Source organism: Tripterygium wilfordii, chromosome 4 (assembly GCF_013401445.1).
Source record: "Tripterygium wilfordii isolate XIE 37 chromosome 4, ASM1340144v1, whole genome shotgun sequence".
In the NCBI taxonomy this organism is placed as follows: domain Eukaryota; kingdom Viridiplantae; phylum Streptophyta; class Magnoliopsida; order Celastrales; family Celastraceae; genus Tripterygium; species Tripterygium wilfordii.
The window spans coordinates 272,877-333,824 of record NC_052235.1 but is presented as its reverse complement, the minus strand read 5'-3'; the positions used below and the strand labels follow the sequence as shown (position 1 = coordinate 333,824).

At 37.5% G+C, this 60,948-nt stretch overlaps 10 protein-coding genes and 1 pseudogene across 24 annotated transcripts in view; 5 read left to right on the top strand and 6 right to left on the bottom strand.

The window, feature by feature from the left end:
• Nucleotides 1-362: 362 nt before the first annotated feature.
• LOC119996518 (flowering-promoting factor 1-like) lies at nt 363-1,054 on the bottom strand. The gene has a single exon (XM_038843187.1). The coding sequence runs from the start codon at nt 995-997 to the stop codon at nt 668-670; it is 330 nt and encodes a 109-aa protein (XP_038699115.1). The 5' UTR covers nt 998-1,054; the 3' UTR covers nt 363-667.
• A 3,187-nt stretch (nt 1,055-4,241) lies between these two features.
• Nucleotides 4,242-7,762, bottom strand: LOC119996265 (selenoprotein H-like). 2 transcript variants are annotated; one of them, XM_038842836.1, is made up of 4 exons: nt 7,368-7,762; nt 5,834-5,930; nt 5,101-5,163; nt 4,242-4,723 (listed from the first exon to the last, which is right to left on the bottom strand). In XM_038842836.1, exons 1-4 carry the CDS (start codon nt 7,673-7,675, stop codon nt 4,643-4,645), a joined length of 549 nt encoding a protein of 182 aa, XP_038698764.1. In that variant the 5' UTR covers nt 7,676-7,762; the 3' UTR covers nt 4,242-4,642. The 2 variants fall into 2 exon arrangements, with proteins under 2 accessions (XP_038698764.1, XP_038698765.1); XM_038842837.1 differs by having other exon boundaries at nt 5,101-5,160; nt 7,368-7,761.
• A 540-nt stretch (nt 7,763-8,302) lies between these two features.
• On the bottom strand, nt 8,303-15,507 carry LOC119997873 (glycosyltransferase BC10-like). 3 transcript variants are annotated; one of them, XM_038845100.1, is made up of 11 exons: nt 15,233-15,502; nt 13,602-14,103; nt 11,970-12,068; nt 10,670-10,770; nt 10,493-10,564; nt 10,260-10,350; nt 9,973-10,053; nt 9,250-9,309; nt 9,032-9,154; nt 8,891-8,929; nt 8,303-8,767 (listed from the first exon to the last, which is right to left on the bottom strand). In XM_038845100.1, exons 2-11 carry the CDS (start codon nt 13,995-13,997, stop codon nt 8,639-8,641), a joined length of 1,191 nt encoding a protein of 396 aa, XP_038701028.1. In that variant the 5' UTR covers nt 13,998-14,103; nt 15,233-15,502; the 3' UTR covers nt 8,303-8,638. The 3 variants fall into 3 exon arrangements, with proteins under 3 accessions (XP_038701028.1, XP_038701029.1, XP_038701030.1); XM_038845102.1 differs by having other exon boundaries at nt 8,639-8,767; nt 13,869-14,103; nt 15,233-15,507; XM_038845101.1 differs by lacking the exon at nt 10,493-10,564 and having other exon boundaries at nt 15,233-15,503.
• A 2,915-nt stretch (nt 15,508-18,422) lies between these two features.
• Nucleotides 18,423-24,727, top strand: LOC119996417 (probable plastid-lipid-associated protein 8, chloroplastic). Of its 2 annotated transcripts, none has more exons than XM_038843043.1 (5): nt 18,423-18,834; nt 23,838-23,861; nt 23,941-24,064; nt 24,161-24,340; nt 24,415-24,727. In XM_038843043.1, the coding sequence occupies exons 1-5, from the start codon at nt 18,646-18,648 to the stop codon at nt 24,603-24,605; spliced, it is 708 nt and encodes a 235-aa protein (XP_038698971.1). In that variant the 5' UTR covers nt 18,423-18,645; the 3' UTR covers nt 24,606-24,727. The 2 variants fall into 2 exon arrangements, with proteins under 2 accessions (XP_038698971.1, XP_038698970.1); XM_038843042.1 differs by having other exon boundaries at nt 18,477-18,829; nt 23,833-23,861.
• Nucleotides 24,728-25,812: 1,085 nt separating this feature from the next.
• LOC119996413 (cryptochrome DASH, chloroplastic/mitochondrial) lies at nt 25,813-33,830 on the top strand. 6 transcript variants are annotated; one of them, XM_038843034.1, is made up of 18 exons: nt 25,813-25,935; nt 26,021-26,052; nt 26,130-26,286; nt 27,495-27,614; nt 28,671-28,921; nt 29,119-29,859; nt 29,956-30,095; nt 30,187-30,414; nt 30,494-30,619; nt 30,743-30,817; nt 31,054-31,170; nt 31,261-31,307; nt 31,541-31,617; nt 31,725-31,800; nt 32,451-32,520; nt 32,680-32,803; nt 33,017-33,066; nt 33,400-33,830. In XM_038843034.1, the coding sequence occupies exons 6-18, from the start codon at nt 29,418-29,420 to the stop codon at nt 33,610-33,612; spliced, it is 1,785 nt and encodes a 594-aa protein (XP_038698962.1). In that variant the 5' UTR covers nt 25,813-25,935; nt 26,021-26,052; nt 26,130-26,286; nt 27,495-27,614; nt 28,671-28,921; nt 29,119-29,417; the 3' UTR covers nt 33,613-33,830. The 6 variants fall into 6 exon arrangements, with proteins under 6 accessions (XP_038698962.1, XP_038698966.1, XP_038698963.1 ...); XM_038843038.1 differs by having other exon boundaries at nt 26,025-26,052; nt 28,671-29,859; XM_038843035.1 differs by having other exon boundaries at nt 26,130-26,279; nt 28,671-29,859.
• A 376-nt stretch (nt 33,831-34,206) lies between these two features.
• On the top strand, nt 34,207-38,116 carry LOC119997277 (RNA-binding KH domain-containing protein PEPPER-like). 4 transcript variants are annotated; one of them, XM_038844178.1, is made up of 7 exons: nt 34,207-34,561; nt 34,726-34,812; nt 35,087-35,345; nt 36,257-36,378; nt 36,453-36,716; nt 37,151-37,345; nt 37,674-38,016. In XM_038844178.1, exons 1-7 carry the CDS (start codon nt 34,280-34,282, stop codon nt 37,863-37,865), a joined length of 1,401 nt encoding a protein of 466 aa, XP_038700106.1. In that variant the 5' UTR covers nt 34,207-34,279; the 3' UTR covers nt 37,866-38,016. The 4 variants fall into 4 exon arrangements, with proteins under 4 accessions (XP_038700106.1, XP_038700105.1, XP_038700107.1 ...); XM_038844177.1 differs by having other exon boundaries at nt 36,230-36,378; XM_038844179.1 differs by lacking the exon at nt 34,726-34,812 and having other exon boundaries at nt 36,230-36,378; nt 37,674-38,116.
• Nucleotides 38,117-38,440: 324 nt separating this feature from the next.
• On the bottom strand, nt 38,441-44,560 carry LOC119997278 (sodium channel and clathrin linker 1-like). Of its 2 annotated transcripts, XM_038844181.1 has the most exons (15): nt 44,175-44,559; nt 43,586-43,713; nt 43,416-43,487; nt 43,228-43,341; nt 42,382-42,450; nt 42,234-42,290; nt 41,504-41,557; nt 41,364-41,426; nt 41,157-41,219; nt 40,624-40,788; nt 40,391-40,546; nt 39,746-39,826; nt 39,569-39,630; nt 39,320-39,448; nt 38,441-38,843 (listed from the first exon to the last, which is right to left on the bottom strand). In XM_038844181.1, exons 1-14 carry the CDS (start codon nt 44,344-44,346, stop codon nt 39,376-39,378), a joined length of 1,329 nt encoding a protein of 442 aa, XP_038700109.1. In that variant the 5' UTR covers nt 44,347-44,559; the 3' UTR covers nt 38,441-38,843; nt 39,320-39,375. The 2 variants fall into 2 exon arrangements, with proteins under 2 accessions (XP_038700109.1, XP_038700110.1); XM_038844182.1 differs by lacking the exon at nt 41,504-41,557 and having other exon boundaries at nt 44,175-44,560.
• A 1,965-nt stretch (nt 44,561-46,525) lies between these two features.
• Nucleotides 46,526-50,121, top strand: LOC119996251 (beta-lactamase domain-containing protein 2-like). Its single transcript, XM_038842816.1, has 8 exons — nt 46,526-46,582; nt 46,820-46,873; nt 46,977-47,106; nt 47,264-47,421; nt 48,180-48,252; nt 48,353-48,547; nt 48,954-49,047; nt 49,252-50,121. The coding sequence occupies exons 2-8, from the start codon at nt 46,845-46,847 to the stop codon at nt 49,938-49,940; spliced, it is 1,368 nt and encodes a 455-aa protein (XP_038698744.1). The 5' UTR covers nt 46,526-46,582; nt 46,820-46,844; the 3' UTR covers nt 49,941-50,121.
• A 310-nt stretch (nt 50,122-50,431) lies between these two features.
• Nucleotides 50,432-54,305, bottom strand: LOC119996252 (26S proteasome non-ATPase regulatory subunit 11 homolog). Of its 2 annotated transcripts, none has more exons than XM_038842817.1 (2): nt 54,181-54,305; nt 50,432-51,934 (listed from the first exon to the last, which is right to left on the bottom strand). In XM_038842817.1, exon 2 carries the CDS (start codon nt 51,907-51,909, stop codon nt 50,641-50,643), a length of 1,269 nt encoding a protein of 422 aa, XP_038698745.1. In that variant the 5' UTR covers nt 51,910-51,934; nt 54,181-54,305; the 3' UTR covers nt 50,432-50,640. The 2 variants fall into 2 exon arrangements, with proteins under 2 accessions (XP_038698745.1, XP_038698746.1); XM_038842818.1 differs by lacking the exon at nt 54,181-54,305 and adding an exon at nt 53,962-54,169.
• Nucleotides 54,306-57,717: 3,412 nt separating this feature from the next.
• Nucleotides 57,718-60,180, top strand: LOC119997236 (annotated as a pseudogene).
• Nucleotides 60,181-60,334: 154 nt separating this feature from the next.
• LOC119997237 overlaps nt 60,335-60,948 on the bottom strand; it is a 1,435-nt gene continuing 821 nt past the window's right edge. The window contains exon 3 of the mRNA XM_038844116.1: nt 60,335-60,631. Coding sequence (XP_038700044.1) covers nt 60,545-60,631 — 87 coding nt within the window. The 3' untranslated portion in view covers nt 60,335-60,544. The remainder of the gene's footprint in view (nt 60,632-60,948) is intronic.

Below are 60,948 nucleotides of genomic sequence, written 5' to 3'. Positions count from 1 at the left end.
GTTAGTCCCGTACACTTTGCACTGTTTTGGTTACACCCTTTACTTGTGTTGACAAACCACAACTCAAGTAGTACTCATGGCCCTCCCCCACCCGTCTTCTCGAGGCCACAACAAAACAATTCGACGCTAGCTATTTTTCATAATAATGTCATTGGCTAATCTTATTCTTTTGTGATTTGACAGGAAAAAGGTGCCAAAATGGACAGGCTTTCTGCAAGGCTGCTGATTCAGGAACATTATGAATTAAGATTTGATGAATTAATAGAGATATTACAAGAAATATAGAATTTGTTGTTGTGAGAGGAGTATGTGAATCAACTCAACTGAAAACTACAGTAATTAAGCTGGTAATAGTATCATATATAGCAAACGAATCCAAGCTCTTTATTCTTATGAGGGGCAGGAAGACATATATACAAACACAATGAAAAGATTAGTAAATGAAAATCCTCTAAAACTAGGAAGAGAACCAACCATCACAAGATGAGATGCAAACAACACTTGAAATGTCCTAGCTAGCTAGAAAAGAGAGGGGGAGTGTTTAGGGATGGATATATATATATATATATATATATATGCAAGGCCAGCACAAGCCCTAGCTGGCAAAAGACCTAGAGTGAGAGAGTTGCATGCTAACTTATACATATGGTGTATGGAGAGAGTTTAATCAGACGTCCCTAACATGGAAGACGTTAGGGTTCTTAATGACAATATCATACATGTAAACAGAATTGAACTTAGAGAAATCTCTGGGGAGAGAGATGAGATCAATAGAGGAGTGCTTGTGGAACTGGTAGAGGTCAGGGTCTCCTCCATAATACCTCTCCCATCCAAGCTCATTTAAGAGGCTCTCAAGATAAGAGTATGAAGATACTACTTCCCCTGTTGGCACGTGCACCAAAACTTTCTTCCTTGAAGAGCAAGTGCTGCCTCCTCCTCCTTGTTTTTCCACTAAATGGAACACTCCATTATTCTTGAACATCCAAACACCAGACATTCTGCTTTTGAGGTTGATTTGTTTGAGTTAGCTTGCTAGCTAGTGATAACTTGTTGGGTGATGGTACCTGGTGAGTGAAGAGTAAGAAGGGGGAGGGGGTTTATATATACATGCGTAAAGTTAACAAAAGATATTCTAGTGATTATAGTAGAGTAGGGCATGTCGGGGTTTGGCTTAGAATCTGAGATATTGTGGGTCCAAGTGGTTTTATATATATATCAGGCCAGGGCATATATATAAAAATATACCATCCATGGGTAATTGTTGGGGGGGAATCTCCATTTGGTGTATATGAAGGTGTAAGAGCTTTTGCATTGCCTTTCCTTTCTGAAATGGAAGAATCTTAAAGTAATAAAAAAATGTTGGGAAAAGGTAGTTGAAAACCACGAGCTGTCCACGTGAAGAGAGTAAGGGGAAAGAGATTTGATTGGGAATGCTTTGGCATGCATTTAACATTTTGGGCTCTTTCCTTTCCTTGTGATAAAATTAAACCTTAAAAAAGTAGGATATAGTCCTTGGCTGGCTAGGCTATATATATGTTGTTGTCAATTCCAGTGCATAATGATATAAATGATATATGTATGCTTTCCTAGTTGGTTCAAAACTCTTAAAAGGACCACCAAATGTATATTCAACTAATATCATTGTCCATATAAATATTTTTGTCCCCCTATATGTGTGTGTGTGTGTGAATATTTGAGGATATTAAAATCTCGTGTTACCCATATGAGGCTCACGTGGGCTTAATGGTCCTCAGCTCAGCTGACTCAAATCTATCATTGCATAATTATTAATTCATTTGTTGCGTATGTATGTATGTATGTATGTATGAATTCATTTTCATGTATCCTTAATTTGGTGATTGTCTCTTCTGGGCTCTGACCTCTTAAGCTGATCCATTACATGTATGTTGAATAATTAGTTTGAGTAGACATTAAGAATGGTCCTCAACCTTTGGAACTCCAGTCAACAAGTTTTGATGCTTTGACCTTGTGGTTTCTGCATGTTCCTCTTTAACCCATATATAATTTTGTGAATCCCAAGTGGTGCTGAAAATCCAATAAACCTTTTTTATTTGTTTTATTCAAATATTCTTTATTTCTCACAAAAACCCCACCTGTCACTATTTTCTTTTGTTTATTTGGATAAACATGTCAGCTTTCTGATTCTTTTGTCTACAAATAAACGGATAAGACTATATACGTGTGTGTGTGTGTGTATATATGTATATATTCAGTAATTAAGCTACGCAAACAATGGTTACGATTTGATTAGTTCTATAGTCTATTCCTCCACTAATAATACAATACATTAGTTGATTAAAATTTAATTAGGATGAAATTTAGTTTAATTTCAAACACTCTTACATGTGTGATCTTTGGAGGAGCGCTACAGTTCCTGCTCATTGACATTTTCTTCAGTATTCTCTCCTTTTTAAGGTTGCAAATTATTGTTCTCATAATTGACGTACAAATTAAGGGAGAGTTTGATTTGCTGGGGGAACAACAAACTTTTATGAATATATATATATATATTCCTTCTTAGCTTAGCTTTTATTTTATTAACCAGAATCCACCAAAAGGAGTTATAACCTCCATCCGCTACTTTGAATGTCTCACGCTCACCAATACTAAATTCTTCTAAATTGAAGCTATCATAAAATAAAATGCTAAACCCTAATCATTGATGTGCTTGTGTAGCTTTCTAGGGTTTCTTTATTTTTAATAATATTTCCGTACTAACTCTCATGGGGTGTTGAGGATTAACTCATTGGTCCTTTCTTGGGAGGTATATATGCCAATCACTTTATTATTAATAATTAGTAATTACACAAAGCAATATCCAAAAGAAAATAAAAGGGAGGTGGTATATGTACCCTATTTATTTATATTAAATTGAGGAATTTCATTAGAGAAAGCAACCATAAATTTTATTCTTAAAAAAAAAAATGGTGATTGAAATGAGAATCCAAATGTATATTAATCAGAGAGCATATAAGTTCCTATTCGTGTATATTAAATCATGCAATGATATTGAAGAATAGTGCAGAAGCTGGTGTTAATCCCAGATTAGTATAACTTTTGTCATGAATATTGAATGGAGTGCCTTTGCAGAATTTTAGCTTAAAGGAATACCCATACCCAAAGTGTCAAAAGTAATTACTAATTAGACAAGAAAGAGAGTAATTTCTAAGTATATGGTGATGCCATATTCTCCATCGCCATCAGAATATTAGGATTAATAGACTTTGGCTTTCAAAATGAATTTAAAATTAAACGACAACAATTAACTGGAGAGCGCGAGACAGTATGTGTGTGCCAATCAATCAATTAATTAATTAGTTCATGAAAAAACGAATAATGGAATCCCACCATAAAATATTAAAAACAAACAAACAAACAATTGTTTGCGCCTTTGCGTTGTTATCCTTAACCGGCCCTGGGCCAGGGCCAGCATTGTATACAAGCAGTTACAGGTAATTAACAAAGTTGGGCCTGCCAAGTTCATAGATTTCCCCAGCCCACCATTAATTCAATTAACTAACTAAAAAGCAAATCAATACTCTGAATAATCACACTCGCAAAATTCCATTCCAGAGTCAATTCCAAGGCACTCAGAAAAAGATTTTCACCCTCTTGAATTAATAATAAAAGAAAGAAGATGCATCCAATCATCTCCTACTTCCTAAGCACAAGCTCTATCAAACATAACTCATGCATTCATAATTGGCAGAATGATGATTTACTACTCTAAGCAAGGAATGTTATCTGCATCAGAGAAATCCATTATCAACGCAAAATCCCATAGCAAAATTGGAAATGAAGAATATCTCCAACTTGCCTGCAATCCAATTTCTACTTCAATTACTAAGACTAGGAGAAATATAGCACGGGTAACCTAAAGCCACTTGTATGAATTGAATTGCATCGCATCTTTCTATGAGCATATCAGCAACATCACCGTCAATCAATAAACAAAAAAGAAGAATTTCCTCCCCCTCATGCTATTTTCCATTCTTTTACCTTTTACCCCACAATTCTGAGCAACCAAGCAGAACCACAGACAAGAACAAACTCACTTCGACAAGACATTATCACCACATATTCTTGAATACAAACTAATTGCAAAACCCTAACAACAAAACAAGAAAGCAAAAAAAGCTCATCCCTTGATTCCCTTCAACACTTATCAACGAATGATCAACCAAGACCCCATATGAATGAGATTAACAATTTCGAAAATCTTGATGGGCCTAAGCCCAGAACTCTTCTCTTTTCGATTTAATTTTCATAGGAACAAACAGTCTTGCACACACAAATCCATCAGTATCATGGACAAATGCATCGACCTGCTCAATTAATACAATAAAATAATAAAAGCAAAACACAGATCCATTTCGATATCCAAAAAAACTGGAGCACAAAGAAGAACCAACATAATTGACGACAAAAAGATATGCTGTGCAAAAGATTTCCAATTTGATAGCAGATGCATCCAACTTAACTGGTTAATTTCACTTCAAGCAGTAACAAAAACCACAGTTAGTCCCTCCTTGTATGAATTGGCTCATCGTCTAAGCTCACAAACAACATCCAAAAAAACAATTAGTTGCCCCTTTCAGTAACTGAGAATACACCTGCACAATCATTCCATCTTGTCAATTATATCTGAGATTACTTGAGCCATGTCAAGGTCCTTCATTGGCTTGAATGGTCTTTTCATGTCCTGCAAAGATGACAAATAAGCACAAATCAGGCAGCTCCTAGGATCAGATCAGCAAGGATCTAAGCAGTATTTAGTCAAAACATCTTAGTCATTAGTTTATCAGTTAGCAACATAATGAACCTCGCAGCAGCAACTCAACATAAATCACAGAGTTTAATTACCCATAACAAACAATGTTTATTCATCTTCCAATCAAAAGGTAATCCAAAAATCACATAGTATTTGCTTTCCACAACTAAAAATGCATTAAACTGTGGTTAGGACGTCATATCGGTTTGCAGCTGAAGTCCACTTCCAGAAAAAGAATCACTGAGCAAATAAGCAAGCAGAAATAGAAGTAAAGACAAACTATATAGTCCAACTACAGCAAGTATTACCAGAAGACTGATGAATGTCTCCCCACCCTCCTCCCGTACTTCAAAGCATCCCTTCCTTGGCTGCTAGAATAACATCAAGGTAAGAAGTGAAAATGGAAAACTTAGCAAAAGGCGTACTGTGAAGAGATCAACAAAATATACACATGAGGAGTCATCTGTAAACTAACGTTGTCAACCACAAGTTGTTACCAAAGAAAATTAGACATTGGTGAGAAAATCTTCAAGGAAAAATAAAATGACAATGCAGCTTCTATATATTATCAAACTATAAACAATTAACAGAATTCAAAATCAGTAGAAAGATTTAAATTTAAATGCTACAAACATCATCACTGTCCATCTTCAGGAGCCTTACCAAATTGTCTAGAAATTTTTATTTTCACAAACTCTGCCCATACATAGCATTTCAGTTCTTTAAGTTCAGTAAAATCATTCAGAACAGAAACTCAGTCTCAAACTCAACACCATAGAAGGTAACTTGACAACAGTCAAGAATGTAGAAAATTATGATATAGCATCGGTAAACAAACAAAAAGTATCAACTCTCGAAGAGGATGTAGGCACAATACGAATTTAATTTTTGCATTGAACACACACTGGCAGAGTAGGTCATACTGACAATCACAGGCAAACCATTAGTACAATTTAATTCTGCATCACAACAGGGGCGTTTCAAAACCCAAGACCTTCAAGTTTGATACTCATTCCAAAGAATTGCATTCAGCAAATTTACCTTCTCAGAGTTGACAATGACATTGATACCAGGAACACGTTCCTCCAAACCAGCTTTCACCATATCAGCCCTTTTCTTGAATGATGTGCACTGCTTGCTGCAGTGAAACAATAGACTATAAGAAAAAAATAAAACGTAATGGAAACAATGAATGGAAGCCCTTTCCCCAATCAAAATCGACAAGACAATACAAATTCAAGAATATGGAACTTCCTCACATCACTCAACAACATATCTAATCCACAGAAGATAATATCTCAGAAGGAAATACAAAGAAATCCTCTAAAAACATGTCAAACGGGATTTTAAGTAAATTTGAAATTGAGCTCTTGTTAGAAGAGATATATCAACAAACATCAGTTTCCCCTTACCATCAACCCATTCCTCCAGAAGTTTAACAGAAGCATTTAACATAAAGCACCAATCATTCTAACACAATATTTTCGAAGCATTGCGTATAATTTCTTGCCAATAAAACAAAAAAAGGGCAGGGATGAAAAGAGGAGTAGAGAAAGTAGGCAAAGCAGAATATGTATGTATGATTAAATTCACGCATTCCTAACATCTTAAACTGTGACGAAGACAGAGATTTATCATGGGTTGGAGCAAAGTCTCAAAATGGGGCTACCCGGCCACATGAGTATTGGAATGTGTCTTCACCTCTTCCAACAGTAACTTAGATGAACCTTATTTGCACCTCTCACTTTACTAAGGACACCCATTAACGCGTTAAAAAACACTCTTTTAACACCCCATTGACCCTACCACTTTCAATCTCAAACTCTTCCATCTTCTTTTTCCCCACCACTTTCGGTCCCAAATCCTTCCATCTTCTTCTTCCCCACCACTTTCAATCCCAAATCCTTCCATCTTCTTCTTCCCCACCACTTTCAACCCTAAATCCTTCCATCTTCTTCTTCCCCACCACTTTCAACCCCAAATCCTTCCATGTTCTTTCGAGAGTGACTTGCTCCAAACCTTTGACAGAGACCCACCGACATCCTCGCCTTCATCAATGAGAACTTCAAAGGCAGGGTGCAAAAAATCGTTGTGGAACTTGGGAGGAGAGCAAGAGAGGCTTTGCACCAAGATGATGAGGGAGAGAGCGAGGAATTAGGGTTCTAAGAGTGTAGATTGTGTTTTTCTAAAAAACACAAAATGAGATCTCATAATTCTTATATTTTTAACTAGGATATATTTAGAGGGAGGGTCTAGTAAATAATGGGGAGCAAATAATGTTCATCGTAACTTATTCTATTGAGAGAGAGGGTAATTCAAGATTATCCAAACACAACAGGCCAAAACACTGTTATAACTTATATGGGCATCAAATTCATATTCCAATAAGCTATCCTCAGCTAAACATACCTATTAAGATATAAACAGGAAGCTATTCTCCAATACGTCCTGATTCTAAAACCCTAAACCCCAACAACTTTTGGAAATCAAAACAATCATATTCTCACTTCCGCCATTTTTCTATTAACCTCAGCAACCAAACAAAAACAGTAAAAGGAAAGATGAAAGAAGGTACCAGTGTTCAATAATTATTGTCCTCTTGGCAATAGCATCATCAGTATACTCCGTTCCTCTCTCTTCCTCCGTCTTCTCATTCTGCACCGGTTCTTCCTTGTTCTCATTCTCAGAATCCTCCGGTTTAGCATTCTCCTTCTCCCTCGTCTTCGCTTTCTTCGTCTTCCTCACATCTTGCCGAGGCAACTCATCCAACTTGGCGAGGGAGGTCAACCTACCTGCCGTCCCGCTCCGAGTCACTCTGCCGACCGTAGTACCGGTCTCCGCCGACTTTTTCTCTCCCCCTGTCTTTCGCTTTCTCGGCGCCATTGAAAGGAAGAGGGAGAATCACACGAGACAAAATAAGACTTTCCCTCTCATAAACTGAAATATTTTGGGTCGCTTCCCGCGCACTTCAGCTAATTGGGGGAACTGACGGTCAAGATCACATGATGGGAAGTGTCGATAATTGGTTTTGTCCGTTTCGAGGGAATGGAAAGGTCTAGAATGCGCCACGTCGACATATTTGTCAGATAAGTTTTCACGGGTGAAGTGACCTTCTCAAGTGTCACTATAGCATTGGACCTGACAGCGGACCTGGGCTTAGCGCTGCTCTATAGCATTGGGCCTTCGATGTCGCGAAATATATTATAATCAATGATGTATGTGCTAGCTCTGTTTTACAAGCTAAATAATAAAATTGAATATTTGTATTATGCGGCTTCTCTCTCTATTTTTTTTAGAAAAAGATAGACATATTGATTAACTGGGTAAATCTAACAAGTACATAGCATGGGCAGAGGGATGAACCTCCCCCCAAATAATGTGCGGCTCTCTTGTATGTGTTTTGTGCGCAGCTTTTCTTTCTAGCAATGAAATTCAAAAATACTCCTATTGATTAATAAGAAGTGAAAAAATAATAATAAAAGAACAGATGATTCTTTAGCAGCACCAAAATTAATAACGGGTCGGAAACAACAAAAACTCTGTAGTATAAACTGAATTTTTGAATAATCATGGAGACTTGTAACCAAAAAAAAAAAAGAGCACAAAATTGTAAATCAGTCAACCCAAGGGGAAGTGGCAACAAGAAGCAAGCCGACAACCTCCAAGTCAAGCAGACCCTAAATATATCGCCACTAATCTTCATTTTGAAACTTCCATCAAAATGCGGCGCCGGAAAATCTACATCATGGCCACTTTACATCCTAAGACTATATAACATAACTAGCTGCGGGCTACAGGTGAGCAGCAGCTCCCCGTCAATAGAAGAATAGAAATGACAGACAAGTCCTAAACTGTTGTATAATTGGAGAAGAGGAACAACAATCTATCCAGAGTTTCAGGATAAAACTTCCGGGCAAATAAATAGCAAGGCCGCTTCATTCCATTCCATAAGCAAGGTTTGACAGTCACTGTCTTCTGCAGTGGCAAATGGAACCGATGCCAACAATTTTTAGTCTTCATTGAAAGGAATATAGAAATTTAAGGGGAGAAAAAGTAAATCAAATCTCTCATTACCACCATATTTATAATTTTTTTTACCTTGGAATCACTTGTAACATGCATGTTTTCATCGATGGACTGCAATGGGAACAAAGTGTTGCTGAGTCCATAAACATGTACGTAGAAAAATCCATCAAATGAACAACGAGCAAGTATAAGATTAAGATATCTGAGGCATACTGTAATGTTCTTAAGAAGCTCATAAGTAACATCTTGAGACCTATATGCTTTTGGATGCCACTTTCCCTCAGACCAATCAACATGTGTTACTGACCAATTTGCAATGCCAACTGGATCTATCATCTGAGGAACACAATGGTGAACCAAAATCACAAACAAAGAGATTGCAAGAACTAACGTCTAAGTTTAAGAAGAAGAGCAAAGGTTCATGTACTGACACGAAATAGAGTCGGCAAGTAATGCTCATCAGCATAGCAGTTGCGTCCATCCATGTTCGGCTGAGAAAGTTTAAGCCACCATTGTCAAATAGTTAGCAAATTACAGCTTTCAAAGTTTCATATTAACTTCTACAACAGCAAGATTGGGCAGCAAGACCAAATTTGTACAAGCACAGGCAATGGAATGCATAAAATAACTTCCAAGGATTAAAAATGCAAATTAATTGCCCGTTTGTGTCTTCTGAATTAATGGACGCCATTATAATACGATAACCATTGTATATAGAACTCAACTCTAATCAACACTGTCATACGGTCATACTCAATCTGTGGCTCATTCATATACTTGGAAACAATTCATGTTATTTATTAAGGGAAAAATAACAGTGAAACAAGAAAAAAAAAACAGCCACCACTAGAATTTTGGAGAACGGTCCTGTTGAAGAGCTGGAGAAGTATATTTTGACAGGCAGTTCCAATGAAACAACAAAGGCAATGTGGCATGCACCAAGCAAGATCCATGCAGCATAATAGAATGCACAAATGACAAACCACATAATGTTCTGTTGTAAAAAGCCTCGTTAACACTAAGAAAATCCACAGAGTACGGAATGAAAAAGTAGAACTTTGTATGAAGTTAAATTTGTGGTTTTAATTGCAGAGGCCACTGCAACGACAACACAAATATGCAAACAAAGCAAATTATGATAATGAACTGGTTACCTTGCAGAAAAGCTTAAATTTTCTGTAATATAGGCTGTCTGCCATAACTATTATGGCATGCTGCCGCTTCATGGAGAACCACTGAAATAAAACAAACTAAAGATGAGCATGAGGTATACTCCCATTGACTTTGCTACAATAGTAGATATACTCCCACTGAAATAAAAACATATCAATCATGAGAGAAAAACTTTGTTCCCACATACAGAATTCAATATCTTTCGAGATAAACTAATAAGCTCTAAGCTCAGGATAAAATGAGTGCTCATAGGCTAAAAAGAATGTACCTGTGAAGCCTTCCGAAAATACTTCTTTTCAACTTCAGGCATCATATGCTCTGAATACCTTCCATTTCCATGTGGACCAGGATCCTCAAAACTAGAGAGAGAGAGAGAGATCAGATATAGAACTTTGCAGTTGAAACAAAAAAGAAAAATATACAACTACAAGATATTCTTCTGGAGCCAATAAACTAAACGTCAAGAGAAGGATTCCCCTTTGCAAAGTATACCATTCTTACCAGTCAATAAAGCTGACATTTGTGAACATGAGATAGTTATATACATAGTCAAAGTTATGCAAAGGCACACAACTGGAAGAAAGGTAGAAGAAAAGGATTAGATAATATCTTAAAACGTCAACATCAAACATGGATTAATTAACCTAGAGTGTTTTCTAAGAGAAATCTGATAATCACCTATCCGACAACAAAACAAACTGCTGGTTATCAGGGTCTAGGAGTGCATGTGCCAACAGTCTCTTCTCCGCATCAACCATTGATATCTTTCCCCAGGCTACCTGCAAGCAACTTGATAATGTTATCAACTCCAGGGTTTCATTTCATTTACCATATGAAATAATAATATAACAGCATAACTAGAAATAAATTATGGTATTACAATTATGAATTTGATAAATAGTGTAAAGAATTTGATTGACATCCAATTTGTGGTTGAATAATGTATGGCTTATGGATTCAATTTTAAAGTCTTATCATGAATATCAAGACTCAATCTAGATTGAATCGATTAAAAATTGAAAAATTAGTTCACAGTGTCACTTGGTGCAAACATCAAGGGATCCTATCATCCAACTGAGGAATGTATGACATATCAAAATTGCAGTTTGGCACATTCATAGAAAATCCACTACAAATAAATTATTTAAAAGGAAAAGCTACATTAATTGAGGAGTAGATAAAAATAAATAAATTCCTACTGTAGCATAAAATTTTCACCTATGGATTCACATACCATTTCACTAGTTTGGAATAAAGCTTTTGATAATGATGACGATGACAGCATAAATTTGAAAAACGCAAATCATATGAGAAATGCATAAGAAACGATCTGAATAAGGAAAATGCATTGGCGTAAGAACGTATGGGAGGAATTGTTGAGCAGAATGACTGATAATCCAGATTCCATCCACCGAATTCTCATTTTATTGCACAAAATACATAGCACATTGAATCAAAATATGTTAACGAAACATCCCGGCAAATATAATCTCGCAAGACAATTCAGTTTCCTCCTTTATATCGCTTAAGGCTTAAGCAGGGGCAAATATGAAATATCAAAATTTTCCTTTTAGCCTCCAATGGATTCAATAGGACAATTGTATTAATTTAAGAGGTTTACAAAAAGATGACCTCTAGTCTTCAGATTTACTGAAAAATGTAGTCATGACAAAGCTTTTTTTTATTTTTATTTTTTTTAAATTCATTATTGAGCTTTTTATCTACTGTCACTCCAATTGAGTACAAAAAATAACAATAATAAAGTGTTCTAACCCTTTAACCCTTATAAGCGTGATTTCCAGCATGAATAACAATAATACAGTGATCTAACCCTTCTAAGTGAGATTTCCAGCATGTCTTGCCTCATATGCTTTAAATTATACGTTTTGACAACAAGTATCAAATTATCACCTTGGCATTGTAAATGAAAATAGTTATTTGCTGAATTAAACAGATGATATGAAGTAATTCTGTGTACCTTATCACTGTGAATGTCTCGACCAACAAAGTTCCGGCTCACATGTACAGGTTTTTCCCTAGATGCATGTACATAAACTGAAAATCTGTCTTCATGGCCCTGTAGATAGAGAGGACAACAAGTTATTTTCATCTAATAACTGACTTGCAAAAAAGATTAATTCAGAGCTATTATAAATTCAAAAGGTTAAATTCTTCATTTGATAGACTCCTGACTCTGGACAAAAACACAAACATTCAAACAAGACATAAATTTCTATCAAAATGACATTATCCTATGTACCACACACTTAACTTATCAAAGAAGTTAGACACTTTAACTTTTCACTTATTTTACTTTCTTTGGAATAATTCATAGTCTCCTCTCAATGAGCTCAGATAATGACATTTGCAGAGTTATTACAACATCAGGTGAGCGTTTGATATACTTTTTGAAATCTTATCAATTGAAAGATGGAACATATGAGATGCAAACATACATGCATTATCTACTTTAGTTCATTACTTATACAAACAAGGATCTTCCATACCCCTAATGAGCCATCTGATGTTCAGGCTCTTTTAACAAACAGGAGACCGAATAAAGGTCAAACTTAGGTTGCACAAATATATAAATAAGCCGAACTGGGCCATTGACCAAGCTGAGCCCAAGCGGTTTATGAATGGCTTGACTCATTTAAAGCCACAAACACAGGAAACTTCTTTCCAAGAGTTCTCTTATTGGCAGCATCTCCATTGAAGAGGAACCGTATTTAAATAACTTTTCCACCTATTGGTCATTTCTATCTGATTGAAAAACAGACTTCCCCAATGTATAACCCAAATGGGATCTCCTGGTGATATCTGCAAGAACTAATTGTTTTCTAACTGTAAGGTTGTAATCTTCTATATGGCGTATGTTCCAAAATGCTTGAAAATCAGAATAAGTAATGAAATCAAATCACTACTATATTTGCTAGTCAGCTCATTTCTCCCAAATTCCCAATCATACCACAACTTTGGTGTTTAAAAACCACAATCTCAAGCATTCTTTCATCTTCACATCCATGACTTAAATAAGTTAAATTTGCTTTGGCATTGCTTATTCACACAGTCTTTCTTGAACAAAAAGAAAAGTAAATATAAACAGAAGAATATGAAAATATCAATGCCAAAGACAGTTTTCATTAGCTGATACCACTGAAAAGGTATGGCATAATTCGGTCCAGAAAACCATTATCTTGGCTAAACAGTAAACTCATACGAAAGGGCAAATCAAAGGTAATATCCATTGCAACAAAGATTGACATTATTGGTCCCAATACCTTGCCTTAGGCGAAAGATTTAATTTCACACCATAAATAGCAAATCTCAAAAATTGATCTCGAGATGAAAAATCACATTCATGAGAAAAGGAGAATGTATGAAGGAAAGGATCCAAAATAAGGGTAAAACAACATGCTCCATGCACAAGGCTCCCGCAGCGGGTCAGGGAAGGGCAAGAAGCATGTAACCTTACCCTGACAATGGGAGAGGTTGTTTCCACCAGGAGTTAAGCCATGACATCTTGGTTGTTCTGAGGCAACCTTACCACTAGGTAAAGGGTTTGCCCTTATAAAGAAACAAAAGGTGTAGACAGGAAATAAAGCCTTACATGAAAGAACTTATCCCACAGCTTCTCAAAAGGTAAAGTCCCTGGAGTCAAAAACATGAAAGCTATTTTTGGATTCTTAGATTGAGTAGGAGCTTTTTTCAAAATTTCCTCAAATACAACCTGACTGGCAGTCTCCTCATCAGTCAGTTCCCTGGAAGGTATAACAGGAGGTTGTTCGAAGATGGTACAACCACTTGATGTAAAGAAATAGCAAGCTGCAGAGCTTCTCGGTGGGTAAACATAGGCACCAATCAAGAAGATGCTCACCAAAGATACCAAAACAATAATCCACACTGGCCTCTTTAAATGAGGTCGCCGTCGAGACCCAGACATTATTAGAATGTCCCTTGTGCCTTGTAGCCATGCACGACCTGTCTTCAAGTAAGGTAAAAGCATCACAGCCGTATCTCAAAGCATCTTTGATTTCTTTCTTTTACCATCATACCCTGTTAACCTTAATGACGAGACTAGCCAGCAACTTGCACAACTAGTTGACAAGGATCTGAAACATGGATAAATATGAACAATTATATGTCACAAGAGCAATGTAAAATGTTTACCTATAAATAATCTCGATATGTGCCAGAATATAGAATGTAAAAGTAACATCCATATTACTTTATCCGGACGAATTAAAGTTTCAAAACAAGCAGTATTAGCTGCTTATTAGCTGAGTCTCTTTATCAATGTCATTTTACGCAAAGACAACTGCATAAGGATTTCCAGTCAGGCATTAAACCCTACTGATGTGAATTTCTGAATTTTGATAATTCAGATTATCTCAGCTGCTGATTTTAATTAATCACAACTATCCCTGACAGAATACAATTACTTTCAAATCATTATCACATATAAGCCAATAAATATAACTTTCACCAGCAACATCAACAAATCACCTACAGCTAACGTTTCAACTCCGTTTTAAAAGTAAGCGTTGTTTATTATTATATTCATATAGAATGAAACTGAGCACTCTTTTAATTCAAAGGCTCCAATCACACGATTATAAGTTACAAACAACTGCAACGGACATACTCGGCAATCCCATTGCAGAAGAGTCTTTATTATCCCAATGGCAGACCAGCAATAAGAAATGATATTAAAAAAACTATATGGAAAGAAAATGTTGGCAAAAACTGAAACACATCTTGATGTAGTATGTCTTTGGCAATCATGATCATTGGCCAATAAACCAATAAGCTAGATGTCATTTTCAGCAAACGAAATGATGAAAAAGTAAACAATAACACAAAATAGAACATGAAATTGAAAGCAAAGAAGACAAGAAACTGAATCACATCTCTGCGTAGCGGAATCTTTTGCGTCACATATTTGACAGTAGATCGAGCAGGACTAAAAAATTTGCCAAAAAATTACTCTATGCTCAACTTAATAATAACATTGCTTATTCAGACACTAGCTAATCAAGAATCATGTTAATCACAAAGAAGTGCAATAAAACGAACAAATCGATGCCATTGCAGTAGTCAAAATCATCGTAAAAAACGAAACAGGCAGAAACGAAAAGAAACTAAATCACGTCTCTGTGTAATAGAATGATCATAAGATCATCCGACAAATCAACGACCCAAAAGTGAATAAAAAACCGATAGATGTCGTAGGTGTAGTACCTTGGACGTAATGTAGCTGGTCCAATATGAATCTCGAATCCGAGATTTGGAGATCGACAGCGTCTGGAGATCTAATGCTGTATGAGAATCGAGATTAATCGCAGTAATCAGGCTTTTATACCACTAATTTTCCGCTTATTACAAGTTAATCAAATTTTCTCGGACTTTTCTTCTCTGAGCGAGCGTGTATTTTCCCTGGAAAATCCCTCGCGATGGGTTTTTTTATATGATTTTTGATTCGCTGTGAAGGGTTCAAAAATCAAAACAACCTTTCGTATATTCTACACTGCAGCCGGCGAGATGTATTTTCATATAAAAAAAAGGTATTTTATATATTGGCGTAATTTGCACTTTTATTCGTATGTATTTTGTAATAAATACTGTGTATCTCTGTACTCGACCCCGACACGTCTCTCTCGTCGACTTTGTCTTTGTACAACTTGATTGTTGACTCTTTTTTTTAAAGATTATTAAGTTATTCAATAAATTAATAAATTAGGTAATTGAGAGTAGTAGGTAGTCGGGCCATCATAAATATATAGTACAATCAATAGGATTAAAAAAATATTGAAAAACACAAACACTAAAACGACCATCGCTAGACACTCTTGGGACTCGAATGACACCGGACAACTGTCGAATGATGCCATGTTCCCACCTCGAATGACACCGGACAACTGTCGAATGATGCCATGTTCCCACCAGTGTATGCGTGGGAAACAAATATTGAATAAAAAAACCAACACACACATTATAACTTGGATATACTGCAAAGATCTTAGCTTCCCCTTCAATAAGAGATGTCGATCTCTTTAAGATATGAAAATCTTATCACTATTCCCTGACTGAGGTCATGGGTTCTAGTCTCACCTCCTCCGAATATTTATAAGGAAGTGTGTGGGTTTAGTCTGCCCCTACGTGGGCTTGATTTGTGCCTCCTGCATGGGGCCTGTTGACACCTGTACTTTCATAGGTTTGATCTGGTGGTGTGTCGTATATTGTATTTGTACTTGTATTCAAAAAAAAAAATCTTATCACTATACAACCGAATATACGTCGTTAGAACACACCAGAAACACCGATGATTGAAGATTCGTAACAGATTGGGGAGATGTACAGTCGGAGAAGATAAACCCTGCAAAATCTTTATTCAACACAAAAGACATTAAAAAAATAAATAGATCTAGATTGAGAAATGACAGATAAATTCCATGGGAGGAGGAAGAGATGGGGAGGAGAAGAAGAATCGGATCTCTCCTCCTTCCCAATCGATTTTGAAGATGAGATGAGAGTTGAAAGGTTTTTTTTAGAGGTAGAAAATTCTCGTTACTAAATTATTAATTAATCTTGACTTTTCGGTTGGTCATACTCTTTCAGATATACGTAGTTGCCCTTGCAGGTCTTTGTGAAAATTGCACTTACATTGGAAAAATATTCAATGACTTTTTTTCTTTTTGATTTTTTTTAAGTAACACACCACCAAATCAAGTCTACGAAAGTACAAGTGTCAACAGGCTTCGCTAGAGGCACAAACCAATCTCACACAGGGGCAGACTAAGCTCACACACCTTCGCAGGGGCAGACTAAATTATCTACTTATGCATTAAAATATTACAAACTACAGGAATTTGAATTCAATTTTGTAAGTATGATTTACCATTCTCAACTAAATTGAATTAAATTTTTTTGAGAGTATTCTATTGGCTATGAAGCATTACATCTACAAATGACATTGCACTTCGAATAATACAAATATTTCATTTCATAATAAGGATTTGCAATTCAAATCCGATTATTAACATAGGATTGTATATAATGAAACTTCGCTACAATTTTTCTCGAGTTCAAAAGCAATGATTGATCCATGATTATATTCTTTTACTACAGTCTTGTATTTCTGTTTTTTTAAGAAAATTTCATTTAAAAACACGGCATTACAATAGACGAAGTTGGTCCTTTATAACAAGGTACTCAATTTCAATAGGACAATAATTTGACCACACATATTGCTCTCTATCATGTTTAGTCATCATCGCAAGAGTATGAGTTACTACATTAATCTAATTGAATATTTCAATGTGCACACTACTTTTTTAAATGCAATGCACCCACTATTGTTGATCGTTGTTCTTTTTTTTGTAGTTCTCCATCAAACTTTAAATTTATCTAACATCACCTTCAAATCTGTCAAAATAAAATCTTTAAATCAGTATAATAATTGTAGAATAAAAATATATATTTTTTTTTAATTTGATACTAGGTTAGGTGATCGCGCGTTACGCGGGTGTTAATTCATGATAAAGAGAATTTTAATATTTATGTAGTGAAATCAATACTTATGTATGTTTGAACAAATCTCAAGCTCAAAGTAATGATGACCTAACATTCATAAATAGTCTCAAAAAGTTGAGAAGCAAAATGTCATTGAATAGAAGCCATGCGCATAATTGCACCTTAATGCACTTGTAAAGAAGGGATATAATATATATATATATATATATAGTCATTTTCATATGAGGACTCACTCATATATTTTATATGAGAAATTTTAATGTTAATCATTGAATGGTTGAGATTAAAAGTAACTTTTTAGTTGACCATTACTAAAATACCCTTATCTTTCATGCTTCTTTCACAAGATCTCCACCTCTCCTTCACACGATTTATCCTTCGTCATCATCACTTGCTTCGATAGTTGTTGAATTGCGACTTGCAGAGAGAGTGGAGATGCTGGAGAAGCAAGACCCAGGCTGCCCCATCTATCTTTGGGGTCGACCAACGCACCTCTATTGAGCAACAAGAACCTGACCATATCAATTTAATCAAATCAGTTTGTATGAATCTCACTGGAGCAACAAGAACCCGACCAAATCAATTCCCCAGCATGAACCTCAACGGAGCCTTTCTATCCATTCACCAACCCAAGAAAGAAATTTAGAGCAACAATTTAATCAAATATGTTTTTCACACAACGAAAGTTGATTTTGCTATATAGAGACCAACTGTAAAAGATGACAAAATTCAAAGCGAGCAAGAGAGGAAGGTTCAATGGAGACACTACTTGCATTCAAAATTTGAAGGGAAGCGGAGTCAATTGAGTCCTGTTCAAAGCGATCGACAAGTCGACAACGATTGAATGACGATGAAGGCGGTGGAAAGATTGGAGATCGTGTGAAAAAGTTAAGGTTTAAGGGCATTTCAGTATTGATCCAAGAAAAAATTACTTCTAATCTCAGCCGTTATTGAATGATTTAAGTGGATCAGATTAAAAGTTCACATATAAAATCACGAGACTCCTCGTGGGGCGTGGCTTGATTACCATGAAGACGTGGCAATTTTGAACCAATAACAATAGCACGAAAGATTTCACGATATCTTTCCCCGGCGAAGCCAAGCTTGAATCTCAGAATTCCATGGCTGCATTATCTTCTCATTCGCCTTCTTCGCTAACTCTGTCACCCTTATTTTGCAAACCCAAAGCCCCACACTCTCTTTCGAAGTCATCTATTTCCTTTAATCAACAGAGAAGATCTTTGAGACTCGTGGGGTCGATTTCGATCTCTAACCCGCCGGGGGTCCTCACCGGACCACGCCCCGATGACTGAAGAAATAGAGAGAGTGAATAAAATTGTTGTATTTGATTCTCAATATTACACTTCTATATATACATGAGTTACAAGAGTTTAACTAAGGAAAGAATATATTGAGTGCCACAAATCAAGGAAGTGATTGTGGAAAGAATATATTGAGTGCCACAATTTAGGGAAATGATTGTGACACTATTAATATATTGAGTGCCACAAATCAAGGAAGTGATTGTGGAAAGAATATATTGAGTGCCACAATTTAGGGAAGTTGTTGTGGAAAGAATATATTGAGTGCCACAATTTAGGGAAGTGATTGTGGCACTACTTTTGCAGCATATCACGTTGGTGACTTATCATGCCCCCGCAAGATTGACTGGCCGTTCAGGACACCAATCTTGGACCGATGACTGAGAAAATGTGAACGAGATAGCGGCTTGGTGAGAGAGTCAGCTAGTTGATCAGATGTATGAACATGAGATACACGTAGACGAGCTGAAGCAACTTGATCTCGAACGAAATGAAAATCGATGGCAATATGCTTCATACGAGAGTGAAAAACTGGATTGGTGCAGACATATGTAGCACTTATATTGTCACAGTAGATTACCGGAACTTGAGAAGTAGGCACTCGTAATTCTTGAAGTAAATTCATTACCCAATTAACCTCAGCTGCAGTAGACGCAATTGCCCGATATTCGGCCTCTGTCGAAGAACGAGCTACAGTCTTTTGCTTTTTAGAACTCCACGAGATGGGATTGGCACCAAGAAAGACTACATAGGCAGAGGTTGAGGTCCGATCATTAGGGTTACCTGCCCAGTCGGCATCAGCAAATGCATGAAGTGTCCGAGGTGAGTGCTTGCGAATCATTAAACCATGATCAAGTGTGCCAACCAAATAGCGAAGTAAGCGTTTTACTGCTGACCAGTGGAGTGTGGAAGGACAATGCATGAATTGAGATAACTTGTTGATGGCAAAGGAGACATCAGGTCTGGTAAGTGAAAGATATTGCAATGACCCAAGAGTTTGGCGATACAAGGTGGCATCAACTGGTGGGGAACCATCAAATAGCTTGAGCACGGCAGTTGTAGCTAGGGGTGTAGAGACAGGCTTGGCATCAGACATTTTTGCTCGATGAAGTAGATCTCTAATATATTTTCTCTGAGATAAAAACAAACCATTAGAGGTAAAGTGAGCTTCAATCCCAAGAAAATATGAAAGTGTACCAAGATCCTTGAGCGAGAATCTACGAGCAAGAGTAGTAATGAAGTTTGTCACATGAGCAGCGGATGAACCAGTGATGATGATGTCGTCAACATATACCAAGAGATAAAGGATGGAATGAGCAGTGTGTAGCATGAACAGTGATGTATCCGAATGAGAATTGGTAAACCCTTCAGATAGGAGAAATGTACGAAGTTCATGGTACCAAGCACGTGGTGCTTGACGAAGACCATAGATGGCTTTCCGTAATCGGCACACATGTTTTGGGAATTTGAAATCTGTAAAACCAGGAGGCTGGTCCATGAACACTACATCAGATAAAGAGCCCTGCAAGAAAGCATTATTCACATCGAGTTGGCGAATGGACCAACCGTTAGTCACAGCAAGAGTAAGTAATAAGCGAACAGTGGCAGGCTTGACAACAGGACTATAGGTTTCTGAAAAATCAATGCCTGGTCGTTGATGAAACCCTTTGGCCACTAAACGAGCTTTGTGACGAGCTATTGACCCATCAAGGTTTTTCTTAATCCGGTAGACCCATTTGCACCCAATAACGTTTTGTGTGGGAGTACGAGGAACGAGAGTCCATGTTTGGTTAGAAAGAAGAGCGGTATATTCATCACTCATGGCTTGACGCCAGGCATGATGTTGGTGGGCTTGTTTGAAGGTAGAGGGTTCAACAGTGGAAGAGGTAGTGGTTGTGTGAAGATTAAGTGGGCGCTTGGGTTTGGTGATGTTATTACGCAATCTGGTGTTGTAAGGGTGAGGTGGATGGATGGTGGGAGAAGGAGAAGATGAAAGAGGAGAAGAAAGACTTACATGTGAAGAATTGGAGGTATCCTGAGAGTGAGACGGAGAGGAGGAGTCCGAGCCGAAGTTGTCCTGGTTCAGAGAAACAGACCTGCGAGAAGGAGATGTTGTTTGGTTGTTTGACGGAGGAGTGGGGAGGGAAGAAGATACAGATTCAGGTTGGGTAATTTGTGATATGGGTGGCGTTAATGTAGATGTTGGTGTGAGACGAATGACAGGAATGGGTTCATGAAGTGGTTTGGATAACCACGTGTCTAAGGATGGTAGTGTATAGGAGGACTCTATAGGTAAAGGTTTGGTGTGAAAAGGGAACTTGGTTTCCACAAAAAGAACATGTCTAGACGTGAAGATTTTAGTTGTGGATGGATCAAGACATAAGTATGCATGATGGGGAATTGAGTAGCCTACGAACACACACGGACGAGATCGAGGTTCAAGTTTGTGAGAGGTGTAAGGTCGTAACCACGGATAGCATAGACAACCAAAAGATTTTAATGATAAATAATTTGGTGACTGTTTAAAAAGATGAAAAAAAGGAGATTTATTACGTGTGACTGGTGATGGCATTCGGTTAATGAGGTAGACCGCAGCTTGAAATGCTAGGGACCAATATTTGAGTGGAATTGAGGCATGATGAAGCATAGTGAGAGCAGTTTCAACTATATGACGATGTTTACGCTCAGCTGTCCCAACATGTTCAGGTGTATGAGGAGGAGATTTGAGGTGTTGAATTCCAACCCGAGAGAGACAGTGACCGAGGGTGGTTGCTTCGCCACTTCCATCTGTATATACTGTTTTAATCATTGCGGAAAAATAATTTTCAACAAGAGATTTGAAACGTTCAAATATGGAAGTGACATCAGATTTTCTTTGGAGTGGATAAAGCCAGGTATATTTTGTAAAATGATCCACAAAAATAACATAATACCGAAAATTATCAAATGAAATAAGAGGGGCAGGACCCCAAACATCCATAAAGAGAATTTCCAGAGGTCTAGAGCATTTTAAAGAAGAAACACCAAATGGAAGTTTGTGGCTTTTGTTACATAAGCATGCATTGCAGGAATTAGAAGAAGGACTAGACTTCGATACTGGTAGTTGATGAGAAGCAATGACTTGATGAAGAATTTTTGAGGACGGGTGACCAAGGCGACTATGCCAACAAGTGACAGTTGGAAAGGAGGAATTTGGTGTGGTTGCCAGGTGAGCTGTGTATTGTGGTGAAGAAAATGGTCTGGTCACTGAGGTTGGCCACTCGTACACGTTTCCTCTACTCCGGCCTCGCACCAAGGATGCCCCCGTAGCTAGATCCTTCACAAGAAAGAAAGTAGGAAAAAATTCAACAGAAGTATTATTTTGAGAACAAAATTGCGAGACAGAAAGAAGATTCTTTTTTATGTGAGGTGCACACAAAACGTTATTAAGTTTAAAAATGGAATCACTAGATTTAAGAGTACCAGATCCAATATGAGTAATAGGTACGTTATTACCATCTCCAACCATGATATCTTCATTACCACCATACTCAGAGTGGATTGATAAGTTCTGCAAGTCAGAAGTGATGTGATGAGAGGCTCCAGAGTCAACTATCCATCCTGACTGATTGCTCTGAGTATCATGAGTTGTGAGATTGGCTTGCGGCCAGTTGAATGGTCGAGGGGATGATCGACATACTTTAGCAACATGTCCTGGTTTGTCACACAATTGACAAACAACTCTGGTTTGAATCCCATTAGCAGTGGACCGCCAATTACGATTGGATTGGTTTGATGAGAAACCATTAGTGTGAATCTGGTTCCCACGATTTCCAAATGAGTTTTGTTGGAATTGATTGCCACCATTGCCTCCATAGTGTGATACTTTCTGAGAGTAGTTGTTTCTCCCTTTTTTGTTGTATTGTTTCTGTGAGAATTGAGCAGTGATGTAAGGTCTTTCTTTTGTTGAATCCGAGTGCTTAAGACTAGTTTCATAGTCTATAAGTTTTTCCATCAGTTCTTCAAAGGAGATGGGAGACTCTCTTGCACGTAGGGCAGCTTTAATCTCTTTGTAGTCAGCAGTTAGTCCATTAAGTGTGTGAACTACTATTTCTCCATCACTCAAGTCATGTCCAATCATAGCAAGATCGTCAATAATAGTTTTAACAGATTGCATATACTCAGATATGCTCTTACCTTCTTGACTGACTTTAGTGAGAGAATCGATAAGTCCAACCATCCGAGTGTTGGATTTGTTGGCAAAAGTGGTTTTGAGTTTACACCAAGCCTCCTTTGCACTTTTGCATCGAGATACCAGCGGTTCCGCTGGTCCAGTGACAGCCGTTTGAATGGCTAAGAGAAGTAGACGATCTTGCCGAGCCCAAGCTTTGTACTCTGGATCATCGATTGGTGGACTTGGATGAGTTCCATCTAAGAATTTCATAAGATCATATCCGAGGAGAAGATTCGTCATCTGCGAGCTCCACATTGAATAATTTCCACCTTTGGACAGTTTTTGAGAGATGATGGAGTTTGTGTTGATTGAGACGACCGGTGAAGAAGAGTTTGTGCCATTGGTCATAACCGTGACTGTATTTGTTTCAGCCATGGCCGGAAATAAAGATTGGAAGATTGGATGAGAGTGGAGTCTAGGGCTCCGATACCATGAAGAAATAGAGAGAGTGAATAAAATTGTTGTATTTGATTCTCAATATTACACTTCTATATATACATGAGTTACAAGAGTTTAACTAAGGAAAGAATATATTGAGTGCCACAAATCAAGGAAGTGATTGTGGAAAGAATATATTGAGTGCCACAATTTAGGGAAATGATTGTGACACTATTAATATATTGAGTGCCACAAATCAAGGAAGTGATTGTGGAAAGAATATATTGAGTGCCACAATTTAGGGAAGTTGTTGTGGAAAGAATATATTGAGTGCCACAATTTAGGGAAGTGATTGTGGCACTACTTTTGCAGCATATCACGTTGGTGACTTATCAATGACCTGGTCGATTCCATTCTCTCCAAGGTTTGCTCCCATTATAGCGTTCATTTCCGTTTTCCTTTCTGTTTTTCTTTTTCAATTAATTGACTGTTGGATCATTCAGGTGAGTCAAACGGACGGAGGAGTTTCTCTAACACAAGAGGGACACCAAGAGGTGGCGCAGGTCGCTCAGGAGTTGCAGGAGTACTGCACTTCTGAACCAGTGAAGAGCCCTCTTATCTATGGAGGTGAACCCCATCTACTTCCTTGAACTCATAATTGCTGCCTTCTTATTGTGTAGGAACAGTTTTATTTACCACTTTTGAGAATCTTATGATGTTCAGAGTGGGATGTTGTGTACTGTTCAAGGCCAACATCTCCGGGAGGTGGCTACAGAAGCGCATTGGGTCGCCTGTTCTTCAGAACCAAAGAGATGATTCAGGCTGTAGAGGCTCCTGACACTGTGAGAAATAAGGTGTCATTCTCGGCTTTTGGGTTCCTCGAAGGAGAGGTGTCTTTGAAAGGTAGGTGTGCAGGGTTCATTGTTGGTTAATGGCAGATATTATGTGATGCTGACCGAGGAAATGTATTTTTACAGGGAAGTTGAAGGCCTTGGATGGTGAATGGATTCAAGTAATCTTCGAGCCTCCTGAGCTGAAAGTAGGAGCCTTGGACTTCAGATATGGGGGGCAGAGTGAGGTAAAGCTGCAGATCACGTACGTAGACGAGAAGATCCGACTGGGTAAAGGTTCCAAGGGCTCCTTGTTTGTTTTTCAAAGATGCAATTAGCCAACATGAAATTATGAAGTGTATTCCATTGTATCTGCCCTGCAAAAATGATATCTGCAGTTTTTCATGTGAATCTGATCTGAAGATAACATCGTCATCATGGATAAATTTTATTACTATCTTGTTCCTGTGTCTATCGAGAGATGCGGGGCCTTTAAAATTTATGTTGAATAGAGAACCTCTTCTTCAACATTTCATTTGAATTCCAAACAATCCATTTTAATTGCGTTACACATGATTCAATCGCATTCAACAATTTCTTCCTACCAATTTCAGCACGATTAGAGCCATAAACTTACGTGTTGAGAGCTGCGTGTAATTAGTCAATAATACTACATGTTAGCAAAGACGAACACACTCCTCTATCATACGTTGCATTGCTCATAACAGAACAAAGGCGCATGTTTCGGAAGTTTGCAGTGCAAGCACGCAGAGACAGAAACAGGAAGTAGAGCTTAAGTAAGCTGCTGATGTGAAGGTTCTTCAGGGTCAAAGAGGTGAATTAGCCAGGCCCAACTTTGGGAATGTCATGATGCTCACTCAGATTAGCCAGAATACCAATTGAATTCCTGGATTAGATGATGATGTGGTTTGCAGGCCATCTTAGCCAAGAGGCAAGAGGGGGTGAATTTTGTCTCCAAATTCAGAGTTGAATCCTCTTAGCCAATTTCACAACACAATAAGCACATTACAACCTCACAAGGTAGATACTCGGTCAGGATTTACAAAAAAAAAAAAGGCTCAAGGTTTATCTCTTGATGTTTACAAAAGCAAACAATAGAGAAATTCTCAAAGATGACTCACGGGTACAGATTGAAAATCAAAACAGAGAAAAATGAAGGAAAGAGCTGTGACACCCACAGATTATTTCAGACTGTCCCACAAAGTCAAATAGATAAACTAGGACCATTCCATCAAAAAAAGATAAACTAGGACCAATGCTCTTCAATGCTGACCGAGACTTCTGGTCTGGAGAGGTTTCAAAGCCTGAATGGTGGAAAGAGCAGTACTTCAGGCCCAGGCCTATTGGGCTGATTCAAATTTCGTTAGAAAATGGGCCTACTAATCTACTGAGCAGTCCATAAGAATTACAGATCGGAGAGGATCGATGGCCCAATCTTGAATTACCGAAAGCTCCAAAAGAAAAAAAAAAAAAAACAACCCAACCTTGAATGCTTGAAGTTGAATCCCTCCCGGTTGAGCTAAGGGAAGCACACGCTGTCAGGCACCTCTTCAGTTTCCCCTCTTCGAGCTAGATGATTATTTCATCGCGTGACAGTCACTACCTGTTTCAGCATCAACGCAAAGAAAGTCACTCCCCCTGTTTCAGGTTTTTATACTCTAATACATCACCTGTAACCTCCCTGTATTCTTTTATTCATCGAAATTTGTTTTCATTCGGTTTTTCTATCAAGGTAGAGGATGTAGATACGTGGACCAGTCCCTGGTAAATCATTCAAAAATTGGCGATAGCAAATTCTGAGCTGTGTAAATATCTAATGTTGATTTGCTTATTCGAATTAGAATGCAAAGAGTGTTACCAGTAAGGCTTAGAACAGTGGAGAAGAAGAGGTCTCCAGGAGTGCAAATGTTGGTGGAAGAGTATATTGCGAAGCTCAGGCTCTATTTCCCCGCAGAGGATGTTCAACTTCGCTCCAATCACAGACATGCTCAGTAATGCGTATTTTTCCTCCGAGTCTTAACCTTTTTTTTTTCCTCTGTCCTAATATCTGCCTATATTTACACTATTTTCGCAATTATAGTGATGTGAGGGCGAAAATTGATGTTGAAGACATGGCCGTCTTGAACCTCATCAGGCATGATGATTGGGAATAGTCTCGTTTTCTACTTTCCGTGTCTGTGTTTGTGAATCCACATTGGAACCTCTAATACTACGAAATTTTATGTGTGAATCCACATTGGAAACTCTAATACGACGAAATTTTATGTAATATCATAGTAAGACTAATACCATTCCGAAAATCTTGTATAGTTTCGCTTCCAGCATAAATTTATTTGTCACATATTAACAACTTCATTACTTTCAGTAAAGCTCAAATTTATTGTTGATGCTGCATCTGTATGGGAACTTTATGACTCTTAAGAGTTAAGACTTGGTGTGCAACTTGAAAACTTTGTAGGAACAGTTGTACTCAAACCAATTCTATGCACTAATTACCTCTTTCATATATTTGAAAGTTGAAATAATATTTCGAGCTCAACCTTGATTGGTTTTTATCAAGTCATCTTCTACTCATAGGTGCTGATGTTAAATGAGTGCGGGCAAGACATGGATTCTGAGCAAATGGCTGATTTAGTGAGAGATACGAGGAGTACGATAAGGAAGGATCAAGGATGTGATTTTTTTAAGAGAAACTTGTTCTTTCTTTTTTACTTGTGAAGTTTGAACATGAATTAAAAGTGAAAAGACCATATCTGTCGGTTCCGCTTCCATTTATATAGTTGTAATCAGTCAGTTTAGGCATGCATCTTTTGCTTGGACAATACAATTTTGAATGTTGGTCAACTTATTACTTATGGCACTACATCCTGAACCAACTTTTGGATTCCTATATTATACCCTTCTCTGTCTTCTTTGCTTCTTCTCTCTTAAAGTTATTTTGTTATTTTTTGAGGGCGACACTAGCCATGCCTATATTTACCGTTATTCCCTCCTCCCACCATCTTTTTACTGGCTGGAATAAGATCTCAAGACTGAATTTGGCATGATTATATGTACATGATGCCCCCAAATCATTGATCCATTCCCACCCAATACATGCATGTAAGACTCCCAGATTTCCTGTGATTTGTGCGTGAAAAGTTGATTGACTTCCTTATGGATAATATTTTATAGTTTTTTTTTTTTTTTCGTTATTTACGCTACAGGGAGCTTCGAGATTATTGTTTTGTGTTGGTGGAGCTTATGGCCATGGGCAATTGCGAGCACGTGCTAATGTATCAATCAAGTTGTTTTCAATGGTTTTAAATCATCGAACAACTTTACAGGTAAGGTATCATATCAGATGTGTCATATATTTATGGGTACAAGCTTGTGGCAATTGAATTTATATAATTTGGAATTATTTTTACTAATTTCTTCTGCATTAAAAGGGCTAAATCCTAATTTATGACCGGTGTGAACCCAAAGCTTATGTGGAACTATTATTTTCTAAAACTGCAGAAGACTTTCTCTGACTCCTCGTGTCTTATAAGTTATAACTCTGTTAGATTTGAAATATCTATTTCCTCCCTACGGTTTCTATGAGGATGTATTCAGCATGTCTAAACTTTAGGAGTCATTTGACATTTGGAGCAAAAAAAGAAGGCTCATGTTGGAGGAAAGACGATAAAATTCTAACTGTATGAAGTATGAAGTATGAAGTATGAAGTGAATGGTATTTATTCTTTGGCTGGCGTGCAAAAGTTTATTTAGGAAAAAAAATAATTTAAGAGAGCCTCGTGGTCACAGGATCACTTTCTAGAAACAATATCTCTACATATTATGTTGGAGTAAGATCTGCATACATACTGTCTGTCTCTTATTTAAACATGAACCATTTATTGTCCCCGATCTAGTCCACTGGAGGAGCCTTGTGCATAGGAATTGTTACCCTTTTTACCACGAGAATTGAAGGGATGAAAGAAGAGCTGCAGTGACAGAGTGCTTCAGTAGCTGATAATTGTAACGTAAACTATGAGAGGGTAAATATTAGCGACCTTTTTTAATTGTCTGTGTTGTGGACTATTTTCCTTCACAACTCTGAAGGCTAAATATACAATTTGGGATGCCATATTCTACTTTCAAACCCTGCTTTCGTTTGCAAGGCTCCCACGGTGAAGGTGTGGAAGGCAAAATAGATGCAGCCTAAGCCCGAGGTTATGGAAAAGCATTTCCCTGCATAACATGTTCTACTATTCATATTATAATCCAACTGTGATTTGGTGTAATCGGCGAAGTGCCAGATTACTGTAGGCATTAAATGATTGCTAAATAATGCTCTTATATGGGCCTCTTAGTTAAACGAAATTAATTAATTAATGATTTATTGATTATTTTTGCAGGTCATGGACCATTCTGAAAGGACAAAGATACCATCATTGGTTTTCTATAAAATCTGAATCGAGACCTGTAGGTCTTACTTGAATTGCCTGTTCCCTTCCCTTCAGCGGTTCTGTACGAACTGTATGATAATTCATATCTTCTGACTATTTAAAGCTCCCATAATTACCAGTAACTTCTTCCATGTTAAAGGCATTGAGTTTCATTTTGGTGTCAATATTGTCTTCAACTAGCTCACTGAAACGAGCAACAGGTATGTTGATTACTTGATCGAACAGCTCAGCTGTTTATAGTTCCTTCTGTGCTAGCTCACTAAACCAGTATATGCATCTTTTGACTTCTTTGATGGTATTTTTGTGCTCGTCATCCAAGTCATGCAATGGTGGCGTGTGCTATACTATATTTTATGACCACCCTTTTTAAAAAAAAATAAAATAAAATATTTCTCAGGGTCGAGTTTCAGTAAATGCTGGGGGAGATTGCATCTCAGTTCACACAATATACGCTTCTTTCACTGAACAAACGTTATCGCATTTTCTGGGCCTTTTTCTTTGGGTGGGTAAGTTTCATATTATGAGCCCAATCTAGGAATATGATCCGGCCCGAAAGCCTGAATTTGAAGCTATAGGCTACGAATATGCCACGTCACAAGAAATCCGAGATCGGCGTGTCAACTTTTCAACTCCACTTTCTCTCTCTCCGTCTTGGAAAATCTCAAATGTCTCGACTTGGCAGGTTTTGTGCTATGCATGGCCATTCTCAGCTCCTCTTTTACATTTTTCCTCCTGAGGAAACTCCTTCACCCATCAAAACCCACCTCGATCATCGCATCTCGAACGAATCAAACGCACTATAATTTTCCAGTGAGCGTCCTAATCATGAATTCCAGTTCAAGCACCCAACTCAGGTCCTATTCTCCGTCGACCAGTAATACCACCTACCAGGTCCCTGGGTTAGACACGGATGAGATAGACCGCATTGCAGACCAAACATTCGAGCGGTACGCATCTAAGACCATGAACAGAAACGGCACCGGCATTGCCATTGTTTGGTTTAGGAACGATTTGAGAGTACTCGACAATGAGGTGTTGTACAAGGCTTGGGCTTCGTCTGAGGCAGTGTTGCCTGTGTACTGTTTAGATCCTCGCCTGTCTGGAACCACGCATTACTTTGGTTTCCCAAAAACTGGAGGTTTGCGTCTTTTCTATATGAATTATGCTTTTCTGAGTTGAATGTGTCTCTGTGTTGTATTGTATTTAATGTAATGGATTTTTTGGTCTCGCACAGCCTTGAGGGCCCAGTTTCTAATTGACTGCTTGGCGGATTTGAAGAAGAATTTGATCAAGAGAGGCCTTAACCTGCTCATCAAATATGGGAAACCCGAGGAGATAATCCCTCCACTTGCAAAGCAATTTGGAGCTCATACAGTTTAGTAAATTAATAGTGGCAGTGCGTATTTATTATTATTTTTTTTTTGGAGCAGTAAAACGTGGATACTCAAACTTGTAATGTGGTCAGGTGTTTGCCCAAAAGGAAACTTGCAGTGAGGAGGTGAATGTGGAAAGATTGGTGGGGAAAGGTCTACAGGGGCTTGAACTGCTTTCCTTTCCCGGGGAATGCATAAGCCATAATTCCTTAAAGAATTGTAAACTACAGCTTATTTGGAGTAGCTGCACAATGTACCACGTAGATGACCTTCCATTCAACACCAGTAGCTTACCTGATGTGTACACTCAGTTTCGCAAGGCATGATTGGCTCATTCTAATCTCATTGTCCAGTTATGTTCAGTTGCGGAGAGTTAAAATGACTATTTAACTTTTGCAGTCAGTTGAAGCCAATTGTGGAATTCAAAGTTGCATTCCAATTCCTATGTTTCTTGGGCCACCAGTTAGTCTCGATGATTGGGGATGTGTCCCTTCTATTAATCAACTTGGACTTCTTCCACAAAAGGCAGGTTTATGCATCTAGTCACATTACTGTGCAAACAATGTCCTATAGATATCAGAGATTCACTCTATTAGTGGAAATCAAGAAATCGTCATGTCTTTTAGTCCACTTTTCATGCTGATACAGGTTACCAAAGGAATGAGGCTTGTTGGCGGTGAAAGTGCTGCGCTGAGCAGAGTACACGAGTACTTTTGGAAGAAGGCAAGATTTGAACCCCCAAAGAAATCTTACATTGATTAATTTTCTGTTAGATTTCTAAGAACATATTACTGAACTTTGGAACAGTTTTTGAGTACTTATCCCGTGGCATTGTAGTTGTTGGTTTACAACTTCTACCTCACCGCTAGAGTTTAGAGTATGTATGTGAAAATGAAAAGGGGAAGGGCTTATACCAACCAGTGCTCTTCAATCAGGCTTTGCTTTCCTTCACATTGCAGGATCTGCTCAGGATATATAAAGAGACGAGGAATGGTATGTTAGGATCAGATTACTCAACAAAATTTTCTCCATGGCTTGCTTCAGGAAGTCTATCTCCCCGTTTCATATACGAAGAGGTGAACTTTCTAATATTTTCTTCTGCTAAGGTGCACGATTAGTAAAGGATTAAACCAACTGAGGATGATGCTTTTTATAACTCCTTTTAGGTGAAGAGATATGAGAGGGAAAGGCTGGCAAATAATTCAACATACTGGTATAGATACGTCTCCTTCTCACTTACATACAAATAAACAGAATCACGAACTCACTTGCATGTACATAAGCGCATCTGCTATATTGTGTTTAGAAATGTCATTTATTCTGAACTATCTTCATTGAGATATTATCCTCCACATGAATTAAGATTTGAAACTATTGTTGGATGGAAAATTTTCATTGTCTGTTGTGGAACCTTCACTCTTTCCTGAATCTGACATTTGGTTCCAGGGTTTTATTTGAGCTGATATGGAGAGATTACTTCAAGTTTATATCTATCAAATATGGCAATTCCATTTTCCATCTCGGTATAGTTTGAGATCAGTTAACCAACTCCTTTTAGCATTACAATGAATTTAAGCTACATTTAGTTAAAGTGGACACATTTTTCTGTTATTGCTACTTCTGCTTTTAGGTGGCCCAAGAAAAGTGGAACAGAGGTGGAGTCAAGACCAAAAATTGTTCGAGTCTTGGAGAGATGGCTGTACCGGGTACATTGTTTGAACTAAATATGTGTTTGTCTAATTGCACTTCTGTTCTTAAATTTTGCATATCTGTGGGGCATGGACACGCACTCGGCACTCGCTCATGTAACCTTCAATGGCTAAAGAATTTTTTTATGTTAGAACTGCTTCAGATCAGTACTCTTTCCTAGTTCCTTTGATTTGCAAATGGGAGTCCTTCTATCAGTCTAGTACTCTCCGTTCTCGCTCCGCAAAGCTGAGCTTGCTTTACTTCCTGTGCTATTCCATCTTTCTGTACTGTCAGGTTGACTACGTCTTCCTTCTATCTCAGTACATCCCTGCCAGATAGAGACAACTCTGCAATCCAGTCGTAAGGCGATGAACCCTACCTCTATCTCTAGGCGCTAGAGCTGTCATCCTTTTGTCTGATACTTGTACTTTTCAGTAGTATACTTTTTATGAATTTGAAAATAAAGAAACCATTTAATTACTGAAAATTACATGGCTCTGAAAATATAGTGCACAGCATTTAAATTATGATGTTATCATAATTCAATTTCATTCACATTTTCTAGTCCTGATTCCAGAAGCAAGAACCATAGTATGCTTCTGTGGCTTTGATTATAATGAATATTATGATGTTTCAGCAGCCTGCTCAGTAAGTTTTATGTTTCTAGGTATCCTCTCATAGATGCCAATATGAAAGAATTGTCGACCACTGGGTTCATGTCAAACCGAGGGCGGCAGGTGAGTGAGCCCTTAATTATGGTTCCACAATATGCTCGTAATGAGTATACTTTTACCAGATTCTTGTATATTCTGGACAGCTCAATGTTCCTCTTATACTCCTAAATACTGTGAACAAAATCCTGGACATCACACGTAAATCATTCTATATTTCTGCAGATTGTTTGTTCTTTTCTTGTGCGAGATATGGGGATTGATTGGCGTATGGGAGCTGAATGGTTTGAGACTTGCCTTTTGGATTATGACCCATGTTCCAATTATGGAAACTGGACCTATGGTGCAGGTAATTTGTTATTTAGCTGGTTTTTTCATAAATGTCTAATGCATTAGTGGCATGTTACTGATTTCACATGTCTTCCTTATAGCGTGTGTGAACAAGCATCTCGGAAGTTGCATTTTTTTTTTTTTTCAGTCTTGTAGAGAATGGTAAAGATGAGTTTGGTTTCTGATGGTTGTGCATACAGAGGTCTAATCCTGCTCAACTTGTGTCATTTAGGTGTTGGGAATGACCCGAGAGAAGATCGATATTTCGGCATACCAAAGCAAGTAAGCGCACTGAAAATAACTAGGTTAAAGTTGTATTTGACCACTACCACTCCATTGTAACGTAGAGGAGTATGCATGCCTTCATTTTAACACTAAAAAATGCCTTCATTTTAACACTTGAAAAGAAGAATGTTTTGACCCTAATTGCAGTCTTCTCACTGTTATTTTTTTTGTCGGATGAAATTCTTTACTGTTATCTGAAAGAAAAGAGGAAGCAAAGGTTGCACATTAATCATGTCAGAAAAGATGTCTTCATCTGATTCTCAGCATAGGTTCAGTGGTGTAGTTTTGAGATTTTTATATTCCCGCAATGTTTCCATGATGTTCCTCCAGGCACAGACATATGATCCCGAAGGCAAGTACGTAGCTTATTGGTTGCCACAGCTACAATCCCTTCCAAATGATAAGAGAAACTTTCCTGGAAAGTCGTACATTCAGCAAATCGTACCTCTAAAGTTTGGCAACCCAAACATGGCCTCTTCTTCAAGAGGAGCCAGTTCCAGTTCCGGTTCCGGAAGGAGAAAGACAAGAGGGCGCAAGATATAGGATAATAAATGCATCCTTACCAAGTTTTAATTTTCATAATAATTTAAGAATGTTTGTTGCTACGAGCACGTACCAATCCAGATGATAAGAAAATGTGGTCGTTTTGAAATCTAGTCAGTCAAGACTGGAGACATATTCTTTATGAAAAGAATATCAAATAATTTATTCAACTGGAGTTAGAATGCGAGACTTATGTTAGTTAGGTGATGTTGGAATTGAACCTTAATCCACTTGATTGTTAAAGAATATCAAATAATTTATCCAAGTATACTTAATCCACTTGATTGTTAATTGAGTCATCTCTCTGGTTGGTTTGGTTATAATGGACAACCTTTATCTCTACTCCTCGTGTATAATTGTATTGGACAAGACTGCGCGCGACACTGTAGGATGGATTTGGACTCATTTACCAGTTAAACCAGTGATGAGCACGGGCCCTTCCTTTGCCCACTGTCTAAAAACCATGAGAGCCCGATTAGTGGCCCAAAGTGACCCATTTTGAATTTTGAACAATTTGTTGGGCCGATTTTGATATGTATTTATTTGGAAAATTATTAATATTATTGTCATATTCGTCGTGGATGTTTAGTAGAGTAATTTGGTTCAATTAGACAAATCCAGCCAAAAACAAAAACCCCGTTCTCCCTCTCAGCTCTCCAGAGAAGCCATGCCAGACGACGCTCCTTATGCGGAGGCCGCGACAATGGGAGTCACCGCCGTGGAAATTGAGCCCGCAGAAGCAGAGCCTATACAAGTGGAACAAGTACAGCAGCAAGGGGCGGCCAAATGGCCGGGGTGGCCGGGAGACAACGTGTTTAGGCTAATAGTAACGGTGGCCAAGGTGGGCAGTATCATTGGCCGCAAGGGCGAGCACGTCAAGAAGATCTGCGGAGAGACCGGCGCCCGTATTCGCGTCTTCGAAGGCCCTGTCCGCAGCTCTGATCGTGTCGTCAGTGTCTTTCTCTGACCTTATCTATTTCGGTTTTTTTATCTGTTGGTTTTTTTATTTTATTTATTTATAATTATTGGGGTACTGTTCTTATGGCTAGGATCCTTGAAAATTAGTTTGTTCGAGACATTTGAGCTTTTGCTTTATTTCATTGCTATACTTAGGAGAGGCATGGGTTTCAGAGCTTTGCGGTCGGAGATAACACGTTGGAGCTGATACTTTTAGGGTTCATATGCTGTCGTGGGCTAAGGGTATGAGGGCCTAACTTGGCGTTTACCAACAGCTCTCGAGTTTTTGGCGTAGCATTGAGCTAGGTCACTAACATTTGGTATAATAATCAGAGTCATTAATTTAAACCTAGACTGTCTTCCTCTACTCTTCTCGGCGACTTCTCATTCTTATTTTTCTTGCTTGATTAGTTTGCAAAGAATCTACTAGTGCAAGGTTGACATGGGTTTTCTTTGTTTAACTTTCTCCAACTTTGCGGACCTGTTATGACATAACTTTGTGTTGTCCTTTTGCCAGGTTATGATATCCGGAAGAGAAGAACTTGAGGCAGAACTGTCCCCTGCAATGGATGCAGTGCTCAGAGTATTCAAATGCGTCAATGGTCTATCTAGTATTGAAGGTGAAGATTGTGATTCAGCTGATGGCGGGTCTGCCTTTTGTTCTGCTAGGTTTTTAGTGGCATCTTCACAGGCAATTTCCTTGATTGGGAAGCAAGGATCTATGATCAAATCATTACATGAGAGCACCGGTGCCTCTGTACGAGTTTTCCTAGAAGGTGTGCTTTGAGTAATTTTGATCTTAAGAAAGTATTGTATGTGCTCATGCTGGTTTTTTACTTTTTACTCCATTTTAACAAGTGCAAGTCATTCAAAAATCTTCCAACTTTTACTTCAGTGTATATTTTCAGTTTCATCTCGGAGATGGACTTTTGTTATACATGTGGTTGAAAACAGGTTGGCACTATGCCCTTCATTTGGAAGGCGGGAACTACGCTGTATGCTTGTGCAAAATACTCGTATTGTTCAGTTTCTTGGAGATGGGAAGGACAGGGTTAACAGTACATATTCATTGAATTCATTCTCTAGTTCTTTGTGCATTTGCATTTTTTTCCACTTCAAAGGAAAGGAACAATGATGTTAGAATAAATGAATTCCTTTCTTTACATGCTTAAGAAAATTGTCCTTTCAGCATATCATACTTCCCATCCTGGATTAGATCTTGAAGATGACTTCATGGATGTGCCTCGTCAAATTTAATTTGTCGTTGTGAGGAAAAGCTTTCAGAACATTATGTTCCACAAGGAACTGTAAATTGGATTATGATTATCAACTTTGAATAGAAGATCATGTTCAAAACTTGGTTCCCAAGGATGTATTCTCTATGAAGGATTGAATTTTTCTTTTCAGTCTCTTGTGAATTTGATGTATGCTTATTTGTCTAAAAGTTCCACTTCCTCTTTTTTTTTTTTGTTTTCTTTTAATTTAGTGATTACATTTGTTTGATTTAAAGTAGTATCATTTGGTTTTGTTTCTTACTTGTCTGCTTATTGTATCGATGGCTGTCCTTTTCTCATATTCGCATCCCTAGGCTCGTTTCATTTTGTTGCTGTTCTTCTTCTTTTTTAACTGTAATTGTAATGCTGACATTTTTTCTACATAGATGAATCGCCCTCCTATTTGACTTCAGATGAGAGAATTATAGAGATACATGGCGAAACTAAGAAGGTTCTTAAAGCACTTCAAGCGGTTCTATTACAGCTGAGGAAGTTCTTGGTTGATCACAGTGTCATTCCTGTATTTGAAAAAATGGTAAGTTAAAAACTTAAAATTTGTTGCCACAAAAGTGCAACAGATGCATAGTAATACGTACTACTCTTTTGCAGTATAGTGCAACAATTTCGCATGATCTTCCAGTGGATTCACCTGTTGATAAAATTCGACCATTCCATTCTGCTCCTATTTCTCAAACTGGCATTGGTTCTGATTATTCCCTATCTTTAAAGCGTGATCCTTTTATGTATGATCGTGAAGCACATCTAGACGCAGAAATCACACAATCTGGGTTCTCTCATTATGGACAAGATCCTGCATTTGGTGGGTTACGTTTGCCAGGAGTTCGACATACTGGTACACCTTTGGTAACTCAGGTTTGTTTGACAGTTGGGACTTGTTGACGCTGTTATTACTACTGCAACCATGGTTTTGAATCTTTTGGTTTATGCTTAGACTGGTAATCATTGTGCGTAGTGGCATGGTCATGCTAAGAAACGTGATTATTGTATTTTAGAATAATTTGGTTCTGTATCTCATTGTGCAAAAGCTACTGTGGGTGGTTACTGGTATTCTGAAGTCAATGTACACAGGACTTCTGGGTGGATTCCTGGGTTTGTTTCCTTAGTTGAAAGGATTTGCCTTTGAGGTGCGGTCTGTGGAATATTTTTTCTGGGAAATTTTCACATCCACCCTTTATTTCTTTATGCTGAGCTTTTGAACCATTTTCTTTATATTGTTTTTTGACCCTTGATTTAGTTTTTTTCCCCTTCTCTCTTTGTATTGATGGCAATAATTGTTTGATGTTCAGGTGACACATACGATGCAAGTGTCTCTCTCATACGCAGAGGACATCATTGGGATTGGTGGGTCGAATATTGCCTACATTCGTAGTACTAGTGGAGCAATCCTCACAGTCCAAGAGAGTAGGTGTTTTTCCGATGATATTACTATTGAGATTAAGGGTTCTACTTCCCAAGTGCAGACTGCTCAACTGCTCATTCAGGTAGTTTTCTATGATAAGAGCTTGAATTCAGCTTCCTGACACATCCTTCTCTCTCTCACTCTCCCACCTTCCTGCACTGTGTTCAGTGGCTTTTATTAGATTACATGCCTTCCTGAGATCCTACCAAGTTAATTGGTTAATTCATGATATTCTTTACTAAAGATTGGTTCCTGTATTTACGTGTATGTGTATTAGTTGTATTTCTGCATTGTTGAAACTAGGCTTTCTTCCATTAAAGCCCTCATACGATTTTAAACTTGGTACTGCGAAGAAAATATGCAGATCTGCGTGTGACATTAACTGTTTCAATTTGTGTTATTTTTCATAGGAGTTTATAAGCAGCCACAAGGAACCTGCAAGCATGTACAGGGATATTGATGCGAGATCAAGTTCATACTCAGACATGCCAGAAACTGCATACCCTTCATCCTCTTTTGCTTCCAATGCAGGTGGGTACAGATCCTCAAGTTTTGAGCACAGATCCCCTAGTATCAGAGGCTATGGCAATTATAGGTTCTGAATTGCATTTCTTAGTATATGTATGTTCCAGGAACAGCCATATTGAGCAGTGTAGCTCTTGATAATTCACCTTTTACGTGAAAAGAAGGAAGAGGATACTACTTGCTAGGAAATTGAGTTTTAACCTGTCTATAAATAATTTGTTAGCCTGCGCTTGGCCATTGCCTTTAGGGTAGTTGGAGCCTATAGGACAATAGGAGCATTGGACACACAACCAGCTTAGAGCGATGTTAATGTTGTGTAATTTCTGAATTTTGGCCATTCATCATCGAAGAGAGACAAATGGACAACAATTGATGCTCATCAGCCAATCATCAGAGGGAGCATTCATCCCCATCTCCATCCGTCTTTTGAATACTAGAAAATAATTTGTGGCGACATATTTCAGAAAAAAGAGCTCTCTCAGTTGTGGATATCACAAGTTTACAGCATGGTTTCGGCAAAATCTTGTTGCCATTTTTCCATCCAGCCAAATTGCTATTCAATTATAAGCTACATACATGCATGCTGGAGGACACCTCCTTTTCTATATTCGTGTTTGGGGTGTATATGCATGCACGAGTGAAAGGAGCCGACTTGAAAGAACCCGCATCAAACTGGGGCTGTCAACTTGAATCATTTTGGCTGGAAGAAAGTGAAAATTTGACCACTAAATCTTGTTGGTCCGACAAAATAACTACCATTTTCACCAAACCACCAATTCCTCAACACTCAAGACAGGTCTGGTGCCAAATTTGCCCAAATGAAGGAAGCCGATAAATTAATGCCCCAAAACAAGAAATATCAATTGATTAAATTACAACTCTAAACTCTCAAACACCACATTACTCGAGATATCTGGATATCTAATTGTCTAGTGTGAACGGATTCTATCCACTTGGAACAAAAAGAGCAGGCGCTTCAAAAAACATCATCGGGTTCATCAGCCATGGAACTCCGTAGGCCCCAAAAACCCAAGCACATAGCTATTGTCTGCATCCTGCAAAATTTAAATAAACTTGCTATTGACAATGTATTCAGGTCCAACATCACTATGATTGATGATGCATCAAATCAAAAAGTAAGCTAAACAAACAATCAAAGATGGTCTCAACTAAATTTATAGCAAAGTCGCACCAGCAAACAGGATTACCGGTGTACCAAGGAGAACTTGTTTAACGAGTTTGTCTCAGGCCTTGTTGGACCTAATAACTGCTACTAGATTATCCTGCCTAAGTAATTATCAAATGTTGGGTCATCAAGATTTACCATGAAGCAATCATGGATGATACTGCAATTTTCTTCAATTGACAACTACTCTTTCTATAAGACATTGCTTAGGTTTATTTCAGCTTTCCGCCTTTCCTCCATTGCATACTGTCTATTTCTATATGAATACATGATATTATTATTCTATCTCATGCCTTCATCTACATGCATTTAAAACTATCATTCTACACGACTAACAAAGCATACCTTGTACATTCCCACAAAGAAAACAGGCCCGGCCCAGAAAATATACTCTGTTGACTCTACTTGTCAGGATGCCCCCTCTTAGCCTTGCGACGGGAGTGGTTGGAACGAACAGGTTTCTTTGCCTTCTTGCTACATAGGTAAGGTTGTGGAAACATAACGAAGTCAACAAAGGCATCTCCACCAAGCAAACAGACAAAACAGAGAAAAAAGAAACTCTCTTTGAACAGAATAACCAGTTAAAAAACTAACCAGAAAATGGCTGAACATATTCTGGACAAAATGATGATTGGAAGGGCCAACAAAGCAGAGGCCTGCAGTAATCAGTGACCAATTATAATCAGCTCTAAAGTACACACCACATAATTTCAATTCACCAGAAAATGCTCAATTGAGAAAAATTATCACATAGTGGCAGCAAACACATACCGCGAACCACACTAACTCTTTAGTTGCAAGTGGTCTTGTCAACTCATTTTTTTCCAGCATTTCTTGCACATTACCTTGGACCTTAAAAAAATGATAAGAAAATGAGTTTACAATAGAACCAAATCATTCATTTAGCACAACATATACATCTTCTGCATCCAATAGCAAACAACATGCGAGAATAACCACCCAAAAATTATTTACACCAATCCCTTACTCCAAATTTCACTCTATTTGCACTGTACAAAGATTAATACACTGCAAAACTTGTAAAGATGATAACATCAATCAACGGGCTCTTGTCAAAATTTAGTGGTGTGAGTTACTTGACTGTGACAGTTTGACACAAAAGTTAAGCTAGATGTTCTACTATATGTATAATTGTGTTGCCTAATCAACTAAAAAATACGCCAACAAGCTGCCATTATTTTTGTGCACGAAAAATGTTTTCTGATGTCTCACAGTTGTCCAAAACCATTTATGTTTTTGAGAAGGTAAAAGATGAGACAGAGATTACAGGGAACCACAGAGGCCAACAAGCTTTTCCTTTCTTTGAAAAAACAACACAAGCAAGAATGCATGAACACTTCAAAATTTAGGATAAATAAAAATAAGAAATAAAAACAAAAAAAAAAATACTCATACCTGATGATGGTATGTGGAAGCAGATTCTAAGAACTTCCCATAAGCATGAACTATCTCTTTCGCATAGGGCTTCAAAACTGCACGTGCTTTATCAACGTGAGGCTTTGTCGCAGTGGCAACTTGATCAATATATGGCTTACCAAATTTCTTAGCTTCCTGCAGTCAAATGAAGTGAGCTTCAGAAGGAGAGCTACTGAAGCAGATAATAAAAAACAAAAATACCAAAAATACACCTGAAAGTAAGGATCCACTACTTCTTGTACTCCAACAACACGGGGAGTTATTGCAGCCTTCGAAGCCTTGTACACTTCAATTGTTTTGGTGGTTAGAGATTGCACATGTGGTTCAACTTGTGTTTTCATCACCAAAAATTGCTCCTTCATAGCAGGGATCCATTTCTTGAAGAAACAAGAGGATGAGACTTGAGAAGCATACAATAATTATAAAATTAATCAACAATGAATGAACACAGAAACGGGAGAAAAATCAAAATCAAAACAAAAATAAAATAAGCAACAGAGAGTATTCCTGATACACATTAATTGTTTTTAAGTCAAATTAAAATATTATCGACGTATGACAATTAAAAAAGGGCATGATTAATCAGGCAAAACTACAAAAGTGATATAGGATCCTGGTTTTACATTATCTCATCCAACAAGGAATTAATATGGAAAAAAAAAACAGTAAACTGGGTCCAAACCCATAACATTAGACAGGTGAAATATTGACTGAATTCAGAGAGTCGTAGAGAATAAGAGCCTACAATTTTAATAGTTTCCATGTGCGGCTTAGCCCACTTCTCAGCTTGAGCCTTCTTTTCCAGGGCCTATATCACATTAGTGATAGCATTCCATAAGATATAATAATATAATACGAACAAACAGCAACATGTTTTAAGTAATTGACTGCTTCAGCAGGTAAGTTACTGAAAAGAATAACCATTGTGAGGCAAGGTAAGGAAGGATAATACCTTCTCATATGCCAAATCCATTGCAGGCTTTCCATGCTCATTCCAATGAGTTTCCAGGAAGGACTGCAAGAAAATAATTACTTCAAAGCCCATGAAAGAAAAGAGTATGATTTAAGATCCACACATGCTACTAACTTTACCTGACAATAAATCAAATGAAATGCAAGCCAAGGAGGAAACCATGCACGATGAACCTGATCATGAATTGCATCAGCCTTGAGACCAAATTAAGTCTCAAAACACAAAATTATATATTCAACAAAATAACAGTACTAACATATGAAATGTTGGGCGTCAAAGAACCTAAGCAATTCCTAGTCACTATTCTAATAAATTTAAAAAAGCCAACGAAAAACAATACCAAATTTAAGGGGTAATGCAATGTCCACCAGTATCACATTCTGTCTCACACTTGTGCAATAAACAACATGTCTGGTTTTTTATTCAACGACTAATTATCAACAGTTGACATCCTTTTGTTGAGCTTTCCCATATTCTCATTTGGATAAGACAAATACAAAAGTTTAGGCGCTCATTACCGAGACTAATAACTCGCAATTGTCATAAAAGGGATAGAGTGGCACAAAAGAGAGTTTGAAAGACCTATCAGAATGTCTAACAACCCATTTTGCACCTAAACTACATCCCAAAAGAAATAATAAAGCATTTGGGGGCAATAATGCAATATAATTTTATTTTCAGCCCAGAAATGGTTAAATAGCAAGCAATTGAGAAACTTTTTCCCTGGAAAAATGATTCAATCTAAGTCAGCCATCAAATAGACAAATACAAAGTCCATTTAATTGAACTTGAATACGTGCTAGAGAAGAAAGACCAAAAGCATGACAAATTGATGAAAGAATACATTACCTCTGTCAATTCTCTACTTTTCAAAGTGGCCTCCAGCTTTGCCTTCATCATCTCTTCCTAAAAATTAGGGAAGTAGAAACAAAACATGAAAGAAGAATCCAGCATGAGAACCATAGCATCATAAAAGCTTAGTAAACAACAATCATACCTCCGCAACTTTAAGAGCACGCTCTGTCTTCTGGATTTTGCTCTTCTGCTCATCATTAATCTTTTGAAGCTGTGAAAAATGAATTACCTTATCAGTCATCCAACAAGAAGATAAAGCAACTCCCAAGTTGTTTGGATTAATATGTCTGCAACTTAACCAAAGTTAAAGGAAAGAAAGGAAACAATATGATTAGAGAAACACATTGCAACAACCAAATTACCAACAGTATGTCTACGAAGTTCCATATAAACGTCGCAGCAAACACAGCAATCAGAGCACGTCTCCTTAGTTGCAACGCAGCCAGGGCACCAACATCGTATCCCCTCAAAAATACTTTTTAAAAAACCCTCTTGAAAATAGTAAATATTAAAAATAAAAGCATGCGTAATTAGAAAACTTAACAAAATGTTGGAACCTAAGAAACCAACAGCAAAGCTATTCAAGGACATTCCACACCAATTGTAATAATAAATACTCCAAATTAACATGGAGTACAATGCCTTCAATAAAATTTTCTCTTCCCTTAACAAATAACATATAGACAACACAAAACATAAGAATAAAATATTCAAAGACTCTATTATTGTCGGAATGTTAATGCAAATGAATCACCAAAATATGCTTGTATATTCGTGTGCATGAGCATCTTTAAAATAGAAGAAAGCTCTCACAATATTACATATAATATTCACAATTTCAACAGGGACATGGAGGGGAAAAAAAACTATCAGTAGTTTTACTGGCTAATGACAAGTGGGACTTCAAACTTCAAACTTAAAAGAGTAAAACAGTATGGTGAAAGAATAGAGGAGTTAAGATAATAAAATCCTCCAAAAGGAAACTTACATTCTCTAGTTTTGAATTAAGTTCCTTCACTTTCTTTTCTGCTTCACTAGCCCGGGCTTTCAAGATATCTTTATCCTTTTCTTGTGTTTCCCATTCCTTTTCCAGTTCACCAACCTGTATAGAGCAGCACAACTAAGATTTAATAATTTCCAAAGGAAATAGTTTACTAGGGAATGTTTTATCTAAACCTGCTTTTCCAGTTCATCTACACGAGCATGAGCCTTTCCAACCTGCTCTGCCACATCAATCTTTCTCTTTTTCTGCAAACAAAACACAGTAAAAGCAAGTATAACATTTATCTTGACACGATTCTCATTAATTTAAATATTGAACAGACTAACAGAGTGTAAAAATAAACCTGAAGGGACAATACTTCACTCTGCAAAGATGCAATGCTATCAGACTTCTCTTGAATGACTTTCTCCTTCTGTGATATCAAATCGTCCTTGGTTTTCAATTCTTGAGATTTTCCCTCATTGTGAGACTCTTCATCAGTGGAAAGAAGTGTTAAAATTTAGACACAAAAAATTCATTCCACAACAACATCATCAACACTTGTCTTGAAAATAAAATAAAAGAAGACTCGTGCCAACATAAAAAATTTAAAGCCAGAAATCCCTTTCTCCACTATGGTTATAGTTATTATCTTTTTATTTGAAACATACATAATCCTCGTTGTTCAAGAGCTGATGGACCTTAAATTAGCAAATATTCTCAAAATCCTAATTTAGCAATAAGTCATCCTCTACTCTGATGCCTATTGCCTTGTACGTTACTAAAAAAAAAGCACTATTGGCATCCAATTAATCAAAAAGAAACCGAAACTAAGATAATTATACCCGCAAATATCAAACTAGGCTGATCTAATTGACTAAAAAATTTTGTAGACATAATTTCCCAAGAACCAAGTAGATTTCAACAAAAAAAGAAAAGAAAAAGAAACTAACCAAGTTGGTGGATCTTAGAGTTGAGTTGGTCAATTTCGAACTTCAAGGCGGACGAATCAGAGCGGCCCGATCCGACGACATCGCCTCCAGCTTCAATTGAGAAGTCGGCCCTAATACTGGTGCAAATTAGGGCAAACAAAAGCCACAGAAGAGCGAGGTTTAAGGGCGTCATAGAAGTCGATGAGGCACCAAAACTCAAAAAGCGGTGAGCTAGTGAGAGAGAGAAAGGGATTGAAGAGAAGAGTCAGTAGACGGCAGGAAGATGCTCGTTGTTCGTCTCTACAGTACCAACACATAGACGTTAGTGCATCGGAACCCGATTTACTCGAGGAAATAAGTATTATTTTAATATAATCTGAATCTGAATCTGTGGTCGTACGGGGGAGGGTAAAATTTTCAAAACAAATACTATATATTAAAAATGAGTAAACGAAAAATCAAGTGTTTCTTGGCTCTACTTATATAATTTATTTATGGTTACGAGTCCAAAATTATCGTCAAATTATATTTGCGTTAATTATGCAGTTTAACCTTGCAAAGTCAACGAAAGACAACTGTTGCTGTATTTCTTAGGCTTTTAAAGCAATATATATATATATATATATATATAATAATTCTTCTATGTGAACAAAAAATGTGAACCTATTTTTCAATCATAAATGTGATGGGTCCCACAGAAAATTTATCATCTCCATTTTTGTTTTATTTTATTACAACCATTAGATTTTAAGTTCACAAAATTGATTCACGCTTTTGATTCAGATAGGAGAATTATTATATACTAGTTGCATGCCCGCGCTTCGCGCGGCACATATTTTGATTGGAAAATTGAGATGTGTGGAAGTTTTTCGATATTTTGTTAACATGAAGAGCAGTAGAGCTTTAATTGTAGAAAATAGAGATGATTGTGAGATGAAGATAAAATATGTACAATACTTTTTTAATTTGCGAAGAAAAAAATTTTCTAATAGGGTGTAAGAAATTTGATGCATAAGGAATAAGTATGCTAAGAGTTTATCAATTTTTATTTGCGTCGCTAGTATTTACAAAGTGTTATAGGTCACCAAAGACATGTTTATGAGACAATATTGTATGGTTAGTACAACAATCTCTACAAAGTGACATTTAATATCGAGAAGTACAATGTAGCATAAGTAGTATTTTTGAAATGATATTTTTGGAATAAAATTCTTAATATTTTTAGAATAAGATTTTTTAATTTATATTTTTGAAATGTTATGTATGACTGGTAGATTTGTGCCTATAATCACTTTGACCTTCAACAACTCATTGAATTCTACCGTGCTTTCCTATCACCACTTACATGTTCCAATATCAAATGGGCTTAATTTACTTACACATTAGAACAATATAGCATGAGAAAAGCCTCTCATGTTGTATATGTTGCAATCCAAACAGACTACTAAACCTGACCAAACTCTAAACATGCACAATACATCAACTAAATACTACAAAAACACACAAAATACGTCAAAAACACACAAAAATTCCCACAAAATGATGGTAATCAATGCCAAAAACACACAAAATATTTTCAAACTAAATACTACAAATGAATTTCATTAATTGAGTAATATCAAAAGACTCTCATAATTAGCAATACATGACCTTTGAGAAACCAAAACAACATCAAACCACTCCTATGAAACATTAAATTCCCATACAATTCAATATAATTTTAAAATTATTTGAATACTATTAACTGTATGAGTGTGGTTGTGGGTCCTAAAGTGTATGAATGTAGTTGTGGGTATTAAAGTTTTGCAATATATTTATGTGTGTGGTTGTGGTTCTTAAAGTTTTCTAATATATTTTAAAATTTTATTTTGTCTATGTAGACTTTTTTGTAAAGACGTCCACGTGGCACCTTGAATTAAGGAGAAGCCTTGTGGATCCTTAGTTATATATATATAAATTGATGATTTATGTGTGTGGTTGTGGTTCTTAGTGTGGTTGTGGTTCTTAAAGTTTTTAATATATTTTAAAATTTTCTTTTGTCTATGTAGACTTTTTTGTAAAGACGTCCACGTGGCACCTTGAATTAAGGAGAAGCCTTGTGGATCCTTAGTTATATATATATAAATTGATGATGATATATATATGTATATATATCGACTGCTCCATTGAATCGGTACAAGTATCAGGGACTGGGAGGAACAAGGCCAAAAAAAAAAAAAAACAAAATACATTATTTACGCCTCACTTCCTCAGTACACCACTGTGGAGTGTGGATGTGAAGTATACCGTATCCTCGACGCGACGCGCTCTATGGAGAAGCAACTTTAGCGAATTTCGGTAGGTCCTTCTAATACTTGAACTCTGTAATTTTGCAAGTTTTTTGCTTTCTCATTCGAATTTTGCTTCTTTTTTTCTGGATCCAATTTCAGGTAGATTTCGATTTTTCCGAACTGTTTGCGTGAACTTCTCTCTCTGTTTAGTATTAGTTTCTACATCATTAATACTGATCAAGTTACGGCAACGATAGAAAACCCAACCCAGAGTAATTTTTCATTATTAAATTGTTTTGTTTTAGTTTCGTACTTTCATCTGCTTACTCGTTTTATAGAAAACCCTGAGAGGTCGACATTGTTAAATCGTTTAGTTTATATCCATCTGAAATTCAGGCAACCACACAGCATATGCAGATGCATGAGGCCTTCTGCTGAATCTGTGGGAGGGTGAGTTCATTCGGAACCTACCCTTTTGTTTTTTTTCCATGTTGAGGAGTTTTGCTTGTAGTTCATCATTGTTGAGTTGCTGAATTGCTGATTCACCTACCAGAGACATCAATAACGGACCAGTAGTAAATTCACAGTGGATTTTTGATACACCAGTCCATTCTGATACGGAGGTCAAGCTGCGGCAGCTCTTACTTGAGCTGGGGAATGAGAATAAAATCCTTGGGGTCCAGGTTTTGCAAATACTATTCCACTTGTAACCTATAATACCTTGATATCTAAATCATCTCCTTTTGACTATTATTCATTGATTCTTTTTGGTAACAAAAATAAAAACAAAGTCAATTATTTGCTTATTCGGGTGAGTCGATGACTTCTCCTACTCTATAGGTATGTGCCTACAAAGATGGAGAGGTCATAATTGATACGGCCGCTGGGGCGCTTGGCGGAGATGATCCTCGTCCAGTTCAGCCGGACAGCTTGTTTTCTGTTTTCTCGGTGACGAAGGGTATCACAGCAGGAATGCTGCATTGGCTGGTTGATAACGGGTATGCAATCTCTTAATATCTGTGCAAGTGAAACATATTTTAATTTTTTTTCCCATAAATGTCTGTCCCTGCTGTATGCTCAAGAAAAACTATTCATTTCAGTTTTATGTCACCAAACCCCAACTACACGTTGTTTGTGCACAGATTGGTTTGAATGGTCAGTGTCTCATTCTGAAACTTACCAAAGTCTGTATATCAAACACAGATTTAAATCTTCTGGATGGATCAAATTTGAATCTGTGCACAGATTGTTTTTACTGGCAGCGTACTGATCCATCCAGTGGAAGAGAATGTTCATTTGGATAGTGATTTTTCCAGAAGGAAAAGGATGATCAAATGTTAGAAACTTTTGCTTTATATCAGTTGTTGAATAATGCGATATAGTATAATTTACTAATTTAGTGCATGCCTATGCATCTCTCTGTTTCTACAATTTCACCTCAATTTTAAATGAGCAACTCTTTGCAGACATATATTGCAGATGTAACATGAAGTTGGGTTTTCGTTGACATTTTATCTGCTAATATTTTGGATTATTTCTGCATGTAAGAGAGAGAAATTATAGTAATGATTTAAAGATAAACATGGTATGAAGCTCTTCACCAGTTTTAGGTATGCAAAGTTAAATGCATTGGCGCTAACCAAAATCGCTTGCCATCCTCAAGTGACCATTCTTGTGAGATATCATTTGTGTTGAAAGATGTAAAATCTTATGGTTGCTTAGTTTTTCTGCATCACATTACCATATTATCCTGCAGAAAACTCAAGCTCGATGAAAATGTCGCTAATATTTGGCCAGAGTTTGGGACAAATGGAAAAGATCGTATAAAGGTTTTGACATTTACCTCCTATGCAAGCATACCCTTTCTTTTACGTTATGGATTAATTGAGAATGTGGTCCGTTGTTGTCTATCCTTTGTCTTTATTTTAGGTCCATCATGTGCTTAATCATACATCTGGCCTGCACAATGCCTTGGCAGACCTTAGACAGGAAAATCCTTTGCTAATGTGTGACTGGGATGAATGTTTGAAACGGATTGCTATGTCGGCACCTGAAACTGAGCCTGGTCAGAAGCAATTATATCACTATATTTCTTTTGGTTGGCTCTGTGGCGGAATAATTGAGGTATTGTCTCTTCACTTGCATTACCTACCAAAATATTTGTGGAACTAGTCAAATGGGGTCAGCAGATCAGGGAAAGGGGTTTAAAACGAGGTAATACTTAATAGGAGTCAAATCTTTATTAGCTTTCTAGCTTCATTGATTACCACGAAATATGTACACGTGAATACATGTTGATGCTGAAAAGGACTAAAACTTCATGGAAATTATTATCATAAAGGAATACTTGATGGATCAATATGTTTCCAATATGAAAATGAACAGGAAAAAAGAGAGTAAAAATCGAAAAAAAAAAAAAATTGAGGGAGAGAAAGAAAGTACGATCAGTTCCTAAAGCAAATGACTGCAGTTCTCTGTCATTCTCTATGTCCCACTCTTTCATATGCTAAGGAGGTTTGAAATGAAACAGCGTGCATCGGGAAAGAAATTTCAGGAAATCCTTGAAGAAGCATTTATTCATCCCCTCAAAATTGAAGGCGAGCTCTATGTTGGAATTCCTCCAGGTACAAATGACTTTCATTTCTTAACTTAATTGTTTCTTAATTTTTGGTTGGCTGTCAAAAAAAGGACAATTGGAGAAAAGGCCGGTTCTTTCAAGTAGATTATTAGTTAATACTATGTTCTTCATTTACTTGTAATTGGTATAATTATTTTGTACTTGCTTCAATTATTTGGCCTTGTCAAGCTTTTCTTGCCTTTCTCAACAGGTGTCAAGTCTCGACTTGCAGAGCTGACTCTAGATACAAGTGATCTCAGAGAAATCTCAGCCGTCAGTAGTCGTGTTGACTTGCCTTCTACCTTCCAGCCAAGCAACATGGCCAAATTGGCAGCTACCATGCCAGCTTTATTTAACATGCTTGACATTCGCCGTGCCATAATTCCTGCTGCAAATGGTCATTGCTCGGCCCGTGCTCTAGCTCGCTACTATGCAACCCTTGCTACTGGAGGTGTTATCCCACCACCGCATTCCTCTTCATCCAGGCCGCCACTTGGAAGCCATCCCCATATTCCTGACTTTCCTAGGGGCAATAATTCTAGTGAATGTGACAACATCACTAGTAACGGTATTCCTCAAAATAAGGACGTCAGCAAGATTTTTAGTGACCTTAAAGTCCATGATACATTCATGGGTGTGGGAGAGTATAGGAATCTGGTGCTGCCCAATGGGAAATTTGGACTTGGCTTTAGAAGGTTTAGTTCCAACGATGGATCCTTTACGTGCTTTGGGCACTCTGGCTCGGGTGGATCCACCGGTTTTTGTGATATAAGAAACAGGTTTGCTATTGCAGTTACACTAAACAAAATGTCATTTGGAGATGTGACTCGAAAGATTGTCCAGCTCGTATGTTCAGAGCTAAATATTCCATCGCCAGATGAGTTCTCAGGACCCAACTGAGAAGTCAAATTCGGGGAAACCTCTAATTAACTGAGGATGATAGACATTTTCTGATTCAGGTGTTGTGTGTAAAATAATTCAGACTTGGTGATGCCGGATGCTCATGTCATGTCTCACCTTATCCTCTAGTGGAAATGCTGTAAATCAAATTATGTAATGTTATACATTATCACTTCTTTCATCTCCTCCACTTAGTTACATCCCATTATCCACCTATACGTTTTACTTCCCCTGTGGGTGTGAGGTGCGAATTAGCTACCAAGCCCCACCCCCACCCCAACGTTTGTACCACAACACAAAAAGTCTACTACTCTTCTTCCTCAAAATGGAACATGCGCCTTTGCTTTGCTTTGCTTTGCTTCATTTCCTCAGTCAAGAATACATGGAACGACATACGTCTGCATTTGCAAAATAGATATGCAAGATCATAAACTTCTACCACCACAATATCAATATCCTGTATGGCTGTATCCATAAAATGCATACGAGCCTTGAGCACCGGGCAACCTTTATTAGGTTGCTCAGATATCCATGGAATTCTTAGGATACTAAAAATCGAACGCAACTAAATAAGGTCTCATAAGGTAATGTAATCAAGTCCTGAGGGAACTAAAACGACATCAAGGAACAAAATAAAACAGCAATTAAGAGTAAGAGAAGTAAAATTCCAACAAAAAATATATATTTTAGGAACAACATTTCACACCATAATCTTGGCAGACCTGACAAAGAGGCTGTCCACGACCTTGCCCATGTTGTCAATGGTTTCTAGAGTCGCAGGGTAAATAGCATCTGTCTTAGGGTCATCGAATATGATTAAGCATCCAGCACCCTGATCCAATGTCCCAGCAAACTTCTTGTCGAGAATCATCTGCGACAACTTCTTCTCCACATGATCAGCAGGCAGCTCAATGAGCTCAGCAATATGCGCAATTTCAACTCTGGAGAAGGGTTCAATTAACCTGCAAAGGTTTTGCTCCAGAAGAGTGTCATACAGAGATGAGAGGTGCCTGTGGACAATTGGATCTTCCTCCAACTGTCCTTTATAGTCTCGCAGGGCAGTTTCAAATGCCTTCAAGGATCGCTTTGAGTGGGCATCAGCAACAGCCTTCATAGCATCTAAATCTGGCCCAACATACTGCAGACCAGCTTTTGAAGAAATAATTCCAGCAACATCATCAGCTTGGCTCACCATGATCTTGCACAGTAACATGTATTTAAGGCTAAAAACTGCTCGAGGGTCTTCTAAAGCATTAAAAGACTCAAATGCTTCAAAGAAATAGCTATAAGCAGTTTTGTAATCCTTCTCTTCTGCATGAAGAATCCCACTCTGCAGATCTATGGTGCCTTGTTGAGCAGGAGGCACATATATAGCATTCGCAGCTGTCCGGGCCGCTGTGAGGGCTGCTTTTGCCTTTGGAAGATTTCTCAATGAAAAATGCAGCTTACTCTCTAACAGATCTATATCCACCAGCAGTAGCTTGTCATCTAATCTCCTCACCTCCTTGACCAAGCTAGTAACAAGGGCCAAAGCTTCTGAATATTCCTTATTTTCCATCAAAAGAGCAGCAAGCCTTGCCTCCACTCGCTGCCTAAGGAATGTGCGTTTTTCAGCACGGGTCCACTGCACCATTTCTTTGCAGAGGGTAATTTGAAGATCAGAAGTTCCAGGTACTTTTGCCACAGCATCAATGATTCCCCTGACTATTTTGGCTGTTTTAGCCTTGGGGATCAAATTAAAGAAGGGTCTCAAATGAGTGAGAAGGCTACGAAGATCCTCGGCTCTGTTTTCTTGCCTGAGAAGATCAGAAAGGTTTGTGATTGCCTGCTCCTTTATGCGAAGAGCTTCTGGAGAAGAGGAAGGGTTCGCAAGTATATGGTAAAGAATTGAAATAGACTCCGATGGATCTTTAGCTTCCCAAGCCAGAGCAATGGACTCTGTTGTTGCAGGAAGATAGGATGAAGACATGATTGCCACTAAGCGAAAACAACTCCTAAAAGAGAGGAGTTCCCAATTATTTTATCTTCAGAAATATTAGAAACAAAGACTATGCTATACCTAGATAAGTGAAATAAAGAGCTGCCCTCCCCACCTTGCCTTGCAGTAGTAAAGTTCAAAAGGAAAACAATACTAGTACTATACTGGAAACCAAAACATATTGAAAGGCAAAGGCATGGTTATACTCAACATACACAAAGGAAACATTAAATTATCAATAAAAGGATGAAATATGCATCCGGCCAGAAACAAACAATTCAAACACAACAATCATACTAACCTTTTTTTATAAGAATCATGCTAGAGATAGAATCATAGAAATGAAATGTCCTAATATTTTTTACCAAATTCAGGAGAAAAATGTTAAACCAATGGCAACAAAGCTGGACTGCATGACTCATAAATTTTATTTCAGGCATGCTGATATCATATACAGAGTGAACCCATTGGTAGTCATCATAAAACAAAACCCGATAGCAATATTCACTAGGGAAGCACACCTTATGCTTTCAGTAAATAATACTTGAAACTTGCACCAAAAATATCAACACCTATCCCATGACCGCACCAATCTTTAATAGCTTTAACCTTCTCTGATTCCAAGTTGATATAAGCCAACTTTTTTGAAGTTTTTTCTACGATTAGTAGGAGCTTGTTGAAGCCCAAACACAACAAGTCCCACATCTAAAGAATAGAATGAAGTTGTGTGGTTTATAAGGTGTTGGATGGGCCTAGTCTCATGAGCCATTGACTTTTGAGATAGTGGGCTTCCATCCAATATCAAGTAAACCCATGTTAGGCCCATGTAATATGGGTTTACCCCCGGTCCAAATTCCCAACAGAGCTAATAATAGACAGTACTTTATGGGTGAAAAAAGCATAGTAGCATTTAGGCAATTACGGTTCTCATATGTGGGTAGAAGTACAGACATAAGTTGGAGAAACAAAAAAGAAAGAATTGTTGCTGTACAGCAACCAGTGACGTGAACAAATTATTTTGGGTTCTTGATTTGTACGTAAGAGGATTATGGAGAGGAAAATTAAGGAACAAAGAATAATGCACATAGAATCTCACCAAGAAGAAAATTAGATGGAATAATGCTTACAAAGAGAACTTAATCATAAGACTTTTTACTTGTGTTATTTCCTATTAGAGGGTCCCTCATATAGAGAATCAGCTCCTAGTTCCCCATAGAAAAGCTGAAATACTAACAAAGACTTGCATTCATTGAAAAAAAGAGATTCACTTCCAAACCAAACAAAAAACAGACTTCTCGCCCAAAAAAGTTAAGGAAAATGAAAATGAGAACAAAAATGAAAACAACAACAGAAACAGAAATAATTTTGCAGAATTCCTGGTTATAGATTAGGCAACAAACTCTATCTGTAACCAACAGAATTCAGTCAAATCCTATTACAGCGAGCTAATGAGGAACAAACACCATTGTGGCAACCCAAATTTTCAATGACTAAAGATTTGGAAGGCCAAAAGCCCTCCAAAAATAACCTTCTTCAGCTGGGAAGCAGTGTGGACCAGAATCCTCACTACAGATAACCTTCAGAAGTGAGGTTTTGGTTTGGCCAAAAGGTGCTCTCTCGGTAAAGCTGAGGAGGAATCTATCAGCCACATCTTGTTCCACTGTAATTGGACTAGGAAAATATGGAAGGTGATTTGGAACTTCATGGGTGTTAGTTGGGTAGTGAATCCAAACATTGGTTCAGAGTTGATAGCATGGGCCTTTTAATTGAAAAGACACAGAAATTGAAAATTCCTCATTGCATTCCTCCTCTAGCTACCTCCTCTGATTAGTTTGACTAGAGAAAAACTTTTCTTATTCAATCTAAAGGGGGAAATGGCAAGGATAACAGAAAGGTATTCCAAACACCTCTTCACCTACTCAAGAGTATAATTATACCCATTCTCAAACATTCTCAAACCTTGAATGTAAAGATCAATATTTCGTTTAGAAAACATATCAACGAGAAATTTGTGAGAAATAAATCTTTCGGCAAATCACATACCAATAACTGCGCAAGCAATAGAAACGAAACTGAACGACCTACAGCGTCAATTATAAAGAGTTCCGCTACTCTTTTTCATTGATCATTGCTTAAAAAAAAGTAAACGAACAAGTAACTGCCAAACCCTAACAGCAGACTGAGAAATCGAAGCCGCTAATGAACCTGCAATCTTAAAAGAAAAAAAAATCAACCGAGAATGAAGGGACTGTAGTAGCTTACGTTAGAGAATTAGAGAATGAGAAGATATCGAACAACAGCGAAGACGAGTCGAAGAAAAGGGAGGTTATCGAAGCTTTTCCTCTCGATCTCGAAGACCAATTTCTTTCTTTCGTCCTCACTCCTCTCCTTTGCTATTTATTTATTGGGTTAATATAACTCGTGCCCACAAAAAGATGATATGTGTTCTAAATTTCTAATTTGGTAACTCAATCTTCAATTGTTTCAAATTAATCCCCCACAATTCAATCTGTTTCAATTAAATCATTAGAATAGAATTAGATAATTTCAATCAATCAATCTATTGAGGTGACAGGTGACCATTAAACAATTATTCTGTGGAAAATCATATCAAGGTGGACATTACTACATTTTTATTGAAAAAGTTTGCAAGTGGTCCAATGATTAGTACACCTGTAATGGTAAAATCACAACCCCATAATTTAAAATTAAAAATTTAAAAATTAAAAATTAAAATAATGAAATGCTTTCCTTCCTTTCATGTGTAAAAGACGAGAACGACACTCAAAAGTCGAACAATCGAGAAGGAACCAGTTCAACAACGAATGCGATGGTGGATTCAGCGGCGTTGGCCGACGAGCTGGCGGTGAAAGCAGTACATAAGAGGGGAGGCGGCTCTGAGGGACTAGGGTTTGAGAAAAAAAAAAATGAAGGATTAGGTTTAGGGATTTTCAGATTTTTTTTGAAATAATCAATCTTGATGGTTATAACATCGACTCAGCGGAACTAACATCTAAACCGCCCGCGCTCTGCCCGCACTCAATAAAGATTCCAGGCTTCAAACGGAGAAGAAGCCTCCGGCTGTTCCAACAACCGGCATCGTTGATCCAGGCAGTGCAGAGAATACGATGGAAGGTACTGCATCAGAGGAATCTGTGTTTACTTTAGATGAAAAGTCCGAGGCAGAGACGGTGCCAGTGGTGAAACCGTGAAAGGACGTATAGCGCCGGTGGTGGTGAAGTCGAAGAGTGCGCGATTTGGTTTGGCTTCTGTGATTGAAGACGAGCCCCAAAATTTTTGGTATATTTCCCCTGGTTTTTTTAGGGATTTTCAGATTTGGGAATATAGTGATTTGGGAAAATTTTGGTAATCAACTTAAGCACCGTTTGCCACATATTATATTCCGTTTGACACATCAGCATTATTTAATGATCAAATCACCTCAACAGATTGACTGATCGAAATAGCATAATTCTATCTGGATGTCTTAATTGAAACAAATTGAATATCCGGTGATCAATTTGAAACAATTGAAAGTTTGGTGACAAAATTGAAACACATGTCATCTTTCAATGGTTACAAGTTGTATTAACCCTTTATTTATTTATTTTGGATAGAGCTCTTGTTTGCTTTTTAAATAAGAAAGAAGAAACCAAGATTGATAAAAGTATCCACAATGATAACAATATAATCCAATACTCCAAAATCATTCTCTCTCTTCTCTCCTCTCCTCTCCTCTCCTCTCCTATGTGACACAATTTAATTGGGTGAGTGGGTCCCACAATGAATACTATTCATCAACACTCTATAAATTCCAACACTCTATACTCATTTTCTCTCTCTTCATTTTCATCATCTCTCTTCCTTTCCATCTCTCTCTCTTTCTTTCCATCTCCCTCTCTTCCTTTTCATCATCTCTCTTCACTATTCATCAACTATACTCCAACTCTCAAGAATCTTTTTTTTACAACTAAATTTTCAAGTGTCATTTTTCAGCCATTGTGTTCATGTAATGCTATACTTATCAAAAAAGTAACATTTCAAATACTTGAAATACACTTCATTATACCCATTGTGATGATATAACACTATACTCCATTATACCCGTTGTGATGATATAACACTATACTTATTCAAAAAGTGTTATTAACAGTGTCAAATATAACACTATTGTAGATGCTCCAAGTTTAAACGGGCTAACTATTGGTGGACCGTAGGCCCATATTCTCCTGAACCCAAGCAATGTTACCTTGGCCTGACGTTTATATTTTATTTTTCGAGGTTATGTTAATGTCGTAGGAAATTCCAATTCAAGAAATTCTCTCTTAAAAATCATGAACCCAATTGGGTAGCAAGGGTTTCAAAATTTCTTTGGAAATCAACATGTAAAGATAAATTACAATCAATTGACCTGCAAGGCTTCTCTCATCTATTTTTTCACAATTAACAACTATCCAAACAATTTCTACGTTATTAATACATTATTACACCTTTCGTTTCCAGATGGATCAAGCCTGGTCACTTGAGTTCAAAGGGAAGGGGTGAGGCTCCGCACCGCATGAATCCAGAATTGGGGCTGTCAACTGTGGAGTTTCCTAGACACATGGTTATTTACTTACTCCTATTTGTCATTTGCTTAAGTTTGCAGAAAAGAAAACATTTCTCAGGAGAGGAGATACAGCAGCTGATCATAATATAAAAAAACTATCTAAATGGAGACTGACCATTTAGATACAAATGCCGATGGCGTTAGGGATCAAGTTAGTTGCAACTTACTAGTAATCGTTGTCTCATTGAATCCCAGAGGCGTGCACCTATCTGAAATACAAATTACCAAAAGCTTAAGCTAATTATCGAGCAAAGCCAGCCAGCTAATTAGGAATTTAATTAGTTCCTTTCCGCGCTGGCTCAATAATTAAGCTTTCCATAACCATAATCAATCAACGTAAATATAGAGATACCTAGCTATCCCGTAATAGCCAGGTAAACACTTTTTTGTTTTATCATTTCTTCAACAACGAATGTCTTCAGTCTTCACCCCTATTTTCTAGCCTCGTATCGGTATCACCCAACTTCTTAAAAGTTAAACAAATTAAGTTGACAAACTATAACATCACAGTCACAGCTAAGCAAATTTGAAATATGCCCATTAATCCAAGGATGTTATTCATGTTGCTAAAATTGCATTCCTTCCTTATCAAATGAAAAACATCAAGTTTTAGCAAACCTTCCTTCGTGGAACCTTAATCAAGGGAGTTGGCCATGGAAGTCCCTCCATTACTCGTCCATATTCTACCTGCACTGCAGATTGAGAAGAAAACCATAATCACATGGCACTTCTGTTAAACAAATAACCTCATTCCCAGTCAGCTAAACTTGACCATAAAATAAACAAGTTTGAATAGTACAATTTAATTGTACAAGACACCCCCCGCCTGTTGGGGGCGCTTCTGCAGTAAAAACCATACCAGTCATTGCAGTCAATGATTTTAATCACAGAAAAGCAGAGACCTAAAAGGCTAAAATCATAGTTTACTATTGGAATCTCAGTCCAAGTCACCATTGATTTTGATACACGCAATATAAGCTTCCAAAATGAATAAATAAATAACTAAAATAACTAAAGAAATATTACTTAAATGATTCATGAAAACAAGACAACCCATGACCAGAAACTTCATGGGTTTTGGGTTTTGAGTAAATATAAAAATCCTGTATTTTCAAGGTCCCAACCTCTGTAAATTCAAAGCCCCCATATGATATTGACCATTACAAAAGTTTCAGGGAAAGAGTATTTACTTGTGTTCTGCTTCAAAGATTCAGTCATGGATTCCAAGAAATCTAACAAGATCAGAGACATTGTTAGGCTTCAACAGATGCTGAAAAAATGGAAAAAGCTTGCAAACTCAGCAAAGAATATCACCACCAGCAGCAACCAGAACAGCAATAGCAGAAGCGGTAAAAGCATCAAGTTCCTCAAGAGGACATTCTCCTTGTCAGAAAACCCTCCGAGAAGCCTTAAGCAATATTGTCCCCAAAGGTTTTCTAGCTGTTTGTGTTGGAGAAGAGTTGAAGAGATTCATAATCCCAACTGAATACCTGGGACATCCTGCATTTCGCATCTTATTAAGAAAAGCAGAAGAGGAGTTTGGGTTTCAACAAACCGGTGTCCTGAGGATCCCTTACCAAGTGTCTGTCTTCGAGAGTATCCTGAAAATAGTGAAGAAGAAGAAAGATATGTTGTTCCTGCAGGATTGTAGGTTTAATGTCGAGGATACTGTGCGATATTGCTCATTAAGAGGCCAGCAAACACCGCCCCCCCCCCCCCCCCATCCTCAGAGAGTCAGAGCCCTATGTGCAGATAATTTTCTTTATAGTTTTTATCTTTTCTCAACCCCCATTTCGCATTCCTCCCTATTTGTTAGATGAACCCGCGCTGTGTGTGGAGAGTTGAATAAGATGTATTAGGATCATCTAAGAATTAATGGAAGAATTTTTTTCTCTTGTACCTGTTTTTTTAAAGCTGGGACATGCAATCAAGCTGTGAGTTTTTTAACAATTTTGTCTATACACTTTCAAGCACTACTCCACCCTATTATGAATGCAATGAGTACAAAGGTAAAAATGCCTAAATCAGGAAGATCCACAATCCACCAGAGCTCCCCCGATTAAGATGGAAAAATAAAGAAGATCCCGACCATTGGTTTCAGCACAATCTAGCTCAGAGAACACCTTTAAAGAACTTTCAACCACTTTAAACTAACCAAATACCAATGTAATTACAGCTTCTGGCAGTTACCAAAATTTTTAGAACGTGAGTTGCAATAGAGGTGATATCAATACTGATCTTTTTCATATGCTACACATAGATACTAAAATCAAGTCGCTAAATCGTATCTGACAGCCTTTACGGAGAACTGTTGCTAACTACACGAAGAGGGATATTGCAATATGAAACGAAATGTAATGAGACAGCTAGATTAGTAGATTCAACCATATAATGACGTGGAAGCTAACACTAAGGAGTTATCCTCTCACAAAAATCAGTAAAGTTAACAACATCAGCAGATCAGATTCATTACAAGCAGGCCATGTGTTTCAGTCAATGGAAACTAACAGCGGAAATTTGCAATAAGCAAGTACAGTATCCTATGCATCAGACTACGGTAAACATCATTTTCAAATATCTAAAAACCCATGGAAATAATAAATTACGGCCATTTGCACGCATATCAGGTAAAAACTTAAAGAGTATAGCAAGCATTTCCTGACCCTTACCACTCAATTCACATGCACTGTTGCAATTCAAAATTTAAGGACAACCACAAGTGGATGGCGACGCAAGTTCTTCAAACAATTGAGAAATAAGGCATGTGGAACCCTAGCTATAATTCTCCTTAAAATAATGTGCTAAAAGTCAACTAACCACAGTCGGATCCAATAGAAAGGGGGAGCCACATGACATGCACTTACGCTTTAAGAGCTAGCAACTTAGCAGTTATCACTAGCCCCATCAGATAATGTGCTTCAGCTTTGATTTCTTTTACAGTAATACCATAGATTCAAAACAATCGGCAATTGGTTCCTCAAGCTAGGAAATAATACATCCAACCATATTTGCTAATTTATATATGTACAGTGGGAAATCCAGCACAACTAATCATCACCTTCCATCACCCTCAAACCATCAAAGCATAAAAATATTAATGCTGCAAACATCTTGCGAACTACTACAGTTCTTTCCGTACCTAAAAGTGCCATAGAAGCCAACACTAGTTCTTGCTAAAGGCACACTCAGAATGCCAGATCACATAAATGACACCTACCCCAATTTAAGCTCATATAGGAAGGGTATAATTAAAGTGTCCATGACAGTTGTTGGAGTTGTTGGGTATCTAACACAAGAGTTGGATATCTATACGACAAGCAAAAGCTATATAGCTCATGATTTCAAGGTCCAACTCTTGGTTTAGACTCTTTGTCTTTCTTTCGCTCGTTCAATATGGGATTACATGTGGGTTCCCTCTCAACAAAGGTAAGTAAAACTGAATACAAGTTGAGCATATAGATGACTTAAGTGATAGTTTCAAATTAGGAGTAGTCTTTAAATGACCTGAATCAAAAAGGAATATCTTTGAATTAAAAATCACTAATGAAGTACAACAGCTTGTCACAAAACATGGCGTCAGAGACCTTTGAAATTTCATTGTAGAGGTTATTACACATGTCATGTTCAAAATTCAATGAAAAATCTAGTTCTTATGACAGAATATTTTGTGAATTTTGAAATAACTTGTAACTAAATCAGGGCTCTGTCATCATTCCAGTAGCTGCTCTATCAAGTATCAAGTCCAAAGTACCAGGGCTCAAGCCCAATATCTAAGAAATGCCTAATAAACACCAAATTCTGAAACAATTAGTCACTCAAACAATTGTTTTATTTCCCCAATGAGAATGGCTTAGATATCCACTAATAAAACAACATTCACCAGAGGACGAAAAATATAAATTTTACAAAGAAAGAGAAAAGAAAGGAACCAGAATATCGGCTCTTGAAAACAATCAAAGTCACTTCAAAAGCAAAGTAGCTGAACAAATTCTTTGTTGCCTTACAAAAGTATGCGTATCAGAAGGATACATCTTCACAATCACTTTGATTTGGGAAGGTGACACACTTGAAAACCTTGCATTTCGAACACAAAACACATCCAACCTGCAGTAGGTAAATGAGAATGCAAAGGAGATTAATTGAAAAAAAAAATTTAATCAAGTGAAAGGTCAATGTCCTCTAAACCAACCACTAACGACTGCTTAGGTGTTTATGAATATGATCAACCAACAGCAGCCAATACAGCAATGGCAAAAAGGCAGCCATATATCACATACTTTCTTTATAGGCTTAATGCAAAGTGCTGTCACTATCAAAGAGCCAGTAAAAATGAAGCTTCCTCTTGCCACCACTGAATTTTGTTCTTGCGTGTTCAAATGCTCATAATAGCTAATGACAACACATTTACTTTCCACAATGCC

Excerpts from the sequence above, each read along its gene's own strand:
- LOC119996518 (XM_038843187.1), bottom strand. The coding sequence starts at position 997 with ATGTCTGGTGTTTGGATGTTCAAGAATAATGGAGTGTTCCATTTAGTG.
- LOC119996265 (XM_038842836.1), bottom strand. The coding sequence starts at position 7,675 with ATGGCGCCGAGAAAGCGAAAGACAGGGGGAGAGAAAAAGTCGGCGGAG. Across the intron at positions 5,164-5,833 it reads TCATTGTCAACTCTGAGAAG|CAGCCAAGGAAGGGATGCTT; the intron begins GTAAATTTGCTG and ends ATGTTATTCTAG. Across the intron at positions 4,724-5,100 it reads AGACATTCATCAGTCTTCTG|GACATGAAAAGACCATTCAA; the intron begins GTAATACTTGCT and ends TCATCTTTGCAG.
- LOC119997873 (XM_038845100.1), bottom strand. The coding sequence starts at position 13,997 with ATGCTTTTACCTTACTTGAAGACAGGTCGTGCATGGCTACAAGGCACA. Across the intron at positions 10,565-10,669 it reads TTTGTTTTGTTGTCGGATAG|TTGTGTGCCTTTGCATAACT; the intron begins GTGATTATCAGA and ends CCTTTCTTCCAG. Across the intron at positions 10,054-10,259 it reads ATTTTCGGAAGGCTTCACAG|TGGTTCTCCATGAAGCGGCA; the intron begins GTACATTCTTTT and ends GTTTTATTTCAG.
- LOC119996417 (XM_038843043.1), top strand. The coding sequence starts at position 18,646 with ATGGCTGCATTATCTTCTCATTCGCCTTCTTCGCTAACTCTGTCACCC. Across the intron at positions 18,835-23,837 it reads CCGGACCACGCCCCGATGAC|CTGGTCGATTCCATTCTCTC; the intron begins TGAAGAAATAGA and ends CTTATCAATGAC. Across the intron at positions 24,341-24,414 it reads AGGAGAGGTGTCTTTGAAAG|GGAAGTTGAAGGCCTTGGAT; the intron begins GTAGGTGTGCAG and ends GTATTTTTACAG.
- LOC119996413 (XM_038843036.1), top strand. The coding sequence starts at position 29,418 with ATGGCCATTCTCAGCTCCTCTTTTACATTTTTCCTCCTGAGGAAACTC. Across the intron at positions 31,171-31,260 it reads CCCGTTTCATATACGAAGAG|GTGAAGAGATATGAGAGGGA; the intron begins GTGAACTTTCTA and ends AACTCCTTTTAG. Across the intron at positions 32,804-33,016 it reads AAACTGGACCTATGGTGCAG|GTGTTGGGAATGACCCGAGA; the intron begins GTAATTTGTTAT and ends TGTGTCATTTAG.
- LOC119997277 (XM_038844177.1), top strand. The coding sequence starts at position 34,280 with ATGCCAGACGACGCTCCTTATGCGGAGGCCGCGACAATGGGAGTCACC. Across the intron at positions 34,813-35,086 it reads TATGCTGTCGTGGGCTAAGG|GTTATGATATCCGGAAGAGA; the intron begins GTATGAGGGCCT and ends TCCTTTTGCCAG. Across the intron at positions 37,346-37,673 it reads CTGCTCAACTGCTCATTCAG|GAGTTTATAAGCAGCCACAA; the intron begins GTAGTTTTCTAT and ends TATTTTTCATAG.
- LOC119997278 (XM_038844181.1), bottom strand. The coding sequence starts at position 44,346 with ATGACGCCCTTAAACCTCGCTCTTCTGTGGCTTTTGTTTGCCCTAATT. Across the intron at positions 41,558-42,233 it reads AAAGTAGAGAATTGACAGAG|GTTCATCGTGCATGGTTTCC; the intron begins GTAATGTATTCT and ends ATTCATGATCAG. Across the intron at positions 41,427-41,503 it reads TTCATTTGATTTATTGTCAG|TCCTTCCTGGAAACTCATTG; the intron begins GTAAAGTTAGTA and ends ATTTTCTTGCAG.
- LOC119996251 (XM_038842816.1), top strand. The coding sequence starts at position 46,845 with ATGAGGCCTTCTGCTGAATCTGTGGGAGG. Across the intron at positions 47,422-48,179 it reads CATTGGCTGGTTGATAACGG|AAAACTCAAGCTCGATGAAA; the intron begins GTATGCAATCTC and ends ATTATCCTGCAG. Across the intron at positions 48,253-48,352 it reads ATGGAAAAGATCGTATAAAG|GTCCATCATGTGCTTAATCA; the intron begins GTTTTGACATTT and ends TCTTTATTTTAG.
- LOC119996252 (XM_038842817.1), bottom strand. The coding sequence starts at position 51,909 with ATGTCTTCATCCTATCTTCCTGCAACAACAGAGTCCATTGCTCTGGCT.